This window comes from Natrix helvetica (assembly GCF_964273705.1).
Source record: "Natrix helvetica genome assembly, chromosome: 1".
Taxonomy (NCBI): Eukaryota; Metazoa; Chordata; class Lepidosauria; order Squamata; family Natricidae; genus Natrix; species Natrix helvetica.
In genome coordinates this window covers 156,882,137-156,954,225 of record NC_138548.1, presented here as the reverse complement: position 1 = coordinate 156,954,225, position 72,089 = coordinate 156,882,137, and positions in this window count along the sequence as shown.

Below are 72,089 nucleotides of genomic sequence, written 5' to 3'. Positions count from 1 at the left end.
TTTGAGCCGGCCTTATGTTCATTTCCTGGCAAAATACATGGGAAAATCCCATTGGGGAAAAGTCCACTTAGGATTATGGTTAGCTCAACATGAATTCACAGAGTAAAACCGACACTGCCATTGGATTCAGAGCCCATCGGTATGGTTAGGAGGGGGGACGCCTTTTGAGCCGGCCTTATGTACATTTCCTGGCAAAATACCTTGGAAAATCCCATTGGGGAAAATTCCACTTAGGGTTAGGGTTAGGTCAACATGAATTCACAGAGTAAAACCGACACTGCCATTGGATTCGGAGCCCATCGGTATGGTTTGGAGGGGGGACGCCTTTTGAGCCTGCCTTATGTACATTTCCTGGCAAAATACATTGGAAAATCCCATTGGGGAAAATTCCACTTAGGGTTAGCTCCCCATGACTTCGCAGAGCAAAACCGACACTGCCATTGGATTCAGAGCCCATCGGTATGGTTAGGAGGGGGGACGCCTTTTGAGGCGGCCTTATGTACATTTCCTGGCAAAATACATGGGAAAATCCCATTGGGGAAAATTCCACTTAGGGTTAGGGTTAGCTCAACATGAATTCACAGAGTAAAACCGACACTGCCATTGGATTCAGAGCCCATCGGTATGGTTAGGAGGGGCGACGCCTTTTGAGCCGGCCTTATGTACATTTCCTGGCAAAATACATGGGAAAATCCCTTTGGGGAAAATTCCACTTAGGGTAAGTGTTAGCTCCCCATGAATTCACAGAGCAAAACCGACACTGCCATTGGATTCAGAGCCCATCGGTATGGTTAGGAGGGGGGACGCCTTTTGAGCCGGCCTTATGTACATTTCCTGGCAAAATACATTGGAAAATCCCATTGGGGAAAATTCCACTTAGGGTTAGGGTTAGCTCCCCATGACTTCGCAGAGCAAAACCGACACCGCCATTGGATTCAGAGCCCATCGGTATGGTTAGGAGGGGGGACGCCTTTTGAGCCGGCCTTATGTACATTTCCTGGCAAAATACATGGGAAAATCCCATTGGGGAAAATTCCACTTAGGGTTAGGGTTAGCTCAACATGAATTCACAGAGTAAAACCGACACTGCCATTGGATTCAGAGCCCATCGGTATGGTTAGGAGGGGGGACGCCTTTTGAGCCGGCCTTATGTACATTTCCTGGCAAAATACATTGGAAAATCCCATTGGGGAAAATTCCACTTAGGGTTAGGGTTAGGTCAACATGAATTCACAGAGTAAAACCGACACTGCCATTGGATTCGGAGCCCATCGGTATGGTTTGGAGGGGGGACGCCTTTTGAGCCTGCCTTATGTACATTTCCTGGCAAAATACATTGGAAAATCCCATTGGGGAAAATTCCACTTAGGGTTAGCTCCCCATGACTTCGCAGAGCAAAACCGACACTGCCATTGGATTCAGAGCCCATCGGTATGGTTAGGAGGGGGGACGCCTTTTGAGGCGGCCTTATGTACATTTCCTGGCAAAATACATGGGAAAATCCCATTGGGGAAAATTCCACTTAGGGTTAGGGTTAGCTCAACATGAATTCACAGAGTAAAACCGACACTGCCATTGGATTCAGAGCCCATCGGTATGGTTAGGAGGGGCGACGCCTTTTGAGCCGGCCTTATGTACATTTCCTGGCAAAATACATGGGAAAATCCCTTTGGGGAAAATTCCACTTAGGGTAAGGGTTAGGTCCCCATGAATTCACAGAGCAAAACCGACACTGCCATTGGATTCAGAGCCCATCGGTATGGTTAGGAGGGGGGACGCCTTTTGAGCCGGCCTTATGTACATTTCCTGGCAAAATACATTGGAAAATCCCATTGGGGAAAATTCCACTTAGGGTTAGGGTTAGGTCAACATGAATTCACAGAGTAAAACCGACACTGCCATTGGATTCGGAGCCCATCGGTATGGTTTGGAGGGGGGACGCCTTTTGAGCCTGCCTTATGTACATTTCCTGGCAAAATACATTGGAAAATCCCATTGGGGAAAATTCCACTTAGGGTTAGGGTTTGCTCCCCATGACTTCGCAGAGCAAAACCGACACCGCCATTGGATTCAGAGCCCATCGGTATGGTTAGGAGGGGGGACGCCTTTTGAGCCGGCCTTATGTACATTTCCTGGCAAAATACATTGGAAAATCCCATTGGGGAAAATTCCACTTAGGGTTAGCTCCCCATGACTTCGCAGAGCAAAACCGACACTGCCATTGGATTCAGAGCCCATCGGTATGGTTAGGAGGGGGGATGCCTTTTGAGGCAGCCTTATGTACATTTCCTGGCAAAATACATGGGAAAATCCCATTGGGGAAAATTCCACTTAGGGTTAGGGTTAGCTCAACATGAATTCACAGAGTAAAACCGACACTGCCATTGGATTCAGAGCCCATCGGTATGGTTAGGAGGGGCGACGCCTTTTGAGCCGGCCTTATGTACATTTCCTGGCAAAATACATGGGAAAATCCCTTTGGGGAAAATTCCACTTAGGGTAAGGGTTAGGTCCCCATGAATTCACAGAGCAAAACCGACACTGCCATTGGATTCAGAGCCCATCGGTATGGTTAGGAGGGGGGACGCCTTTTGAGCCGGCCTTATGTACATTTCCTGGCAAAATACATTGGAAAATCCCATTGGGGAAAATTCCACTTAGGGTTAGGGTTAGGTCAACATGAATTCACAGAGTAAAACCGACACTGCCATTGGATTCGGAGCCCATCGGTATGGTTTGGAGGGGGGACGCCTTTTGAGCCTGCCTTATGTACATTTCCTGGCAAAATACATTGGAAAATCCCATTGGGGAAAATTCCACTTAGGGTTAGGGTTTGCTCCCCATGACTTCGCAGAGCAAAACCGACACCGCCATTGGATTCAGAGCCCATCGGTATGGTTAGGAGGGGGGACGCCTTTTGAGCCGGCCTTATGTACATTTCCTGGCAAAATACATTGGAAAATCCCATTGGGGAAAATTCCACTTAGGGTTAGCGCCCCATGACTTCGCAGAGCAAAACCGACACTGCCATTGGATTCAGAGCCCATCGGTATGGTTAGGAGGGGGGATGCCTTTTGAGGCAGCCTTATGTATATTTCCTGGCAAAATACATGGGAAAATCCCATTGGGGAAAATTCCACTTAGGGTTAGGGTTAGCTCAACATGAATTCACAGAGTAAAACCGACACTGCCATTGGATTCAGAGCCCATCGGTATGGTTAGGAGGGGCGACGCCTTTTGAGCCGGCCTTATGTACATTTCCTGGCAAAATACATGGGAAAATCCCATTGGGGAAAATTCCACTTAGGGTTAGGGTTAGCTCAACATGAATTCACAGAGTAAAACCGACACTGCCATTGGATTCAGAGCCCATCGGTATGGTTAGGAGGGGCGACGCCTTTTGAGCCGGCCTTATGTACATTTCCTGGCAAAATACATGGGAAAATCCCTTTGGGGAAAATTCCACTTAGGGTAAGGGTTAGCTCCCCATGAATTCACAGAGCAAAACCGACACTGCCATTGGATTCAGAGCCCATCGGTATGGTTAGGAGGGGGGACGCCTTTTGAGCCGGCCTTATGTACATTTCCTGGCAAAATACATGGGAAAATCCCATTGGGGAAAATTCCACTTAGGGTTAGGGTTAGCTCAACATGAATTCACAGAGTAAAACCGACACTGCCATTGGATTCAGAGCCCATCGGTATGGTTTGGAGGGGGGACGCCTTTTGAGCCTGCCTTATGTACATTTCCTGGCAAAATACATTGGAAAATCCCATTGGGGAAAATTCCACTTAGGGTTAGCTCCCCATGACTTCGCAGAGCAAAACCGACACTGCCATTGGATTCAGAGCCCATCGGTATGGTTAGGAGGGGGGACGCCTTTTGAGGCGGCCTTATGTACATTTCCTGGCAAAATACATGGGAAAATCCCATTGGGGAAAATTCCACTTAGGGTTAGGGTTAGCTCAACATGAATTCACAGAGTAAAACCGACACTGCCATTGGATTCAGAGCCCATCGGTATGGTTAGGAGGGGCGACGCCTTTTGAGCCGGCCTTATGTACATTTCCTGGCAAAATACATGGGAAAATCCCTTTGGGGAAAATTCCACTTAGGGTAAGTGTTAGCTCCCCATGAATTCACAGAGCAAAACCGACACTGCCATTGGATTCAGAGCCCATCGGTATGGTTAGGAGGGGGGACGCCTTTTGAGCCGGCCTTATGTACATTTCCTGGCAAAATACATTGGAAAATCCCATTGGGGAAAATTCCACTTAGGGTTAGGGTTAGCTCCCCATGACTTCGCAGAGCAAAACCGACACCGCCATTGGATTCAGAGCCCATCGGTATGGTTAGGAGGGGGGACGCCTTTTGAGCCGGCCTTATGTACATTTCCTGGCAAAATACATGGGAAAATCCCATTGGGGAAAATTCCACTTAGGGTTAGGGTTAGCTCAACATGAATTCACAGAGTAAAACCGACACTGCCATTGGATTCAGAGCCCATCGGTATGGTTAGGAGGGGGGACGCCTTTTGAGCCGGCCTTATGTACATTTCCTGGCAAAATACATTGGAAAATCCCATTGGGGAAAATTCCACTTAGGGTTAGGGTTAGGTCAACATGAATTCACAGAGTAAAACCGACACTGCCATTGGATTCGGAGCCCATCGGTATGGTTTGGAGGGGGGACGCCTTTTGAGCCGGCCTTATGTACATTTCCTGGCAAAATACATTGGAAAATCCCTTTGGGGAAAATTCCACTTATGGTAAGGGTTAGCTCCCCATGAATTCACAGAGCAAAACCGACACTGCCATTGGATTCAGAGCCCATCGGTATGGTTAGGAGGGGGGACGCCTTTTGAGCCGGCCTTATGTACATTTCCTGGCAAAATACATTGGAAAATCCCATTGGGGAAAATTCCACTTAGGGTTAGGGTTAGGTCAACATGAATTCACAGAGTAAAACCGACACTGCCATTGGATTCGGAGCCCATCGGTATGGTTTGGAGGGGGGACGCCTTTTGAGCCTGCCTTATGTACATTTCCTGGCAAAATACATTGGAAAATCCCATTGGGGAAAATTCCACTTAGGGTTAGGGTTTGCTCCCCATGACTTCGCAGAGCAAAACCGACACCGCCATTGCATTCAGAGCCCATCGGTATGGTTAGGAGGGGGGACGCCTTTTGAGCCGGCCTTATGTACATTTCCTGGCAAAATACATTGGAAAATCCCATTGGGGAAAATTCCACTTAGGGTTAGCTCCCCATGACTTCGCAGAGCAAAACCGACACTGCCATTGGATTCAGAGCCCATCGGTATGGTTAGGAGGGGGGATGCCTTTTGAGGCGGCCTTATGTACATTTCCTGGCAAAATACATGGGAAAATCCCATTGGGGAAAATTCCACTTAGGGTTAGGGTTAGCTCAACAAGAATTCACAGAGTAAAACCGACACTGCCATTGGATTCAGAGCCCATCGGTATGGTTAGGAGGGGCGACGCCTTTTGAGCCGGCCTTATGTACATTTCCTGGCAAAATACATGGGAAAATCCCATTGGGGAAAATTCCACTTAGGGTTAGGGTTAGCTCCCCATGAATTCACAGAGTAAAACCGACACTGCCATTGGATTCAGAGCCCATTGGTATGGTTAGGAGGGGGGACACCTTTTGAGCCGGCCTTATGTTCATTTCCTGGCAAAATACATGGGAAAATCCCATTGGGGAAAAGTCCACTTAGGATTATGGTTAGCTCAACATGAATTCACAGAGTAAAACCGACACTGCCATTGGATTCAGAGCCCATCGGTATGGTTAGGAGGGGGGACGCCTTTTGAGCCGGCCTTATGTACATTTCCTGGCAAAATACCTTGGAAAATCCCATTGGGGAAAATTCCACTTAGGGTTAGGGTTAGGTCAACATGAATTCACAGAGTAAAACCGACACTGCCATTGGATTCGGAGCCCATCGGTATGGTTTGGAGGGGGGACGCCTTTTGAGCCTGCCTTATGTACATTTCCTGGCAAAATACATTGGAAAATCCCATTGGGGAAAATTCCACTTAGGGTTAGCTCCCCATGACTTCGCAGAGCAAAACCGACACTGCCATTGGATTCAGAGCCCATCGGTATGGTTAGGAGGGGGGACGCCTTTTGAGGCGGCCTTATGTACATTTCCTGGCAAAATACATGGGAAAATCCCATTGGGGAAAATTCCACTTAGGGTTAGGGTTAGCTCAACATGAATTCACAGAGTAAAACCGACACTGCCATTGGATTCAGAGCCCATCGGTATGGTTAGGAGGGGCGACGCCTTTTGAGCCGGCCTTATGTACATTTCCTGGCAAAATACATGGGAAAATCCCTTTGGGGAAAATTCCACTTAGGGTAAGTGTTAGCTCCCCATGAATTCACAGAGCAAAACCGACACTGCCATTGGATTCAGAGCCCATCGGTATGGTTAGGAGGGGGGACGCCTTTTGAGCCGGCCTTATGTACATTTCCTGGCAAAATACATTGGAAAATCCCATTGGGGAAAATTCCACTTAGGGTTAGGGTTAGCTCCCCATGACTTCGCAGAGCAAAACCGACACCGCCATTGGATTCAGAGCCCATCGGTATGGTTAGGAGGGGGGACGCCTTTTGAGCCGGCCTTATGTACATTTCCTGGCAAAATACATGGGAAAATCCCATTGGGGAAAATTCCACTTAGGGTTAGGGTTAGCTCAACATGAATTCACAGAGTAAAACCGACACTGCCATTGGATTCAGAGCCCATCGGTATGGTTAGGAGGGGGGACGCCTTTTGAGCCGGCCTTATGTACATTTCCTGGCAAAATACATTGGAAAATCCCATTGGGGAAAATTCCACTTAGGGTTAGCTCCCCATGACTTCGCAGAGCAAAACCGACACTGCCATTGGATTCAGAGCCCATCGGTATGGTTAGGAGGGGGGACGCCTTTTGAGGCGGCCTTATGTACATTTCCTGGCAAAATACATGGGAAAATCCCATTGGGGAAAATTCCACTTAGGGTTAGGGTTAGCTCAACATGAATTCACAGAGTAAAACCGACACTGCCATTGGATTCAGAGCCCATCGGTATGGTTAGGAGGGGCGACGCCTTTTGAGCCGGCCTTATGTACATTTCCTGGCAAAATACATGGGAAAATCCCTTTGGGGAAAATTCCACTTAGGGTAAGGGTTAGGTCCCCATGAATTCACAGAGCAAAACCGACACTGCCATTGGATTCAGAGCCCATCGGTATGGTTAGGAGGGGGGACGCCTTTTGAGCCGGCCTTATGTACATTTCCTGGCAAAATACATTGGAAAATCCCATTGGGGAAAATTCCACTTAGGGTTAGGGTTAGGTCAACATGAATTCACAGAGTAAAACCGACACTGCCATTGGATTCGGAGCCCATCGGTATGGTTTGGAGGGGGGACGCCTTTTGAGCCTGCCTTATGTACATTTCCTGGCAAAATACATTGGAAAATCCCATTGGGGAAAATTCCACTTAGGGTTAGGGTTTGCTCCCCATGACTTCGCAGAGCAAAACCGACACCGCCATTGGATTCAGAGCCCATCGGTATGGTTAGGAGGGGGGACGCCTTTTGAGCCGGCCTTATGTACATTTCCTGGCAAAATACATTGGAAAATCCCATTGGGGAAAATTCCACTTAGGGTTAGCTCCCCATGACTTCGCAGAGCAAAACCGACACTGCCATTGGATTCAGAGCCCATCGGTATGGTTAGGAGGGGGGATGCCTTTTGAGGCAGCCTTATGTACATTTCCTGGCAAAATACATGGGAAAATCCCATTGGGGAAAATTCCACTTAGGGTTAGGGTTAGCTCAACATGAATTCACAGAGTAAAACCGACACTGCCATTGGATTCAGAGCCCATCGGTATGGTTAGGAGGGGCGACGCCTTTTGAGCCGGCCTTATGTACATTTCCTGGCAAAATACATGGGAAAATCCCTTTGGGGAAAATTCCACTTAGGGTAAGGGTTAGGTCCCCATGAATTCACAGAGCAAAACCGACACTGCCATTGGATTCAGAGCCCATCGGTATGGTTAGGAGGGGGGACGCCTTTTGAGCCGGCCTTATGTACATTTCCTGGCAAAATACATTGGAAAATCCCATTGGGGAAAATTCCACTTAGGGTTAGGGTTAGGTCAACATGAATTCACAGAGTAAAACCGACACTGCCATTGGATTCGGAGCCCATCGGTATGGTTTGGAGGGGGGACGCCTTTTGAGCCTGCCTTATGTACATTTCCTGGCAAAATACATTGGAAAATCCCATTGGGGAAAATTCCACTTAGGGTTAGGGTTTGCTCCCCATGACTTCGCAGAGCAAAACCGACACCGCCATTGGATTCAGAGCCCATCGGTATGGTTAGGAGGGGGGACGCCTTTTGAGCCGGCCTTATGTACATTTCCTGGCAAAATACATTGGAAAATCCCATTGGGGAAAATTCCACTTAGGGTTAGCGCCCCATGACTTCGCAGAGCAAAACCGACACTGCCATTGGATTCAGAGCCCATCGGTATGGTTAGGAGGGGGGATGCCTTTTGAGGCAGCCTTATGTACATTTCCTGGCAAAATACATGGGAAAATCCCATTGGGGAAAATTCCACTTAGGGTTAGGGTTAGCTCAACATGAATTCACAGAGTAAAACCGACACTGCCATTGGATTCAGAGCCCATCGGTATGGTTAGGAGGGGCGACGCCTTTTGAGCCGGCCTTATGTACATTTCCTGGCAAAATACATGGGAAAATCCCATTGGGGAAAATTCCACTTAGGGTTAGGGTTAGCTCAACATGAATTCACAGAGTAAAACCGACACTGCCATTGGATTCAGAGCCCATCGGTATGGTTAGGAGGGGCGACGCCTTTTGAGCCGGCCTTATGTACATTTCCTGGCAAAATACATGGGAAAATCCCTTTCGGGAAAATTCCACTTAGGGTAAGGGTTAGCTCCCCATGAATTCACAGAGCAAAACCGACACTGCCATTGGATTCAGAGCCCATCGGTATGGTTAGGAGGGGGGACGCCTTTTGAGCCGGCCTTATGTACATTTCCTGGCAAAATACATGGGAAAATCCCATTGGGGAAAATTCCACTTAGGGTTAGGGTTAGCTCAACATGAATTCACAGAGTAAAACCGACACTGCCATTGGATTCAGAGCCCATCGGTATGGTTTGGAGGGGGGACGCCTTTTGAGCCTGCCTTATGTACATTTCCTGGCAAAATACATTGGAAAATCCCATTGGGGAAAATTCCACTTAGGGTTAGGGTTAGCTCAACATGAATTCACAGAGTAAAACCGACACTGCCATTGGATTCAGAGCCCATCGGTATGGTTAGGAGGGGGGATGCCTTTTGAGCCGGCCTTATGTACATTTCCTGGCAAAATACATGGGAAAATCCCATTGGGGAAAATTCCACTTAGGGTTAGGGTTAGCTCAACATGAATTCACAGAGTAAAACCGACACTGCCATTGGATTCAGAGCCCATCGGTATGGTTAGGAGGGGGGACGCCTTTTGAGCCGGCCTTATGTACATTTCCTGGCAAAATACATTGGAAAATCCCATTGGGGAAAATTCCACTTAGGGTTAGGGTTAGGTCAACATGAATTCACAGAGTAAAACCGACACTGCCATTGGATTCGGAGCCCATCGGTATGGTTTGGAGGGGGGACGCCTTTTGAGCCTGCCTTATGTACATTTCCTGGCAAAATACATTGGAAAATCCCTTTGGGGAAAATTCCACTTATGGTAAGGGTTAGCTCCCCATGAATTCACAGAGCAAAACCGACACTGCCATTGGATTCAGAGCCCATCGGTATGGTTAGGAGGGGGGACGCCTTTTGAGCCGGCCTTATGTACATTTCCTGGCAAAATACATTGGAAAATCCCATTGGGGAAAATTCCACTTAGGGTTAGGGTTAGGTCAACATGAATTCACAGAGTAAAACCGACACTGCCATTGGATTCGGAGCCCATCGGTATGGTTTGGAGGGGGGACGCCTTTTGAGCCTGCCTTATGTACATTTCCTGGCAAAATACATTGGAAAATCCCATTGGGGAAAATTCCACTTAGGGTTAGGGTTTGCTCCCCATGACTTCTCAGAGCAAAACCGACACCGCCATTGGATTCAGAGCCCATCGGTATGGTTAGGAGGGGGGACGCCTTTTGAGCCGGCCTTATGTACATTTCCTGGCAAAATACATTGGAAAATCCCATTGGGGAAAATTCCACTTAGGGTTAGCGCCCCATGACTTCGCAGAGCAAAACCGACACTGCCATTGGATTCAGAGCCCATCGGTATGGTTAGGAGGGGGGATGCCTTTTGAGGCAGCCTTATGTACATTTCCTGGCAAAATACATGGGAAAATCCCATTGGGGAAAATTCCACTTAGGGTTAGGGTTAGCTCAACATGAATTCACAGAGTAAAACCGACACTGCCATTGGATTCAGAGCCCATCGGTATGGTTAGGAGGGGCGACGCCTTTTGAGCCGGCCTTATGTACATTTCCTGGCAAAATACATGGGAAAATCCCATTGGGGAAAATTCCACTTAGGGTTAGGGTTAGCTCAACATGAATTCACAGAGTAAAACCGACACTGCCATTGGATTCAGAGCCCATCGGTATGGTTAGGAGGGGCGACGCCTTTTGAGCCGGCCTTATGTACATTTCCTGGCAAAATACATGGGAAAATCCCTTTCGGGAAAATTCCACTTAGGGTAAGGGTTAGCTCCCCATGAATTCACAGAGCAAAACCGACACTGCCATTGGATTCAGAGCCCATCGGTATGGTTAGGAGGGGGGACGCCTTTTGAGCCGGCCTTATGTACATTTCCTGGCAAAATACATGGGAAAATCCCATTGGGGAAAATTCCACTTAGGGTTAGGGTTAGCTCAACATGAATTCACAGAGTAAAACCGACACTGCCATTGGATTCAGAGCCCATCGGTATGGTTTGGAGGGGGGACGCCTTTTGAGCCTGCCTTATGTACATTTCCTGGCAAAATACATTGGAAAATCCCATTGGGGAAAATTCCACTTAGGGTTAGCTCCCCATGACTTCGCAGAGCAAAACCGACACTGCCATTGGATTCAGAGCCCATCGGTATGGTTAGGAGGGGGGACGCCTTTTGAGGCGGCCTTATGTACATTTCCTGGCAAAATACATGGGAAAATCCCATTGGGGAAAATTCCACTTAGGGTTAGGGTTAGCTCAACATGAATTCACAGAGTAAAACCGACACTGCCATTGGATTCAGAGCCCATCGGTATGGTTAGGAGGGGCGACGCCTTTTGAGCCGGCCTTATGTACATTTCCTGGCAAAATACATGGGAAAATCCCTTTGGGGAAAATTCCACTTAGGGTAAGTGTTAGCTCCCCATGAATTCACAGAGCAAAACCGACACTGCCATTGGATTCAGAGCCCATCGGTATGGTTAGGAGGGGGGACGCCTTTTGAGCCGGCCTTATGTACATTTCCTGGCAAAATACATTGGAAAATCCCATTGGGGAAAATTCCACTTAGGGTTAGGGTTAGCTCCCCATGACTTCGCAGAGCAAAACCGACACCGCCATTGGATTCAGAGCCCATCGGTATGGTTAGGAGGGGGGACGCCTTTTGAGCCGGCCTTATGTACATTTCCTGGCAAAATACATGGGAAAATCCCATTGGGGAAAATTCCACTTAGGGTTAGGGTTAGCTCAACATGAATTCACAGAGTAAAACCGACACTGCCATTGGATTCAGAGCCCATCGGTATGGTTAGGAGGGGGGATGCCTTTTGAGCCGGCCTTATGTACATTTCCTGGCAAAATACATTGGAAAATCCCATTGGGGAAAATTCCACTTAGGGTTAGGGTTAGCTCAACATGAATTCACAGAGTAAAACCGACACTGCCATTGGATTCAGAGCCCATCGGTATGGTTAGGAGGGGGGACGCCTTTTGAGCCGGCCTTATGTACATTTCCTGGCAAAATACATTGGAAAATCCCATTGGGGAAAATTCCACTTAGGGTTAGGGTTAGGTCAACATGAATTCACAGAGTAAAACCGACACTGCCATTGGATTCGGAGCCCATCGGTATGGTTTGGAGGGGGGACGCCTTTTGAGCCTGCCTTATGTACATTTCCTGGCAAAATACATTGGAAAATCCCTTTGGGGAAAATTCCACTTATGGTAAGGGTTAGCTCCCCATGAATTCACAGAGCAAAACCGACACTGCCATTGGATTCAGAGCCCATCGGTATGGTTAGGAGGGGGGACGCCTTTTGAGCCGGCCTTATGTACATTTCCTGGCAAAATACATTGGAAAATCCCATTGGGGAAAATTCCACTTAGGGTTAGGGTTAGGTCAACATGAATTCACAGAGTAAAACCGACACTGCCATTGGATTCGGAGCCCATCGGTATGGTTTGGAGGGGGGACGCCTTTTGAGCCTGCCTTATGTACATTTCCTGGCAAAATACATTGGAAAATCCCATTGGGGAAAATTCCACTTAGGGTTAGGGTTTGCTCCCCATGACTTCTCAGAGCAAAACCGACACCGCCATTGCATTCAGAGCCCATCGGTATGGTTAGGAGGGGGGACGCCTTTTGAGCCGGCCTTATGTACATTTCCTGGCAAAATACATTGGAAAATCCCATTGGGGAAAATTCCACTTAGGGTTAGCTCCCCATGACTTCGCAGAGCAAAACCGACACTGCCATTGGATTCAGAGCCCATCGGTATGGTTAGGAGGGGGGATGCCTTTTGAGGCGGCCTTATGTACATTTCCTGGCAAAATACATGGGAAAATCCCATTGGGGAAAATTCCACTTAGGGTTAGGGTTAGCTCAACAAGAATTCACAGAGTAAAACCGACACTGCCATTGGATTCAGAGCCCATCGGTATGGTTAGGAGGGGCGACGCCTTTTGAGCCGGCCTTATGTACATTTCCTGGCAAAATACATGGGAAAATCCCATTGGGGAAAATTCCACTTAGGGTTAGGGTTAGCTCCCCATGAATTCACAGAGTAAAACCGACACTGCCATTGGATTCAGAGCCCATTGGTATGGTTAGGAGGGGGGACACCTTTTGAGCCGGCCTTATGTTCATTTCCTGGCAAAATACATGGGAAAATCCCATTGGGGAAAAGTCCACTTAGGATTATGGTTAGCTCAACATGAATTCACAGAGTAAAACCGACACTGCCATTGGATTCAGAGCCCATCGGTATGGTTAGGAGGGGGGACGCCTTTTGAGCCGGCCTTATGTACATTTCCTGGCAAAATACCTTGGAAAATCCCATTGGGGAAAATTCCACTTAGGGTTAGGGTTAGGTCAACATGAATTCACAGAGTAAAACCGACACTGCCATTGGATTCGGAGCCCATCGGTATGGTTTGGAGGGGGGACGCCTTTTGAGCCTGCCTTATGTACATTTCCTGGCAAAATACATTGGAAAATCCCATTGGGGAAAGTTCCACTTAGGGTTAGCTCCCCATGACTTCGCAGAGCAAAACCGACACTGCCATTGGATTCAGAGCCCATCGGTATGGTTAGGAGGGGGGACGCCTTTTGAGGCGGCCTTATGTACATTTCCTGGCAAAATACATGGGAAAATCCCATTGGGGAAAATTCCACTTAGGGTTAGGGTTAGCTCAACATGAATTCACAGAGTAAAACCGACACTGCCATTGGATTCAGAGCCCATCGGTATGGTTAGGAGGGGCGACGCCTTTTGAGCCGGCCTTATGTACATTTCCTGGCAAAATACATGGGAAAATCCCTTTGGGGAAAATTCCACTTAGGGTAAGTGTTAGCTCCCCATGAATTCACAGAGCAAAACCGACACTGCCATTGGATTCAGAGCCCATCGGTATGGTTAGGAGGGGGGACGCCTTTTGAGCCGGCCTTATGTACATTTCCTGGCAAAATACATTGGAAAATCCCATTGGGGAAAATTCCACTTAGGGTTAGGGTTAGCTCCCCATGACTTCGCAGAGCAAAACCGACACCGCCATTGGATTCAGAGCCCATCGGTATGGTTAGGAGGGGGGACGCCTTTTGAGCCGGCCTTATGTACATTTCCTGGCAAAATACATGGGAAAATCCCATTGGGGAAAATTCCACTTAGGGTTAGGGTTAGCTCAACATGAATTCACAGAGTAAAACCGACACTGCCATTGGATTCAGAGCCCATCGGTATGGTTAGGAGGGGGGACGCCTTTTGAGCCGGCCTTATGTACATTTCCTGGCAAAATACATTGGAAAATCCCATTGGGGAAAATTCCACTTAGGGTTAGGGTTAGGTCAACATGAATTCACAGAGTAAAACCGACACTGCCATTGGATTCGGAGCCCATCGGTATGGTTTGGAGGGGGGACGCCTTTTGAGCCTGCCTTATGTACATTTCCTGGCAAAATACATTGGAAAATCCCATTGGGGAAAATTCCACTTAGGGTTAGCTCCCCATGACTTCGCAGAGCAAAACCGACACTGCCATTGGATTCAGAGCCCATCGGTATGGTTAGGAGGGGGGACGCCTTTTGAGGCGGCCTTATGTACATTTCCTGGCAAAATACATGGGAAAATCCCATTGGGGAAAATTCCACTTAGGGTTAGGGTTAGCTCAACATGAATTCACAGAGTAAAACCGACACTGCCATTGGATTCAGAGCCCATCGGTATGGTTAGGAGGGGCGACGCCTTTTGAGCCGGCCTTATGTACATTTCCTGGCAAAATACATGGGAAAATCCCTTTGGGGAAAATTCCACTTAGGGTAAGGGTTAGGTCCCCATGAATTCACAGAGCAAAACCGACACTGCCATTGGATTCAGAGCCCATCGGTATGGTTAGGAGGGGGGACGCCTTTTGAGCCGGCCTTATGTACATTTCCTGGCAAAATACATTGGAAAATCCCATTGGGGAAAATTCCACTTAGGGTTAGGGTTAGGTCAACATGAATTCACAGAGTAAAACCGACACTGCCATTGGATTCGGAGCCCATCGGTATGGTTTGGAGGGGGGACGCCTTTTGAGCCTGCCTTATGTACATTTCCTGGCAAAATACATTGGAAAATCCCATTGGGGAAAATTCCACTTAGGGTTAGGGTTTGCTCCCCATGACTTCGCAGAGCAAAACCGACACCGCCATTGGATTCAGAGCCCATCGGTATGGTTAGGAGGGGGGACGCCTTTTGAGCCGGCCTTATGTACATTTCCTGGCAAAATACATTGGAAAATCCCATTGGGGAAAATTCCACTTAGGGTTAGGGTTAGCTCCCCATGACTTCGCAGAGCAAAACCGACACCGCCATTGGATTCAGAGCCCATCGGTATGGTTAGGAGGGGGGACGCCTTTTGAGCCGGCCTTATGTACATTTCCTGGCAAAATACATGGGAAAATCCCATTGGGGAAAATTCCACTTAGGGTTAGGGTTAGCTCAACATGAATTCACAGAGTAAAACCGACACTGCCATTGGATTCAGAGCCCATCGGTATGGTTAGGAGGGGGGACGCCTTTTGAGCCGGCCTTATGTACATTTCCTGGCAAAATACATTGGAAAATCCCATTGGGGAAAATTCCACTTAGGGTTAGGGTTAGGTCAACATGAATTCACAGAGTAAAACCGACACTGCCATTGGATTCGGAGCCCATCGGTATGGTTTGGAGGGGGGACGCCTTTTGAGCCTGCCTTATGTACATTTCCTGGCAAAATACATTGGAAAATCCCATTGGGGAAAATTCCACTTAGGGTTAGCTCCCCATGACTTCGCAGAGCAAAACCGACACTGCCATTGGATTCAGAGCCCATCGGTATGGTTAGGAGGGGGGACGCCTTTTGAGGCGGCCTTATGTACATTTCCTGGCAAAATACATGGGAAAATCCCATTGGGGAAAATTCCACTTAGGGTTAGGGTTAGCTCAACATGAATTCACAGAGTAAAACCGACACTGCCATTGGATTCAGAGCCCATCGGTATGGTTAGGAGGGGCGACGCCTTTTGAGCCGGCCTTATGTACATTTCCTGGCAAAATACATGGGAAAATCCCTTTGGGGAAAATTCCACTTAGGGTAAGGGTTAGGTCCCCATGAATTCACAGAGCAAAACCGACACTGCCATTGGATTCAGAGCCCATCGGTATGGTTAGGAGGGGGGACGCCTTTTGAGCCGGCCTTATGTACATTTCCTGGCAAAATACATTGGAAAATCCCATTGGGGAAAATTCCACTTAGGGTTAGGGTTAGGTCAACATGAATTCACAGAGTAAAACCGACACTGCCATTGGATTCGGAGCCCATCGGTATGGTTTGGAGGGGGGACGCCTTTTGAGCCTGCCTTATGTACATTTCCTGGCAAAATACATTGGAAAATCCCATTGGGGAAAATTCCACTTAGGGTTAGGGTTTGCTCCCCATGACTTCGCAGAGCAAAACCGACACCGCCATTGGATTCAGAGCCCATCGGTATGGTTAGGAGGGGGGACGCCTTTTGAGCCGGCCTTATGTACATTTCCTGGCAAAATACATTGGAAAATCCCATTGGGGAAAATTCCACTTAGGGTTAGCTCCCCATGACTTCGCAGAGCAAAACCGACACTGCCATTGGATTCAGAGCCCATCGGTATGGTTAGGAGGGGGGATGCCTTTTGAGGCAGCCTTATGTACATTTCCTGGCAAAATACATGGGAAAATCCCATTGGGGAAAATTCCACTTAGGGTTAGGGTTAGCTCAACATGAATTCACAGAGTAAAACCGACACTGCCATTGGATTCAGAGCCCATCGGTATGGTTAGGAGGGGCGACGCCTTTTGAGCCGGCCTTATGTACATTTCCTGGCAAAATACATGGGAAAATCCCTTTGGGGAAAATTCCACTTAGGGTAAGGGTTAGGTCCCCATGAATTCACAGAGCAAAACCGACACTGCCATTGGATTCAGAGCCCATCGGTATGGTTAGGAGGGGGGACGCCTTTTGAGCCGGCCTTATGTACATTTCCTGGCAAAATACATTGGAAAATCCCATTGGGGAAAATTCCACTTAGGGTTAGGGTTAGGTCAACATGAATTCACAGAGTAAAACCGACACTGCCATTGGATTCGGAGCCCATCGGTATGGTTTGGAGGGGGGACGCCTTTTGAGCCTGCCTTATGTACATTTCCTGGCAAAATACATTGGAAAATCCCATTGGGGAAAATTCCACTTAGGGTTAGGGTTTGCTCCCCATGACTTCGCAGAGCAAAACCGACACCGCCATTGGATTCAGAGCCCATCGGTATGGTTAGGAGGGGGGACGCCTTTTGAGCCGGCCTTATGTACATTTCCTGGCAAAATACATTGGAAAATCCCATTGGGGAAAATTCCACTTAGGGTTAGCGCCCCATGACTTCGCAGAGCAAAACCGACACTGCCATTGGATTCAGAGCCCATCGGTATGGTTAGGAGGGGGGATGCCTTTTGAGGCAGCCTTATGTACATTTCCTGGCAAAATACATGGGAAAATCCCATTGGGGAAAATTCCACTTAGGGTTAGGGTTAGCTCAACATGAATTCACAGAGTAAAACCGACACTGCCATTGGATTCAGAGCCCATCGGTATGGTTAGGAGGGGCGACGCCTTTTGAGCCGGCCTTATGTACATTTCCTGGCAAAATACATGGGAAAATCCCATTGGGGAAAATTCCACTTAGGGTTAGGGTTAGCTCAACATGAATTCACAGAGTAAAACCGACACTGCCATTGGATTCAGAGCCCATCGGTATGGTTAGGAGGGGCGACGCCTTTTGAGCCGGCCTTATGTACATTTCCTGGCAAAATACATGGGAAAATCCCTTTGGGGAAAATTCCACTTAGGGTAAGGGTTAGCTCCCCATGAATTCACAGAGCAAAACCGACACTGCCATTGGATTCAGAGCCCATCGGTATGGTTAGGAGGGGGGACGCCTTTTGAGCCGGCCTTATGTACATTTCCTGGCAAAATACATGGGAAAATCCCATTGGGGAAAATTCCACTTAGGGTTAGGGTTAGCTCAACATGAATTCACAGAGTAAAACCGACACTGCCATTGGATTCAGAGCCCATCGGTATGGTTTGGAGGGGGGACGCCTTTTGAGCCTGCCTTATGTACATTTCCTGGCAAAATACATTGGAAAATCCCATTGGGGAAAATTCCACTTAGGGTTAGCTCCCCATGACTTCGCAGAGCAAAACCGACACTGCCATTGGATTCAGAGCCCATCGGTATGGTTAGGAGGGGGGACGCCTTTTGAGGCGGCCTTATGTACATTTCCTGGCAAAATACATGGGAAAATCCCATTGGGGAAAATTCCACTTAGGGTTAGGGTTAGCTCAACATGAATTCACAGAGTAAAACCGACACTGCCATTGGATTCAAAGCCCATCGGTATGGTTAGGAGGGGCGACGCCTTTTGAGCCGGCCTTATGTACATTTCCTGGCAAAATACATGGGAAAATCCCTTTGGGGAAAATTCCACTTAGGGTAAGTGTTAGCTCCCCATGAATTCACAGAGCAAAACCGACACTGCCATTGGATTCAGAGCCCATCGGTATGGTTAGGAGGGGGGACGCCTTTTGAGCCGGCCTTATGTACATTTCCTGGCAAAATACATTGGAAAATCCCATTGGGGAAAATTCCACTTAGGGTTAGGGTTAGCTCCCCATGACTTCGCAGAGCAAAACCGACACCGCCATTGGATTCAGAGCCCATCGGTATGGTTAGGAGGGGGGACGCCTTTTGAGCCGGCCTTATGTACATTTCCTGGCAAAATACATGGGAAAATCCCATTGGGGAAAATTCCACTTAGGGTTAGGGTTAGCTCAACATGAATTCACAGAGTAAAACCGACACTGCCATTGGATTCAGAGCCCATCGGTATGGTTAGGAGGGGGGACGCCTTTTGAGCCGGCCTTATGTACATTTCCTGGCAAAATACATTGGAAAATCCCATTGGGGAAAATTCCACTTAGGGTTAGGGTTAGGTCAACATGAATTCACAGAGTAAAACCGACACTGCCATTGGATTCGGAGCCCATCGGTATGGTTTGGAGGGGGGACGCCTTTTGAGCCTGCCTTATGTACATTTCCTGGCAAAATACATTGGAAAATCCCTTTGGGGAAAATTCCACTTATGGTAAGGGTTAGCTCCCCATGAATTCACAGAGCAAAACCGACACTGCCATTGGATTCAGAGCCCATCGGTATGGTTAGGAGGGGGGACGCCTTTTGAGCCGGCCTTATGTACATTTCCTGGCAAAATACATTGGAAAATCCCATTGGGGAAAATTCCACTTAGGGTTAGGGTTAGGTCAACATGAATTCACAGAGTAAAACCGACACTGCCATTGGATTCGGAGCCCATCGGTATGGTTTGGAGGGGGGACGCCTTTTGAGCCTGCCTTATGTACATTTCCTGGCAAAATACATTGGAAAATCCCATTGGGGAAAATTCCACTTAGGGTTAGGGTTTGCTCCCCATGACTTCGCAGAGCAAAACCGACACCGCCATTGCATTCAGAGCCCATCGGTATGGTTAGGAGGGGGGACGCCTTTTGAGCCGGCCTTATGTACATTTCCTGGCAAAATACATTGGAAAATCCCATTGGGGAAAATTCCACTTAGGGTTAGCTCCCCATGACTTCGCAGAGCAAAACCGACACTGCCATTGGATTCAGAGCCCATCGGTATGGTTAGGAGGGGGGATGCCTTTTGAGGCGGCCTTATGTACATTTCCTGGCAAAATACATGGGAAAATCCCATTGGGGAAAATTCCACTTAGGGTTAGGGTTAGCTCAACAAGAATTCACAGAGTAAAACCGACACTGCCATTGGATTCAGAGCCCATCGGTATGGTTAGGAGGGGCGACGCCTTTTGAGCCGGCCTTATGTACATTTCCTGGCAAAATACATGGGAAAATCCCATTGGGGAAAATTCCACTTAGGGTTAGGGTTAGCTCCCCATGAATTCACAGAGTAAAACCGACACTGCCATTGGATTCAGAGCCCATTGGTATGGTTAGGAGGGGGGACACCTTTTGAGCCGGCCTTATGTTCATTTCCTGGCAAAATACATGGGAAAATCCCATTGGGGAAAAGTCCACTTAGGATTATGGTTAGCTCAACATGAATTCACAGAGTAAAACCGACACTGCCATTGGATTCAGAGCCCATCGGTATGGTTAGGAGGGGGGACGCCTTTTGAGCCGGCCTTATGTACATTTCCTGGCAAAATACCTTGGAAAATCCCATTGGGGAAAATTCCACTTAGGGTTAGGGTTAGGTCAACATGAATTCACAGAGTAAAACCGACACTGCCATTGGATTCGGAGCCCATCGGTATGGTTTGGAGGGGGGACGCCTTTTGAGCCTGCCTTATGTACATTTCCTGGCAAAATACATTGGAAAATCCCATTGGGGAAAATTCCACTTAGGGTTAGCTCCCCATGACTTCGCAGAGCAAAACCGACACTGCCATTGGATTCAGAGCCCATCGGTATGGTTAGGAGGGGGGACGCCTTTTGAGGCGGCCTTATGTACATTTCCTGGCAAAATACATGGGAAAATCCCATTGGGGAAAATTCCACTTAGGGTTAGGGTTAGCTCAACATGAATTCACAGAGTAAAACCGACACTGCCATTGGATTCAGAGCCCATCGGTATGGTTAGGAGGGGCGACGCCTTTTGAGCCGGCCTTATGTACATTTCCTGGCAAAATACATGGGAAAATCCCTTTGGGGAAAATTCCACTTAGGGTAAGTGTTAGCTCCCCATGAATTCACAGAGCAAAACCGACACTGCCATTGGATTCAGAGCCCATCGGTATGGTTAGGAGGGGGGACGCCTTTTGAGCCGGCCTTATGTACATTTCCTGGCAAAATACATTGGAAAATCCCATTGGGGAAAATTCCACTTAGGGTTAGGGTTAGCTCCCCATGACTTCGCAGAGCAAAACCGACACCGCCATTGGATTCAGAGCCCATCGGTATGGTTAGGAGGGGGGACGCCTTTTGAGCCGGCCTTATGTACATTTCCTGGCAAAATACATGGGAAAATCCCATTGGGGAAAATTCCACTTAGGGTTAGGGTTAGCTCAACATGAATTCACAGAGTAAAACCGACACTGCCATTGGATTCAGAGCCCATCGGTATGGTTAGGAGGGGGGACGCCTTTTGAGCCGGCCTTATGTACATTTCCTGGCAAAATACATTGGAAAATCCCATTGGGGAAAATTCCACTTAGGGTTAGGGTTAGGTCAACATGAATTCACAGAGTAAAACCGACACTGCCATTGGATTCGGAGCCCATCGGTATGGTTTGGAGGGGGGACGCCTTTTGAGCCTGCCTTATGTACATTTCCTGGCAAAATACATTGGAAAATCCCATTGGGGAAAATTCCACTTAGGGTTAGCTCCCCATGACTTCGCAGAGCAAAACCGACACTGCCATTGGATTCAGAGCCCATCGGTATGGTTAGGAGGGGGGACGCCTTTTGAGGCGGCCTTATGTACATTTCCTGGCAAAATACATGGGAAAATCCCATTGGGGAAAATTCCACTTAGGGTTAGGGTTAGCTCAACATGAATTCACAGAGTAAAACCGACACTGCCATTGGATTCAGAGCCCATCGGTATGGTAAGGAGGGGCGACGCCTTTTGAGCCGGCCTTATGTACATTTCCTGGCAAAATACATGGGAAAATCCCTTTGGGGAAAATTCCACTTAGGGTAAGGGTTAGGTCCCCATGAATTCACAGAGCAAAACCGACACTGCCATTGGATTCAGAGCCCATCGGTATGGTTAGGAGGGGGGACGCCTTTTGAGCCGGCCTTATGTACATTTCCTGGCAAAATACATTGGAAAATCCCATTGGGGAAAATTCCACTTAGGGTTAGGGTTAGGTCAACATGAATTCACAGAGTAAAACCGACACTGCCATTGGATTCGGAGCCCATCGGTATGGTTTGGAGGGGGGACGCCTTTTGAGCCTGCCTTATGTACATTTCCTGGCAAAATACATTGGAAAATCCCATTGGGGAAAATTCCACTTAGGGTTAGGGTTTGCTCCCCATGACTTCGCAGAGCAAAACCGACACCGCCATTGGATTCAGAGCCCATCGGTATGGTTAGGAGGGGGGACGCCTTTTGAGCCGGCCTTATGTACATTTCCTGGCAAAATACATTGGAAAATCCCATTGGGGAAAATTCCACTTAGGGTTAGCTCCCCATGACTTCGCAGAGCAAAACCGACACTGCCATTGGATTCAGAGCCCATCGGTATGGTTAGGAGGGGGGATGCCTTTTGAGGCAGCCTTATGTACATTTCCTGGCAAAATACATGGGAAAATCCCATTGGGGAAAATTCCACTTAGGGTTAGGGTTAGCTCAACATGAATTCACAGAGTAAAACCGACACTGCCATTGGATTCAGAGCCCATCGGTATGGTTAGGAGGGGCGACGCCTTTTGAGCCGGCCTTATGTACATTTCCTGGCAAAATACATGGGAAAATCCCTTTGGGGAAAATTCCACTTAGGGTAAGGGTTAGGTCCCCATGAATTCACAGAGCAAAACCGACACTGCCATTGGATTCAGAGCCCATCGGTATGGTTAGGAGGGGGGACGCCTTTTGAGCCGGCCTTATGTACATTTCCTGGCAAAATACATTGGAAAATCCCATTGGGGAAAATTCCACTTAGGGTTAGGGTTAGGTCAACATGAATTCACAGAGTAAAACCGACACTGCCATTGGATTCGGAGCCCATCGGTATGGTTTGGAGGGGGGACGCCTTTTGAGCCTGCCTTATGTACATTTCCTGGCAAAATACATTGGAAAATCCCATTGGGGAAAATTCCACTTAGGGTTAGGGTTTGCTCCCCATGACTTCGCAGAGCAAAACCGACACCGCCATTGGATTCAGAGCCCATCGGTATGGTTAGGAGGGGGGACGCCTTTTGAGCCGGCCTTATGTACATTTCCTGGCAAAATACATTGGAAAATCCCATTGGGGAAAATTCCACTTAGGGTTAGCGCCCCATGACTTCGCAGAGCAAAACCGACACTGCCATTGGATTCAGAGCCCATCGGTATGGTTAGGAGGGGGGATGCCTTTTGAGGCAGCCTTATGTACATTTCCTGGCAAAATACATGGGAAAATCCCATTGGGGAAAATTCCACTTAGGGTTAGGGTTAGCTCAACATGAATTCACAGAGTAAAACCGACACTGCCATTGGATTCAGAGCCCATCGGTATGGTTAGGAGGGGCGACGCCTTTTGAGCCGGCCTTATGTACATTTCCTGGCAAAATACATGGGAAAATCCCATTGGGGAAAATTCCACTTAGGGTTAGGGTTAGCTCAACATGAATTCACAGAGTAAAACCGACACTGCCATTGGATTCAGAGCCCATCGGTATGGTTAGGAGGGGCGACGCCTTTTGAGCCGGCCTTATGTACATTTCCTGGCAAAATACATGGGAAAATCCCTTTGGGGAAAATTCCACTTAGGGTAAGGGTTAGCTCCCCATGAATTCACAGAGCAAAACCGACACTGCCATTGGATTCAGAGCCCATCGGTATGGTTAGGAGGGGGGACGCCTTTTGAGCCGGCCTTATGTACATTTCCTGGCAAAATACATGGGAAAATCCCATTGGGGAAAATTCCACTTAGGGTTAGGGTTAGCTCAACATGAATTCACAGAGTAAAACCGACACTGCCATTGGATTCAGAGCCCATCGGTATGGTTTGGAGGGGGGACGCCTTTTGAGCCTGCCTTATGTACATTTCCTGGCAAAATACATTGGAAAATCCCATTGGGGAAAATTCCACTTAGGGTTAGCTCCCCATGACTTCGCAGAGCAAAACCGACACTGCCATTGGATTCAGAGCCCATCGGTATGGTTAGGAGGGGGGACGCCTTTTGAGGCGGCCTTATGTACATTTCCTGGCAAAATACATGGGAAAATCCCATTGGGGAAAATTCCACTTAGGGTTAGGGTTAGCTCAACATGAATTCACAGAGTAAAACCGACACTGCCATTGGATTCAGAGCCCATCGGTATGGTTAGGAGGGGCGACGCCTTTTGAGCCGGCCTTATGTACATTTCCTGGCAAAATACATGGGAAAATCCCTTTGGGGAAAATTCCACTTAGGGTAAGTGTTAGCTCCCCATGAATTCACAGAGCAAAACCGACACTGCCATTGGATTCAGAGCCCATCGGTATGGTTAGGAGGGGGGACGCCTTTTGAGCCGGCCTTATGTACATTTCCTGGCAAAATACATTGGAAAATCCCATTGGGGAAAATTCCACTTAGGGTTAGGGTTAGCTCCCCATGACTTCGCAGAGCAAAACCGACACCGCCATTGGATTCAGAGCCCATCGGTATGGTTAGGAGGGGGGACGCCTTTTGAGCCGGCCTTATGTACATTTCCTGGCAAAATACATGGGAAAATCCCATTGGGGAAAATTCCACTTAGGGTTAGGGTTAGCTCAACATGAATTCACAGAGTAAAACCGACACTGCCATTGGATTCAGAGCCCATCGGTATGGTTAGGAGGGGGGACGCCTTTTGAGCCGGCCTTATGTACATTTCCTGGCAAAATACATTGGAAAATCCCATTGGGGAAAATTCCACTTAGGGTTAGGGTTAGGTCAACATGAATTCACAGAGTAAAACCGACACTGCCATTGGATTCGGAGCCCATCGGTATGGTTTGGAGGGGGGACGCCTTTTGAGCCTGCCTTATGTACATTTCCTGGCAAAATACATTGGAAAATCCCTTTGGGGAAAATTCCACTTATGGTAAGGGTTAGCTCCCCATGAATTCACAGAGCAAAACCGACACTGCCATTGGATTCAGAGCCCATCGGTATGGTTAGGAGGGGGGACGCCTTTTGAGCCGGCCTTATGTACATTTCCTGGCAAAATACATTGGAAAATCCCATTGGGGAAAATTCCACTTAGGGTTAGGGTTAGGTCAACATGAATTCACAGAGTAAAACCGACACTGCCATTGGATTCGGAGCCCATCGGTATGGTTTGGAGGGGGGACGCCTTTTGAGCCTGCCTTATGTACATTTCCTGGCAAAATACATTGGAAAATCCCATTGGGGAAAATTCCACTTAGGGTTAGGGTTTGCTCCCCATGACTTCGCAGAGCAAAACCGACACCGCCATTGCATTCAGAGCCCATCGGTATGGTTAGGAGGGGGGACGCCTTTTGAGCCGGCCTTATGTACATTTCCTGGCAAAATACATTGGAAAATCCCATTGGGGAAAATTCCACTTAGGGTTAGCTCCCCATGACTTCGCAGAGCAAAACCGACACTGCCATTGGATTCAGAGCCCATCGGTATGGTTAGGAGGGGGGATGCCTTTTGAGGCGGCCTTATGTACATTTCCTGGCAAAATACATGGGAAAATCCCATTGGGGAAAATTCCACTTAGGGTTAGGGTTAGCTCAACAAGAATTCACAGAGTAAAACCGACACTGCCATTGGATTCAGAGCCCATCGGTATGGTTAGGAGGGGCGACGCCTTTTGAGCCGGCCTTATGTACATTTCCTGGCAAAATACATGGGAAAATCCCATTGGGGAAAATTCCACTTAGGGTTAGGGTTAGCTCCCCATGAATTCACAGAGTAAAACCGACACTGCCATTGGATTCAGAGCCCATTGGTATGGTTAGGAGGGGGGACACCTTTTGAGCCGGCCTTATGTTCATTTCCTGGCAAAATACATGGGAAAATCCCATTGGGGAAAAGTCCACTTAGGATTATGGTTAGCTCAACATGAATTCACAGAGTAAAACCGACACTGCCATTGGATTCAGAGCCCATCGGTATGGTTAGGAGGGGGGACGCCTTTTGAGCCGGCCTTATGTACATTTCCTGGCAAAATACCTTGGAAAATCCCATTGGGGAAAATTCCACTTAGGGTTAGGGTTAGGTCAACATGAATTCACAGAGTAAAACCGACACTGCCATTGGATTCGGAGCCCATCGGTATGGTTTGGAGGGGGGACGCCTTTTGAGCCTGCCTTATGTACATTTCCTGGCAAAATACATTGGAAAATCCCATTGGGGAAAATTCCACTTAGGGTTAGCTCCCCATGACTTCGCAGAGCAAAACCGACACTGCCATTGGATTCAGAGCCCATCGGTATGGTTAGGAGGGGGGACGCCTTTTGAGGCGGCCTTATGTACATTTCCTGGCAAAATACATGGGAAAATCCCATTGGGGAAAATTCCACTTAGGGTTAGGGTTAGCTCAACATGAATTCACAGAGTAAAACCGACACTGCCATTGGATTCAGAGCCCATCGGTATGGTTAGGAGGGGCGACGCCTTTTGAGCCGGCCTTATGTACATTTCCTGGCAAAATACATGGGAAAATCCCTTTGGGGAAAATTCCACTTAGGGTAAGTGTTAGCTCCCCATGAATTCACAGAGCAAAACCGACACTGCCATTGGATTCAGAGCCCATCGGTATGGTTAGGAGGGGGGACGCCTTTTGAGCCGGCCTTATGTACATTTCCTGGCAAAATACATTGGAAAATCCCATTGGGGAAAATTCCACTTAGGGTTAGGGTTAGCTCCCCATGACTTCGCAGAGCAAAACCGACACCGCCATTGGATTCAGAGCCCATCGGTATGGTTAGGAGGGGGGACGCCTTTTGAGCCGGCCTTATGTACATTTCCTGGCAAAATACATGGGAAAATCCCATTGGGGAAAATTCCACTTAGGGTTAGGGTTAGCTCAACATGAATTCACAGAGTAAAACCGACACTGCCATTGGATTCAGAGCCCATCGGTATGGTTAGGAGGGGGGACGCCTTTTGAGCCGGCCTTATGTACATTTCCTGGCAAAATACATTGGAAAATCCCATTGGGGAAAATTCCACTTAGGGTTAGGGTTAGGTCAACATGAATTCACAGAGTAAAACCGACACTGCCATTGGATTCGGAGCCCATCGGTATGGTTTGGAGGGGGGACGCCTTTTGAGCCTGCCTTATGTACATTTCCTGGCAAAATACATTGGAAAATCCCATTGGGGAAAATTCCACTTAGGGTTAGCTCCCCATGACTTCGCAGAGCAAAACCGACACTGCCATTGGATTCAGAGCCCATCGGTATGGTTAGGAGGGGGGACGCCTTTTGAGGCGGCCTTATGTACATTTCCTGGCAAAATACATGGGAAAATCCCATTGGGGAAAATTCCACTTAGGGTTAGGGTTAGCTCAACATGAATTCACAGAGTAAAACCGACACTGCCATTGGATTCAGAGCCCATCGGTATGGTTAGGAGGGGCGACGCCTTTTGAGCCGGCCTTATGTACATTTCCTGGCAAAATACATGGGAAAATCCCTTTGGGGAAAATTCCACTTAGGGTAAGGGTTAGGTCCCCATGAATTCACAGAGCAAAACCGACACTGCCATTGGATTCAGAGCCCATCGGTATGGTTAGGAGGGGGGACGCCTTTTGAGCCGGCCTTATGTACATTTCCTGGCAAAATACATTGGAAAATCCCATTGGGGAAAATTCCACTTAGGGTTAGGGTTAGGTCAACATGAATTCACAGAGTAAAACCGACACTGCCATTGGATTCGGAGCCCATCGGTATGGTTTGGAGGGGGGACGCCTTTTGAGCCTGCCTTATGTACATTTCCTGGCAAAATACATTGGAAAATCCCATTGGGGAAAATTCCACTTAGGGTTAGGGTTTGCTCCCCATGACTTCGCAGAGCAAAACCGACACCGCCATTGGATTCAGAGCCCATCGGTATGGTTAGGAGGGGGGACGCCTTTTGAGCCGGCCTTATGTACATTTCCTGGCAAAATACATTGGAAAATCCCATTGGGGAAAATTCCACTTAGGGTTAGCTCCCCATGACTTCGCAGAGCAAAACCGACACTGCCATTGGATTCAGAGCCCATCGGTATGGTTAGGAGGGGGGATGCCTTTTGAGGCAGCCTTATGTACATTTCCTGGCAAAATACATGGGAAAATCCCATTGGGGAAAATTCCACTTAGGGTTAGGGTTAGCTCAACATGAATTCACAGAGTAAAACCGACACTGCCATTGGATTCAGAGCCCATCGGTATGGTTAGGAGGGGCGACGCCTTTTGAGCCGGCCTTATGTACATTTCCTGGCAAAATACATGGGAAAATCCCTTTGGGGAAAATTCCACTTAGGGTAAGGGTTAGGTCCCCATGAATTCACAGAGCAAAACCGACACTGCCATTGGATTCAGAGCCCATCGGTATGGTTAGGAGGGGGGACGCCTTTTGAGCCGGCCTTATGTACATTTCCTGGCAAAATACATTGGAAAATCCCATTGGGGAAAATTCCACTTAGGGTTAGGGTTAGGTCAACATGAATTCACAGAGTAAAACCGACACTGCCATTGGATTCGGAGCCCATCGGTATGGTTTGGAGGGGGGACGCCTTTTGAGCCTGCCTTATGTACATTTCCTGGCAAAATACATTGGAAAATCCCATTGGGGAAAATTCCACTTAGGGTTAGGGTTTGCTCCCCATGACTTCGCAGAGCAAAACCGACACCGCCATTGGATTCAGAGCCCATCGGTATGGTTAGGAGGGGGGACGCCTTTTGAGCCGGCCTTATGTACATTTCCTGGCAAAATACATTGGAAAATCCCATTGGGGAAAATTCCACTTAGGGTTAGCGCCCCATGACTTCGCAGAGCAAAACCGACACTGCCATTGGATTCAGAGCCCATCGGTATGGTTAGGAGGGGGGATGCCTTTTGAGGCAGCCTTATGTACATTTCCTGGCAAAATACATGGGAAAATCCCATTGGGGAAAATTCCACTTAGGGTTAGGGTTAGCTCAACATGAATTCACAGAGTAAAACCGACACTGCCATTGGATTCAGAGCCCATCGGTATGGTTAGGAGGGGCGACGCCTTTTGAGCCGGCCTTATGTACATTTCCTGGCAAAATACATGGGAAAATCCCATTGGGGAAAATTCCACTTAGGGTTAGGGTTAGCTCAACATGAATTCACAGAGTAAAACCGACACTGCCATTGGATTCAGAGCCCATCGGTATGGTTAGGAGGGGCGACGCCTTTTGAGCCGGCCTTATGTACATTTCCTGGCAAAATACATGGGAAAATCCCTTTGGGGAAAATTCCACTTAGGGTAAGGGTTAGCTCCCCATGAATTCACAGAGCAAAACCGACACTGCCATTGGATTCAGAGCCCATCGGTATGGTTAGGAGGGGGGACGCCTTTTGAGCCGGCCTTATGTACATTTCCTGGCAAAATACATGGGAAAATCCCATTGGGGAAAATTCCACTTAGGGTTAGGGTTAGCTCAACATGAATTCACAGAGTAAAACCGACACTGCCATTGGATTCAGAGCCCATCGGTATGGTTTGGAGGGGGGACGCCTTTTGAGCCTGCCTTATGTACATTTCCTGGCAAAATACATTGGAAAATCCCATTGGGGAAAATTCCACTTAGGGTTAGCTCCCCATGACTTCGCAGAGCAAAACCGACACTGCCATTGGATTCAGAGCCCATCGGTATGGTTAGGAGGGGGGACGCCTTTTGAGGCGGCCTTATGTACATTTCCTGGCAAAATACATGGGAAAATCCCATTGGGGAAAATTCCACTTAGGGTTAGGGTTAGCTCAACATGAATTCACAGAGTAAAACCGACACTGCCATTGGATTCAGAGCCCATCGGTATGGTTAGGAGGGGCGACGCCTTTTGAGCCGGCCTTATGTACATTTCCTGGCAAAATACATGGGAAAATCCCTTTGGGGAAAATTCCACTTAGGGTAAGTGTTAGCTCCCCATGAATTCACAGAGCAAAACCGACACTGCCATTGGATTCAGAGCCCATCGGTATGGTTAGGAGGGGGGACGCCTTTTGAGCCGGCCTTATGTACATTTCCTGGCAAAATACATTGGAAAATCCCATTGGGGAAAATTCCACTTAGGGTTAGGGTTAGCTCCCCATGACTTCGCAGAGCAAAACCGACACCGCCATTGGATTCAGAGCCCATCGGTATGGTTAGGAGGGGGGACGCCTTTTGAGCCGGCCTTATGTACATTTCCTGGCAAAATACATGGGAAAATCCCATTGGGGAAAATTCCACTTAGGGTTAGGGTTAGCTCAACATGAATTCACAGAGTAAAACCGACACTGCCATTGGATTCAGAGCCCATCGGTATGGTTAGGAGGGGGGACGCCTTTTGAGCCGGCCTTATGTACATTTCCTGGCAAAATACATTGGAAAATCCCATTGGGGAAAATTCCACTTAGGGTTAGGGTTAGGTCAACATGAATTCACAGAGTAAAACCGACACTGCCATTGGATTCGGAGCCCATCGGTATGGTTTGGAGGGGGGACGCCTTTTGAGCCTGCCTTATGTACATTTCCTGGCAAAATACATTGGAAAATCCCTTTGGGGAAAATTCCACTTATGGTAAGGGTTAGCTCCCCATGAATTCACAGAGCAAAACCGACACTGCCATTGGATTCAGAGCCCATCGGTATGGTTAGGAGGGGGGACGCCTTTTGAGCCGGCCTTATGTACATTTCCTGGCAAAATACATTGGAAAATCCCATTGGGGAAAATTCCACTTAGGGTTAGGGTTAGGTCAACATGAATTCACAGAGTAAAACCGACACTGCCATTGGATTCGGAGCCCATCGGTATGGTTTGGAGGGGGGACGCCTTTTGAGCCTGCCTTATGTACATTTCCTGGCAAAATACATTGGAAAATCCCATTGGGGAAAATTCCACTTAGGGTTAGGGTTTGCTCCCCATGACTTCGCAGAGCAAAACCGACACCGCCATTGCATTCAGAGCCCATCGGTATGGTTAGGAGGGGGGACGCCTTTTGAGCCGGCCTTATGTACATTTCCTGGCAAAATACATTGGAAAATCCCATTGGGGAAAATTCCACTTAGGGTTAGCTCCCCATGACTTCGCAGAGCAAAACCGACACTGCCATTGGATTCAGAGCCCATCGGTATGGTTAGGAGGGGGGATGCCTTTTGAGGCGGCCTTATGTACATTTCCTGGCAAAATACATGGGAAAATCCCATTGGGGAAAATTCCACTTAGGGTTAGGGTTAGCTCAACAAGAATTCACAGAGTAAAACCGACACTGCCATTGGATTCAGAGCCCATCGGTATGGTTAGGAGGGGCGACGCCTTTTGAGCCGGCCTTATGTACATTTCCTGGCAAAATACATGGGAAAATCCCATTGGGGAAAATTCCACTTAGGGTTAGGGTTAGCTCCCCATGAATTCACAGAGTAAAACCGACACTGCCATTGGATTCAGAGCCCATTGGTATGGTTAGGAGGGGGGACACCTTTTGAGCCGGCCTTATGTTCATTTCCTGGCAAAATACATGGGAAAATCCCATTGGGGAAAAGTCCACTTAGGATTATGGTTAGCTCAACATGAATTCACAGAGTAAAACCGACACTGCCATTGGATTCAGAGCCCATCGGTATGGTTAGGAGGGGGGACGCCTTTTGAGCCGGCCTTATGTACATTTCCTGGCAAAATACCTTGGAAAATCCCATTGGGGAAAATTCCACTTAGGGTTAGGGTTAGGTCAACATGAATTCACAGAGTAAAACCGACACTGCCATTGGATTCGGAGCCCATCGGTATGGTTTGGAGGGGGGACGCCTTTTGAGCCTGCCTTATGTACATTTCCTGGCAAAATACATTGGAAAATCCCATTGGGGAAAATTCCACTTAGGGTTAGCTCCCCATGACTTCGCAGAGCAAAACCGACACTGCCATTGGATTCAGAGCCCATCGGTATGGTTAGGAGGGGGGACGCCTTTTGAGGCGGCCTTATGTACATTTCCTGGCAAAATACATGGGAAAATCCCATTGGGGAAAATTCCACTTAGGGTTAGGGTTAGCTCAACATGAATTCACAGAGTAAAACCGACACTGCCATTGGATTCAGAGCCCATCGGTATGGTTAGGAGGGGCGACGCCTTTTGAGCCGGCCTTATGTACATTTCCTGGCAAAATACATGGGAAAATCCCTTTGGGGAAAATTCCACTTAGGGTAAGTGTTAGCTCCCCATGAATTCACAGAGCAAAACCGACACTGCCATTGGATTCAGAGCCCATCGGTATGGTTAGGAGGGGGGACGCCTTTTGAGCCGGCCTTATGTACATTTCCTGGCAAAATACATTGGAAAATCCCATTGGGGAAAATTCCACTTAGGGTTAGGGTTAGCTCCCCATGACTTCGCAGAGCAAAACCGACACCGCCATTGGATTCAGAGCCCATCGGTATGGTTAGGAGGGGGGACGCCTTTTGAGCCGGCCTTATGTACATTTCCTGGCAAAATACATGGGAAAATCCCATTGGGGAAAATTCCACTTAGGGTTAGGGTTAGCTCAACATGAATTCACAGAGTAAAACCGACACTGCCATTGGATTCAGAGCCCATCGGTATGGTTAGGAGGGGGGACGCCTTTTGAGGCGGCCTTATGTACATTTCCTGGCAAAATACATGGGAAAATCCCATTGGGGAAAATTCCACTTAGGGTTAGGGTTAGCTCAACATGAATTCACAGAGTAAAACCGACACTGCCATTGGATTCAGAGCCCATCGGTATGGTTAGGAGGGGCGACGCCTTTTGAGCCGGCCTTATGTACATTTCCTGGCAAAATACATGGGAAAATCCCTTTGGGGAAAATTCCACTTAGGGTAAGTGTTAGCTCCCCATGAATTCACAGAGCAAAACCGACACTGCCATTGGATTCAGAGCCCATCGGTATGGTTAGGAGGGGGGACGCCTTTTGAGCCGGCCTTATGTACATTTCCTGGCAAAATACATTGGAAAATCCCATTGGGGAAAATTCCACTTAGGGTTAGGGTTAGCTCCCCATGACTTCGCAGAGCAAAACCGACACCGCCATTGGATTCAGAGCCCATCGGTATGGTTAGGAGGGGGGACGCCTTTTGAGCCGGCCTTATGTACATTTCCTGGCAAAATACATGGGAAAATCCCATTGGGGAAAATTCCACTTAGGGTTAGGGTTAGCTCAACATGAATTCACAGAGTAAAACCGACACTGCCATTGGATTCAGAGCCCATCGGTATGGTTAGGAGGGGGGACGCCTTTTGAGCCGGCCTTATGTACATTTCCTGGCAAAATACATTGGAAAATCCCATTGGGGAAAATTCCACTTAGGGTTAGGGTTAGGTCAACATGAATTCACAGAGTAAAACCGACACTGCCATTGGATTCGGAGCCCATCGGTATGGTTTGGAGGGGGGACGCCTTTTGAGCCTGCCTTATGTACATTTCCTGGCAAAATACATTGGAAAATCCCTTTGGGGAAAATTCCACTTATGGTAAGGGTTAGCTCCCCATGAATTCACAGAGCAAAACCGACACTGCCATTGGATTCAGAGCCCATCGGTATGGTTAGGAGGGGGGACGCCTTTTGAGCCGGCCTTATGTACATTTCCTGGCAAAATACATTGGAAAATCCCATTGGGGAAAATTCCACTTAGGGTTAGGGTTAGGTCAACATGAATTCACAGAGTAAAACCGACACTGCCATTGGATTCGGAGCCCATCGGTATGGTTTGGAGGGGGGACGCCTTTTGAGCCTGCCTTATGTACATTTCCTGGCAAAATACATTGGAAAATCCCATTGGGGAAAATTCCACTTAGGGTTAGGGTTTGCTCCCCATGACTTCGCAGAGCAAAACCGACACCGCCATTGCATTCAGAGCCCATCGGTATGGTTAGGAGGGGGGACGCCTTTTGAGCCGGCCTTATGTACATTTCCTGGCAAAATACATTGGAAAATCCCATTGGGGAAAATTCCACTTAGGGTTAGCTCCCCATGACTTCGCAGAGCAAAACCGACACTGCCATTGGATTCAGAGCCCATCGGTATGGTTAGGAGGGGGGATGCCTTTTGAGGCGGCCTTATGTACATTTCCTGGCAAAATACATGGGAAAATCCCATTGGGGAAAATTCCACTTAGGGTTAGGGTTAGCTCAACAAGAATTCACAGAGTAAAACCGACACTGCCATTGGATTCAGAGCCCATCGGTATGGTTAGGAGGGGCGACGCCTTTTGAGCCGGCCTTATGTACATTTCCTGGCAAAATACATGGGAAAATCCCATTGGGGAAAATTCCACTTAGGGTTAGGGTTAGCTCCCCATGAATTCACAGAGTAAAACCGACACTGCCATTGGATTCAGAGCCCATTGGTATGGTTAGGAGGGGGGACACCTTTTGAGCCGGCCTTATGTTCATTTCCTGGCAAAATACATGGGAAAATCCCATTGGGGAAAAGTCCACTTAGGATTATGGTTAGCTCAACATGAATTCACAGAGTAAAACCGACACTGCCATTGGATTCAGAGCCCATCGGTATGGTTAGGAGGGGGGACGCCTTTTGAGCCGGCCTTATGTACATTTCCTGGCAAAATACCTTGGAAAATCCCATTGGGGAAAATTCCACTTAGGGTTAGGGTTAGGTCAACATGAATTCACAGAGTAAAACCGACACTGCCATTGGATTCGGAGCCCATCGGTATGGTTTGGAGGGGGGACGCCTTTTGAGCCTGCCTTATGTACATTTCCTGGCAAAATACATTGGAAAATCCCATTGGGGAAAATTCCACTTAGGGTTAGCTCCCCATGACTTCGCAGAGCAAAACCGACACTGCCATTGGATTCAGAGCCCATCGGTATGGTTAGGAGGGGGGACGCCTTTTGAGGCGGCCTTATGTACATTTCCTGGCAAAATACATGGGAAAATCCCATTGGGGAAAATTCCACTTAGGGTTAGGGTTAGCTCAACATGAATTCACAGAGTAAAACCGACACTGCCATTGGATTCAGAGCCCATCGGTATGGTTAGGAGGGGCGACGCCTTTTGAGCCGGCCTTATGTACATTTCCTGGCAAAATACATGGGAAAATCCCTTTGGGGAAAATTCCACTTAGGGTAAGTGTTAGCTCCCCATGAATTCACAGAGCAAAACCGACACTGCCATTGGATTCAGAGCCCATCGGTATGGTTAGGAGGGGGGACGCCTTTTGAGCCGGCCTTATGTACATTTCCTGGCAAAATACATTGGAAAATCCCATTGGGGAAAATTCCACTTAGGGTTAGGGTTAGCTCCCCATGACTTCGCAGAGCAAAACCGACACCGCCATTGGATTCAGAGCCCATCGGTATGGTTAGGAGGGGGGACGCCTTTTGAGCCGGCCTTATGTACATTTCCTGGCAAAATACATGGGAAAATCCCATTGGGGAAAATTCCACTTAGGGTTAGGGTTAGCTCAACATGAATTCACAGAGTAAAACCGACACTGCCATTGGATTCAGAGCCCATCGGTATGGTTAGGAGGGGGGACGCCTTTTGAGCCGGCCTTATGTACATTTCCTGGCAAAATACATTGGAAAATCCCATTGGGGAAAATTCCACTTAGGGTTAGGGTTAGGTCAACATGAATTCACAGAGTAAAACCGACACCGCCATTGGATTCGGAGCCCATCGGTATGGTTTGGAGGGGGGACGCCTTTTGAGCCTGCCTTATGTACATTTCCTGGCAAAATACATTGGAAAATCCCATTGGGGAAAATTCCACTTAGGGTTAGCTCCCCATGACTTCGCAGAGCAAAACCGACACTGCCATTGGATTCAGAGCCCATCGGTATGGTTAGGAGGGGGGACGCCTTTTGAGGCGGCCTTATGTACATTTCCTGGCAAAATACATGGGAAAATCCCATTGGGGAAAATTCCACTTAGGGTTAGGGTTAGCTCAACATGAATTCACAGAGTAAAACCGACACTGCCATTGGATTCAGAGCCCATCGGTATGGTTAGGAGGGGCGACGCCTTTTGAGCCGGCCTTATGTACATTTCCTGGCAAAATACATGGGAAAATCCCATTGGGGAAAATTCCACTTAGGGTTAGGGTTAGCTCCCCATGAATTCACAGAGTAAAACCGACACTGCCATTGGATTCAGAGCCCATTGGTATGGTTAGGAGGGGGGACACCTTTTGAGCCGGCCTTATGTTCATTTCCTGGCAAAATACATGGGAAAATCCCATTGGGGAAAAGTCCACTTAGGATTATGGTTAGCTCAACATGAATTCACAGAGTAAAACCGACACTGCCATTGGATTCAGAGCCCATCGGTATGGTTAGGAGGGGGGACGCCTTTTGAGCCGGCCTTATGTACATTTCCTGGCAAAATACCTTGGAAAATCCCATTGGGGAAAATTCCACTTAGGGTTAGGGTTAGGTCAACATGAATTCACAGAGTAAAACCGACACTGCCATTGGATTCGGAGCCCATCGGTATGGTTTGGAGGGGGGACGCCTTTTGAGCCTGCCTTATGTACATTTCCTGGCAAAATACATTGGAAAATCCCATTGGGGAAAATTCCACTTAGGGTTAGCTCCCCATGACTTCGCAGAGCAAAACCGACACTGCCATTGGATTCAGAGCCCATCGGTATGGTTAGGAGGGGGGACGCCTTTTGAGGCGGCCTTATGTACATTTCCTGGCAAAATACATGGGAAAATCCCATTGGGGAAAATTCCACTTAGGGTTAGGGTTAGCTCAACATGAATTCACAGAGTAAAACCGACACTGCCATTGGATTCAGAGCCCATCGGTATGGTTAGGAGGGGCGACGCCTTTTGAGCCGGCCTTATGTACATTTCCTGGCAAAATACATGGGAAAATCCCTTTGGGGAAAATTCCACTTAGGGTAAGTGTTAGCTCCCCATGAATTCACAGAGCAAAACCGACACTGCCATTGGATTCAGAGCCCATCGGTATGGTTAGGAGGGGGGACGCCTTTTGAGCCGGCCTTATGTACATTTCCTGGCAAAATACATTGGAAAATCCCATTGGGGAAAATTCCACTTAGGGTTAGGGTTAGCTCCCCATGACTTCGCAGAGCAAAACCGACACCGCCATTGGATTCAGAGCCCATCGGTATGGTTAGGAGGGGGGACGCCTTTTGAGCCGGCCTTATGTACATTTCCTGGCAAAATACATGGGAAAATCCCATTGGGGAAAATTCCACTTAGGGTTAGGGTTAGCTCAACATGAATTCACAGAGTAAAACCGACACTGCCATTGGATTCAGAGCCCATCGGTATGGTTAGGAGGGGGGACGCCTTTTGAGCCGGCCTTATGTACATTTCCTGGCAAAATACATTGGAAAATCCCATTGGGGAAAATTCCACTTAGGGTTAGGGTTAGGTCAACATGAATTCACAGAGTAAAACCGACACTGCCATTGGATTCGGAGCCCATCGGTATGGTTTGGAGGGGGGACGCCTTTTGAGCCTGCCTTATGTACATTTCCTGGCAAAATACATTGGAAAATCCCATTGGGGAAAATTCCACTTAGGGTTAGCTCCCCATGACTTCGCAGAGCAAAACCGACACTGCCATTGGATTCAGAGCCCATCGGTATGGTTAGGAGGGGGGACGCCTTTTGAGGCGGCCTTATGTACATTTCCTGGCAAAATACATGGGAAAATCCCATTGGGGAAAATTCCACTTAGGGTTAGGGTTAGCTCAACATGAATTCACAGAGTAAAACCGACACTGCCATTGGATTCAGAGCCCATCGGTATGGTTAGGAGGGGCGACGCCTTTTGAGCCGGCCTTATGTACATTTCCTGGCAAAATACATGGGAAAATCCCTTTGGGGAAAATTCCACTTAGGGTAAGGGTTAGGTCCCCATGAATTCACAGAGCAAAACCGACACTGCCATTGGATTCAGAGCCCATCGGTATGGTTAGGAGGGGGGACGCCTTTTGAGCCGGCCTTATGTACATTTCCTGGCAAAATACATTGGAAAATCCCATTGGGGAAAATTCCACTTAGGGTTAGGGTTAGGTCAACATGAATTCACAGAGTAAAACCGACACTGCCATTGGATTCGGAGCCCATCGGTATGGTTTGGAGGGGGGACGCCTTTTGAGCCTGCCTTATGTACATTTCCTGGCAAAATACATTGGAAAATCCCATTGGGGAAAATTCCACTTAGGGTTAGGGTTTGCTCCCCATGACTTCGCAGAGCAAAACCGACACCGCCATTGGATTCAGAGCCCATCGGTATGGTTAGGAGGGGGGACGCCTTTTGAGCCGGCCTTATGTACATTTCCTGGCAAAATACATTGGAAAATCCCATTGGGGAAAATTCCACTTAGGGTTAGCTCCCCATGACTTCGCAGAGCAAAACCGACACTGCCATTGGATTCAGAGCCCATCGGTATGGTTAGGAGGGGGGATGCCTTTTGAGGCAGCCTTATGTACATTTCCTGGCAAAATACATGGGAAAATCCCATTGGGGAAAATTCCACTTAGGGTTAGGGTTAGCTCAACATGAATTCACAGAGTAAAACCGACACTGCCATTGGATTCAGAGCCCATCGGTATGGTTAGGAGGGGCGACGCCTTTTGAGCCGGCCTTATGTACATTTCCTGGCAAAATACATGGGAAAATCCCTTTGGGGAAAATTCCACTTAGGGTAAGGGTTAGGTCCCCATGAATTCACAGAGCAAAACCGACACTGCCATTGGATTCAGAGCCCATCGGTATGGTTAGGAGGGGGGACGCCTTTTGAGCCGGCCTTATGTACATTTCCTGGCAAAATACATTGGAAAATCCCATTGGGGAAAATTCCACTTAGGGTTAGGGTTAGGTCAACATGAATTCACAGAGTAAAACCGACACTGCCATTGGATTCGGAGCCCATCGGTATGGTTTGGAGGGGGGACGCCTTTTGAGCCTGCCTTATGTACATTTCCTGGCAAAATACATTGGAAAATCCCATTGGGGAAAATTCCACTTAGGGTTAGGGTTTGCTCCCCATGACTTCGCAGAGCAAAACCGACACCGCCATTGGATTCAGAGCCCATCGGTATGGTTAGGAGGGGGGACGCCTTTTGAGCCGGCCTTATGTACATTTCCTGGCAAAATACATTGGAAAATCCCATTGGGGAAAATTCCACTTAGGGTTAGCGCCCCATGACTTCGCAGAGCAAAACCGACACTGCCATTGGATTCAGAGCCCATCGGTATGGTTAGGAGGGGGGATGCCTTTTGAGGCAGCCTTATGTACATTTCCTGGCAAAATACATGGGAAAATCCCATTGGGGAAAATTCCACTTAGGGTTAGGGTTAGCTCAACATGAATTCACAGAGTAAAACCGACACTGCCATTGGATTCAGAGCCCATCGGTATGGTTAGGAGGGGCGACGCCTTTTGAGCCGGCCTTATGTACATTTCCTGGCAAAATACATGGGAAAATCCCATTGGGGAAAATTCCACTTAGGGTTAGGGTTAGCTCAACATGAATTCACAGAGTAAAACCGACACTTCCATTGGATTCAGAGCCCATCGGTATGGTTAGGAGGGGCGACGCCTTTTGAGCCGGCCTTATGTACATTTCCTGGCAAAATACATGGGAAAATCCCTTTGGGGAAAATTCCACTTAGGGTAAGGGTTAGCTCCCCATGAATTCACAGAGCAAAACCGACACTGCCATTGGATTCAGAGCCCATCGGTATGGTTAGGAGGGGGGACGCCTTTTGAGCCGGCCTTATGTACATTTCCTGGCAAAATACATGGGAAAATCCCATTGGGGAAAATTCCACTTAGGGTTAGGGTTAGCTCAACATGAATTCACAGAGTAAAACCGACACTGCCATTGGATTCAGAGCCCATCGGTATGGTTTGGAGGGGGGACGCCTTTTGAGCCTGCCTTATGTACATTTCCTGGCAAAATACATTGGAAAATCCCATTGGGGAAAATTCCACTTAGGGTTAGCTCCCCATGACTTCGCAGAGCAAAACCGACACTGCCATTGGATTCAGAGCCCATCGGTATGGTTAGGAGGGGGGACGCCTTTTGAGGCGGCCTTATGTACATTTCCTGGCAAAATACATGGGAAAATCCCATTGGGGAAAATTCCACTTAGGGTTAGGGTTAGCTCAACATGAATTCACAGAGTAAAACCGACACTGCCATTGGATTCAGAGCCCATCGGTATGGTTAGGAGGGGCGACGCCTTTTGAGCCGGCCTTATGTACATTTCCTGGCAAAATACATGGGAAAATCCCTTTGGGGAAAATTCCACTTAGGGTAAGTGTTAGCTCCCCATGAATTCACAGAGCAAAACCGACACTGCCATTGGATTCAGAGCCCATCGGTATGGTTAGGAGGGGGGACGCCTTTTGAGCCGGCCTTATGTACATTTCCTGGCAAAATACATTGGAAAATCCCATTGGGGAAAATTCCACTTAGGGTTAGGGTTAGCTCCCCATGACTTCGCAGAGCAAAACCGACACCGCCATTGGATTCAGAGCCCATCGGTATGGTTAGGAGGGGGGACGCCTTTTGAGCCGGCCTTATGTACATTTCCTGGCAAAATACATGGGAAAATCCCATTGGGGAAAATTCCACTTAGGGTTAGGGTTAGCTCAACATGAATTCACAGAGTAAAACCGACACTGCCATTGGATTCAGAGCCCATCGGTATGGTTAGGAGGGGGGACGCCTTTTGAGCCGGCCTTATGTACATTTCCTGGCAAAATACATTGGAAAATCCCATTGGGGAAAATTCCACTTAGGGTTAGGGTTAGGTCAACATGAATTCACAGAGTAAAACCGACACTGCCATTGGATTCGGAGCCCATCGGTATGGTTTGGAGGGGGGACGCCTTTTGAGCCTGCCTTATGTACATTTCCTGGCAAAATACATTGGAAAATCCCTTTGGGGAAAATTCCACTTATGGTAAGGGTTAGCTCCCCATGAATTCACAGAGCAAAACCGACACTGCCATTGGATTCAGAGCCCATCGGTATGGTTAGGAGGGGGGACGCCTTTTGAGCCGGCCTTATGTACATTTCCTGGCAAAATACATTGGAAAATCCCATTGGGGAAAATTCCACTTAGGGTTAGGGTTAGGTCAACATGAATTCACAGAGTAAAACCGACACTGCCATTGGATTCGGAGCCCATCGGTATGGTTTGGAGGGGGGACGCCTTTTGAGCCTGCCTTATGTACATTTCCTGGCAAAATACATTGGAAAATCCCATTGGGGAAAATTCCACTTAGGGTTAGGGTTTGCTCCCCATGACTTCGCAGAGCAAAACCGACACCGCCATTGCATTCAGAGCCCATCGGTATGGTTAGGAGGGGGGACGCCTTTTGAGCCGGCCTTATGTACATTTCCTGGCAAAATACATTGGAAAATCCCATTGGGGAAAATTCCACTTAGGGTTAGCTCCCCATGACTTCGCAGAGCAAAACCGACACTGCCATTGGATTCAGAGCCCATCGGTATGGTTAGGAGGGGGGATGCCTTTTGAGGCGGCCTTATGTACATTTCCTGGCAAAATACATGGGAAAATCCCATTGGGGAAAATTCCACTTAGGGTTAGGGTTAGCTCAACAAGAATTCACAGAGTAAAACCGACACTGCCATTGGATTCAGAGCCCATCGGTATGGTTAGGAGGGGCGACGCCTTTTGAGCCGGCCTTATGTACATTTCCTGGCAAAATACATGGGAAAATCCCATTGGGGAAAATTCCACTTAGGGTTAGGGTTAGCTCCCCATGAATTCACAGAGTAAAACCGACACTGCCATTGGATTCAGAGCCCATTGGTATGGTTAGGAGGGGGGACACCTTTTGAGCCGGCCTTATGTTCATTTCCTGGCAAAATACATGGGAAAATCCCATTGGGGAAAAGTCCACTTAGGATTATGGTTAGCTCAACATGAATTCACAGAGTAAAACCGACACTGCCATTGGATTCAGAGCCCATCGGTATGGTTAGGAGGGGGGACGCCTTTTGAGCCGGCCTTATGTACATTTCCTGGCAAAATACCTTGGAAAATCCCATTGGGGAAAATTCCACTTAGGGTTAGGGTTAGGTCAACATGAATTCACAGAGTAAAACCGACACTGCCATTGGATTCGGAGCCCATCGGTATGGTTTGGAGGGGGGACGCCTTTTGAGCCTGCCTTATGTACATTTCCTGGCAAAATACATTGGAAAATCCCATTGGGGAAAATTCCACTTAGGGTTAGCTCCCCATGACTTCGCAGAGCAAAACCGACACTGCCATTGGATTCAGAGCCCATCGGTATGGTTAGGAGGGGGGACGCCTTTTGAGGCGGCCTTATGTACATTTCCTGGCAAAATACATGGGAAAATCCCATTGGGGAAAATTCCACTTAGGGTTAGGGTTAGCTCAACATGAATTCACAGAGTAAAACCGACACTGCCATTGGATTCAGAGCCCATCGGTATGGTTAGGAGGGGCGACGCCTTTTGAGCCGGCCTTATGTACATTTCCTGGCAAAATACATGGGAAAATCCCTTTGGGGAAAATTCCACTTAGGGTAAGTGTTAGCTCCCCATGAATTCACAGAGCAAAACCGACACTGCCATTGGATTCAGAGCCCATCGGTATGGTTAGGAGGGGGGACGCCTTTTGAGCCGGCCTTATGTACATTTCCTGGCAAAATACATTGGAAAATCCCATTGGGGAAAATTCCACTTAGGGTTAGGGTTAGCTCCCCATGACTTCGCAGAGCAAAACCGACACCGCCATTGGATTCAGAGCCCATCGGTATGGTTAGGAGGGGGGACGCCTTTTGAGCCGGCCTTATGTACATTTCCTGGCAAAATACATGGGAAAATCCCATTGGGGAAAATTCCACTTAGGGTTAGGGTTAGCTCAACATGAATTCACAGAGTAAAACCGACACTGCCATTGGATTCAGAGCCCATCGGTATGGTTAGGAGGGGGGACGCCTTTTGAGCCGGCCTTATGTACATTTCCTGGCAAAATACATTGGAAAATCCCATTGGGGAAAATTCCACTTAGGGTTAGGGTTAGGTCAACATGAATTCACAGAGTAAAACCGACACTGCCATTGGATTCGGAGCCCATCGGTATGGTTTGGAGGGGGGACGCCTTTTGAGCCTGCCTTATGTACATTTCCTGGCAAAATACATTGGAAAATCCCATTGGGGAAAATTCCACTTAGGGTTAGCTCCCCATGACTTCGCAGAGCAAAACCGACACTGCCATTGGATTCAGAGCCCATCGGTATGGTTAGGAGGGGGGACGCCTTTTGAGGCGGCCTTATGTACATTTCCTGGCAAAATACATGGGAAAATCCCATTGGGGAAAATTCCACTTAGGGTTAGGGTTAGCTCAACATGAATTCACAGAGTAAAACCGACACTGCCATTGGATTCAGAGCCCATCGGTATGGTTAGGAGGGGTGACGCCTTTTGAGCCGGCCTTATGTACATTTCCTGGCAAAATACATGGGAAAATCCCTTTGGGGAAAATTCCACTTAGGGTAAGGGTTAGGTCCCCATGAATTCACAGAGCAAAACCGACACTGCCATTGGATTCAGAGCCCATCGGTATGGTTAGGAGGGGGGACGCCTTTTGAGCCGGCCTTATGTACATTTCCTGGCAAAATACATTGGAAAATCCCATTGGGGAAAATTCCACTTAGGGTTAGGGTTAGGTCAACATGAATTCACAGAGTAAAACCGACACTGCCATTGGATTCGGAGCCCATCGGTATGGTTTGGAGGGGGGACGCCTTTTGAGCCTGCCTTATGTACATTTCCTGGCAAAATACATTGGAAAATCCCATTGGGGAAAATTCCACTTAGGGTTAGGGTTTGCTCCCCATGACTTCGCAGAGCAAAACCGACACCGCCATTGGATTCAGAGCCCATCGGTATGGTTAGGAGGGGGGACGCCTTTTGAGCCGGCCTTATGTACATTTCCTGGCAAAATACATTGGAAAATCCCATTGGGGAAAATTCCACTTAGGGTTAGCGCCCCATGACTTCGCAGAGCAAAACCGACACTGCCATTGGATTCAGAGCCCATCGGTATGGTTAGGAGGGGGGATGCCTTTTGAGGCAGCCTTATGTACATTTCCTGGCAAAATACATGGGAAAATCCCATTGGGGAAAATTCCACTTAGGGTTAGGGTTAGCTCAACATGAATTCACAGAGTAAAACCGACACTGCCATTGGATTCAGAGCCCATCGGTATGGTTAGGAGGGGCGACGCCTTTTGAGCCGGCCTTATGTACATTTCCTGGCAAAATACATGGGAAAATCCCATTGGGGAAAATTCCACTTAGGGTTAGGGTTAGCTCAACATGAATTCACAGAGTAAAACCGACACTGCCATTGGATTCAGAGCCCATCGGTATGGTTAGGAGGGGCGACGCCTTTTGAGCCGGCCTTATGTACATTTCCTGGCAAAATACATGGGAAAATCCCTTTGGGGAAAATTCCACTTAGGGTAAGGGTTAGCTCCCCATGAATTCACAGAGCAAAACCGACACTGCCATTGGATTCAGAGCCCATCGGTATGGTTAGGAGGGGGGACGCCTTTTGAGCCGGCCTTATGTACATTTCCTGGCAAAATACATGGGAAAATCCCATTGGGGAAAATTCCACTTAGGGTTAGGGTTAGCTCAACATGAATTCACAGAGTAAAACCGACACTGCCATTGGATTCAGAGCCCATCGGTATGGTTTGGAGGGGGGACGCCTTTTGAGCCTGCCTTATGTACATTTCCTGGCAAAATACATTGGAAAATCCCATTGGGGAAAATTCCACTTAGGGTTAGCTCCCCATGACTTCGCAGAGCAAAACCGACACTGCCATTGGATTCAGAGCCCATCGGTATGGTTAGGAGGGGGGACGCCTTTTGAGGCGGCCTTATGTACATTTCCTGGCAAAATACATGGGAAAATCCCATTGGGGAAAATTCCACTTAGGGTTAGGGTTAGCTCAACATGAATTCACAGAGTAAAACCGACACTGCCATTGGATTCAGAGCCCATCGGTATGGTTAGGAGGGGCGACGCCTTTTGAGCCGGCCTTATGTACATTTCCTGGCAAAATACATGGGAAAATCCCTTTGGGGAAAATTCCACTTAGGGTAAGTGTTAGCTCCCCATGAATTCACAGAGCAAAACCGACACTGCCATTGGATTCAGAGCCCATCGGTATGGTTAGGAGGGGGGACGCCTTTTGAGCCGGCCTTATGTACATTTCCTGGCAAAATACATTGGAAAATCCCATTGGGGAAAATTCCACTTAGGGTTAGGGTTAGCTCCCCATGACTTCGCAGAGCAAAACCGACACCGCCATTGGATTCAGAGCCCATCGGTATGGTTAGGAGGGGGGACGCCTTTTGAGCCGGCCTTATGTACATTTCCTGGCAAAATACATGGGAAAATCCCATTGGGGAAAATTCCACTTAGGGTTAGGGTTAGCTCCCCATGAATTCACAGAGTAAAACCGACACTGCCATTGGATTCAGAGCCCATTGGTATGGTTAGGAGGGGGGACACCTTTTGAGCCGGCCTTATGTTCATTTCCTGGCAAAATACATGGGAAAATCCCATTGGGGAAAAGTCCACTTAGGATTATGGTTAGCTCAACATGAATTCACAGAGTAAAACCGACACTGCCATTGGATTCAGAGCCCATCGGTATGGTTAGGAGGGGGGACGCCTTTTGAGCCGGCCTTATGTACATTTCCTGGCAAAATACCTTGGAAAATCCCATTGGGGAAAATTCCACTTAGGGTTAGGGTTAGGTCAACATGAATTCACAGAGTAAAACCGACACTGCCATTGGATTCGGAGCCCATCGGTATGGTTTGGAGGGGGGACGCCTTTTGAGCCTGCCTTATGTACATTTCCTGGCAAAATACATTGGAAAATCCCATTGGGGAAAATTCCACTTAGGGTTAGCTCCCCATGACTTCGCAGAGCAAAACCGACACTGCCATTGGATTCAGAGCCCATCGGTATGGTTAGGAGGGGGGACGCCTTTTGAGCCGGCCTTATGTACATTTCCTGGCAAAATACATTGGAAAATCCCATTGGGGAAAATTCCACTTAGGGTTAGGGTTAGCTCCCCATGACTTCGCAGAGCAAAACCGACACCGCCATTGGATTCAGAGCCCATCGGTATGGTTAGGAGGGGGGACGCCTTTTGAGCCGGCCTTATGTACATTTCCTGGCAAAATACATGGGAAAATCCCATTGGGGAAAATTCCACTTAGGGTTAGGGTTAGCTCAACATGAATTCACAGAGTAAAACCGACACTGCCATTGGATTCAGAGCCCATCGGTATGGTTAGGAGGGGGGACGCCTTTTGAGCCGGCCTTATGTACATTTCCTGGCAAAATACATTGGAAAATCCCATTGGGGAAAATTCCACTTAGGGTTAGGGTTAGGTCAACATGAATTCACAGAGTAAAACCGACACTGCCATTGGATTCGGAGCCCATCGGTATGGTTTGGAGGGGGGACGCCTTTTGAGCCTGCCTTATGTACATTTCCTGGCAAAATACATTGGAAAATCCCATTGGGGAAAATTCCACTTAGGGTTAGCTCCCCATGACTTCGCAGAGCAAAACCGACACTGCCATTGGATTCAGAGCCCATCGGTATGGTTAGGAGGGGGGACGCCTTTTGAGGCGGCCTTATGTACATTTCCTGGCAAAATACATGGGAAAATCCCATTGGGGAAAATTCCACTTAGGGTTAGGGTTAGCTCAACATGAATTCACAGAGTAAAACCGACACTGCCATTGGATTCAGAGCCCATCGGTATGGTTAGGAGGGGCGACGCCTTTTGAGCCGGCCTTATGTACATTTCCTGGCAAAATACATGGGAAAATCCCTTTGGGGAAAATTCCACTTAGGGTAAGGGTTAGGTCCCCATGAATTCACAGAGCAAAACCGACACTGCCATTGGATTCAGAGCCCATCGGTATGGTTTGGAGGGGGGACACCTTTTGAGGCGGTCTTATGTACATTTCCTGGCAAAATACATGGGAAAATCCCATTGGGGAAAATTCCACTTAGGGTTAGGGTTAGCTCAACATGAATTCACAGAGTAAAACCGACACTGCCATTGGATTCAGAGCCCATCGGTATGGTTAGGAGGGGCGACGCCTTTTGAGCCGGCCTTATGTACATTTCCTGGCAAAATACATGGGAAAATCCCTTTGGGGAAAATTCCACTTAGGGTAAGTGTTAGCTCCCCATGAATTCACAGAGCAAAACCGACACTGCCATTGGATTCAGAGCCCATCGGTATGGTTAGGAGGGGGGACGCCTTTTGAGCCGGCCTTATGTACATTTCCTGGCAAAATACATTGGAAAATCCCATTGGGGAAAATTCCACTTAGGGTTAGGGTTAGCTCCCCATGACTTCGCAGAGCAAAACCGACACCGCCATTGGATTCAGAGCCCATCGGTATGGTTAGGAGGGGGGACGCCTTTTGAGCCGGCCTTATGTACATTTCCTGGCAAAATACATGGGAAAATCCCATTGGGGAAAATTCCACTTAGGGTTAGGGTTAGCTCAACATGAATTCACAGAGTAAAACCGACACTGCCATTGGATTCAGAGCCCATCGGTATGGTTAGGAGGGGGGACGCCTTTTGAGCCGGCCTTATGTACATTTCCTGGCAAAATACATTGGAAAATCCCATTGGGGAAAATTCCACTTAGGGTTAGGGTTAGGTCAACATGAATTCACAGAGTAAAACCGACACTGCCATTGGATTCGGAGCCCATCGGTATGGTTTGGAGGGGGGACGCCTTTTGAGCCTGCCTTATGTACATTTCCTGGCAAAATACATTGGAAAATCCCATTGGGGAAAATTCCACTTAGGGTTAGCTCCCCATGACTTCGCAGAGCAAAACCGACACTGCCATTGGATTCAGAGCCCATCGGTATGGTTAGGAGGGGGGACGCCTTTTGAGGCGGCCTTATGTACATTTCCTGGCAAAATACATGGGAAAATCCCATTGGGGAAAATTCCACTTAGGGTTAGGGTTAGCTCAACATGAATTCACAGAGTAAAACCGACACTGCCATTGGATTCAGAGCCCATCGGTATGGTTAGGAGGGGTGACGCCTTTTGAGCCGGCCTTATGTACATTTCCTGGCAAAATACATGGGAAAATCCCTTTGGGGAAAATTCCACTTAGGGTAAGGGTTAGGTCCCCATGAATTCACAGAGCAAAACCGACACTGCCATTGGATTCAGAGCCCATCGGTATGGTTAGGAGGGGGGACGCCTTTTGAGCCGGCCTTATGTACATTTCCTGGCAAAATACATTGGAAAATCCCATTGGGGAAAATTCCACTTAGGGTTAGGGTTAGGTCAACATGAATTCACAGAGTAAAACCGACACTGCCATTGGATTCGGAGCCCATCGGTATGGTTTGGAGGGGGGACGCCTTTTGAGCCTGCCTTATGTACATTTCCTGGCAAAATACATTGGAAAATCCCATTGGGGAAAATTCCACTTAGGGTTAGGGTTTGCTCCCCATGACTTCGCAGAGCAAAACCGACACCGCCATTGGATTCAGAGCCCATCGGTATGGTTAGGAGGGGGGACGCCTTTTGAGCCGGCCTTATGTACATTTCCTGGCAAAATACATTGGAAAATCCCATTGGGGAAAATTCCACTTAGGGTTAGCTCCCCATGACTTCGCAGAGCAAAACCGACACTGCCATTGGATTCAGAGCCCATCGGTATGGTTAGGAGGGGGGATGCCTTTTGAGGCAGCCTTATGTACATTTCCTGGCAAAATACATGGGAAAATCCCATTGGGGAAAATTCCACTTAGGGTTAGGGTTAGCTCAACATGAATTCACAGAGTAAAACCGACACTGCCATTGGATTCAGAGCCCATCGGTATGGTTAGGAGGGGCGACGCCTTTTGAGCCGGCCTTATGTACATTTCCTGGCAAAATACATGGGAAAATCCCTTTGGGGAAAATTCCACTTAGGGTAAGGGTTAGGTCCCCATGAATTCACAGAGCAAAACCGACACTGCCATTGGATTCAGAGCCCATCGGTATGGTTAGGAGGGGGGACGCCTTTTGAGCCGGCCTTATGTACATTTCCTGGCAAAATACATTGGAAAATCCCATTGGGGAAAATTCCACTTAGGGTTAGGGTTAGGTCAACATGAATTCACAGAGTAAAACCGACACTGCCATTGGATTCGGAGCCCATCGGTATGGTTTGGAGGGGGGACGCCTTTTGAGCCTGCCTTATGTACATTTCCTGGCAAAATACATTGGAAAATCCCATTGGGGAAAATTCCACTTAGGGTTAGGGTTTGCTCCCCATGACTTCGCAGAGCAAAACCGACACCGCCATTGGATTCAGAGCCCATCGGTATGGTTAGGAGGGGGGACGCCTTTTGAGCCGGCCTTATGTACATTTCCTGGCAAAATACATTGGAAAATCCCATTGGGGAAAATTCCACTTAGGGTTAGCGCCCCATGACTTCGCAGAGCAAAACCGACACTGCCATTGGATTCAGAGCCCATCGGTATGGTTAGGAGGGGGGATGCCTTTTGAGGCAGCCTTATGTACATTTCCTGGCAAAATACATGGGAAAATCCCATTGGGGAAAATTCCACTTAGGGTTAGGGTTAGCTCAACATGAATTCACAGAGTAAAACCGACACTGCCATTGGATTCAGAGCCCATCGGTATGGTTAGGAGGGGCGACGCCTTTTGAGCCGGCCTTATGTACATTTCCTGGCAAAATACATGGGAAAATCCCATTGGGGAAAATTCCACTTAGGGTTAGGGTTAGCTCAACATGAATTCACAGAGTAAAACCGACACTGCCATTGGATTCAGAGCCCATCGGTATGGTTAGGAGGGGCGACGCCTTTTGAGCCGGCCTTATGTACATTTCCTGGCAAAATACATGGGAAAATCCCTTTGGGGAAAATTCCACTTAGGGTAAGGGTTAGCTCCCCATGAATTCACAGAGCAAAACCGACACTGCCATTGGATTCAGAGCCCATCGGTATGGTTAGGAGGGGGGACGCCTTTTGAGCCGGCCTTATGTACATTTCCTGGCAAAATACATGGGAAAATCCCATTGGGGAAAATTCCACTTAGGGTTAGGGTTAGCTCAACATGAATTCACAGAGTAAAACCGACACTGCCATTGGATTCAGAGCCCATCGGTATGGTTTGGAGGGGGGACGCCTTTTGAGCCTGCCTTATGTACATTTCCTGGCAAAATACATTGGAAAATCCCATTGGGGAAAATTCCACTTAGGGTTAGCTCCCCATGACTTCGCAGAGCAAAACCGACACTGCCATTGGATTCAGAGCCCATCGGTATGGTTAGGAGGGGGGACGCCTTTTGAGGCGGCCTTATGTACATTTCCTGGCAAAATACATGGGAAAATCCCATTGGGGAAAATTCCACTTAGGGTTAGGGTTAGCTCAACATGAATTCACAGAGTAAAACCGACACTGCCATTGGATTCAGAGCCCATCGGTATGGTTAGGAGGGGCGACGCCTTTTGAGCCGGCCTTATGTACATTTCCTGGCAAAATACATGGGAAAATCCCTTTGGGGAAAATTCCACTTAGGGTAAGTGTTAGCTCCCCATGAATTCACAGAGCAAAACCGACACTGCCATTGGATTCAGAGCCCATCGGTATGGTTAGGAGGGGGGACGCCTTTTGAGCCGGCCTTATGTACATTTCCTGGCAAAATACATTGGAAAATCCCATTGGGGAAAATTCCACTTAGGGTTAGGGTTAGCTCCCCATGACTTCGCAGAGCAAAACCGACACCGCCATTGGATTCAGAGCCCATCGGTATGGTTAGGAGGGGGGACGCCTTTTGAGCCGGCCTTATGTACATTTCCTGGCAAAATACATGGGAAAATCCCATTGGGGAAAATTCCACTTAGGGTTAGGGTTAGCTCAACATGAATTCACAGAGTAAAACCGACACTGCCATTGGATTCAGAGCCCATCGGTATGGTTAGGAGGGGGGACGCCTTTTGAGCCGGCCTTATGTACATTTCCTGGCAAAATACATTGGAAAATCCCATTGGGGAAAATTCCACTTAGGGTTAGGGTTAGGTCAACATGAATTCACAGAGTAAAACCGACACTGCCATTGGATTCGGAGCCCATCGGTATGGTTTGGAGGGGGGACGCCTTTTGAGCCTGCCTTATGTACATTTCCTGGCAAAATACATTGGAAAATCCCTTTGGGGAAAATTCCACTTATGGTAAGGGTTAGCTCCCCATGAATTCACAGAGCAAAACCGACACTGCCATTGGATTCAGAGCCCATCGGTATGGTTAGGAGGGGGGACGCCTTTTGAGCCGGCCTTATGTACATTTCCTGGCAAAATACATTGGAAAATCCCATTGGGGAAAATTCCACTTAGGGTTAGGGTTAGGTCAACATGAATTCACAGAGTAAAACCGACACTGCCATTGGATTCGGAGCCCATCGGTATGGTTTGGAGGGGGGACGCCTTTTGAGCCTGCCTTATGTACATTTCCTGGCAAAATACATTGGAAAATCCCATTGGGGAAAATTCCACTTAGGGTTAGGGTTTGCTCCCCATGACTTCGCAGAGCAAAACCGACACCGCCATTGCATTCAGAGCCCATCGGTATGGTTAGGAGGGGGGACGCCTTTTGAGCCGGCCTTATGTACATTTCCTGGCAAAATACATTGGAAAATCCCATTGGGGAAAATTCCACTTAGGGTTAGCTCCCCATGACTTCGCAGAGCAAAACCGACACTGCCATTGGATTCAGAGCCCATCGGTATGGTTAGGAGGGGGGATGCCTTTTGAGGCGGCCTTATGTACATTTCCTGGCAAAATACATGGGAAAATCCCATTGGGGAAAATTCCACTTAGGGTTAGGGTTAGCTCAACAAGAATTCACAGAGTAAAACCGACACTGCCATTGGATTCAGAGCCCATCGGTATGGTTAGGAGGGGCGACGCCTTTTGAGCCGGCCTTATGTACATTTCCTGGCAAAATACATGGGAAAATCCCATTGGGGAAAATTCCACTTAGGGTTAGGGTTAGCTCCCCATGAATTCACAGAGTAAAACCGACACTGCCATTGGATTCAGAGCCCATTGGTATGGTTAGGAGGGGGGACACCTTTTGAGCCGGCCTTATGTTCATTTCCTGGCAAAATACATGGGAAAATCCCATTGGGGAAAAGTCCACTTAGGATTATGGTTAGCTCAACATGAATTCACAGAGTAAAACCGACACTGCCATTGGATTCAGAGCCCATCGGTATGGTTAGGAGGGGGGACGCCTTTTGAGCCGGCCTTATGTACATTTCCTGGCAAAATACCTTGGAAAATCCCATTGGGGAAAATTCCACTTAGGGTTAGGGTTAGGTCAACATGAATTCACAGAGTAAAACCGACACTGCCATTGGATTCGGAGCCCATCGGTATGGTTTGGAGGGGGGACGCCTTTTGAGCCTGCCTTATGTACATTTCCTGGCAAAATACATTGGAAAATCCCATTGGGGAAAATTCCACTTAGGGTTAGCTCCCCATGACTTCGCAGAGCAAAACCGACACTGCCATTGGATTCAGAGCCCATCGGTATGGTTAGGAGGGGGGACGCCTTTTGAGGCGGCCTTATGTACATTTCCTGGCAAAATACATGGGAAAATCCCATTGGGGAAAATTCCACTTAGGGTTAGGGTTAGCTCAACATGAATTCACAGAGTAAAACCGACACTGCCATTGGATTCAGAGCCCATCGGTATGGTTAGGAGGGGCGACGCCTTTTGAGCCGGCCTTATGTACATTTCCTGGCAAAATACATGGGAAAATCCCTTTGGGGAAAATTCCACTTAGGGTAAGTGTTAGCTCCCCATGAATTCACAGAGCAAAACCGACACTGCCATTGGATTCAGAGCCCATCGGTATGGTTAGGAGGGGGGACGCCTTTTGAGCCGGCCTTATGTACATTTCCTGGCAAAATACATTGGAAAATCCCATTGGGGAAAATTCCACTTAGGGTTAGGGTTAGCTCCCCATGACTTCGCAGAGCAAAACCGACACCGCCATTGGATTCAGAGCCCATCGGTATGGTTAGGAGGGGGGACGCCTTTTGAGCCGGCCTTATGTACATTTCCTGGCAAAATACATGGGAAAATCCCATTGGGGAAAATTCCACTTAGGGTTAGGGTTAGCTCAACATGAATTCACAGAGTAAAACCGACACTGCCATTGGATTCAGAGCCCATCGGTATGGTTAGGAGGGGGGACGCCTTTTGAGCCGGCCTTATGTACATTTCCTGGCAAAATACATTGGAAAATCCCATTGGGGAAAATTCCACTTAGGGTTAGGGTTAGGTCAACATGAATTCACAGAGTAAAACCGACACTGCCATTGGATTCGGAGCCCATCGGTATGGTTTGGAGGGGGGACGCCTTTTGAGCCTGCCTTATGTACATTTCCTGGCAAAATACATTGGAAAATCCCATTGGGGAAAATTCCACTTAGGGTTAGCTCCCCATGACTTCGCAGAGCAAAACCGACACTGCCATTGGATTCAGAGCCCATCGGTATGGTTAGGAGGGGGGACGCCTTTTGAGGCGGCCTTATGTACATTTCCTGGCAAAATACATGGGAAAATCCCATTGGGGAAAATTCCACTTAGGGTTAGGGTTAGCTCAACATGAATTCACAGAGTAAAACCGACACTGCCATTGGATTCAGAGCCCATCGGTATGGTTAGGAGGGGCGACGCCTTTTGAGCCGGCCTTATGTACATTTCCTGGCAAAATACATGGGAAAATCCCTTTGGGGAAAATTCCACTTAGGGTAAGGGTTAGGTCCCCATGAATTCACAGAGCAAAACCGACACTGCCATTGGATTCAGAGCCCATCGGTATGGTTAGGAGGGGGGACGCCTTTTGAGCCGGCCTTATGTACATTTCCTGGCAAAATACATTGGAAAATCCCATTGGGGAAAATTCCACTTAGGGTTAGGGTTAGGTCAACATGAATTCACAGAGTAAAACCGACACTGCCATTGGATTCGGAGCCCATCGGTATGGTTTGGAGGGGGGACGCCTTTTGAGCCTGCCTTATGTACATTTCCTGGCAAAATACATTGGAAAATCCCATTGGGGAAAATTCCACTTAGGGTTAGGGTTTGCTCCCCATGACTTCGCAGAGCAAAACCGACACCGCCATTGGATTCAGAGCCCATCGGTATGGTTAGGAGGGGGGACGCCTTTTGAGCCGGCCTTATGTACATTTCCTGGCAAAATACATGGGAAAATCCCTTTGGGGAAAATTCCACTTAGGGTAAGTGTTAGCTCCCCATGAATTCACAGAGCAAAACCGACACTGCCATTGGATTCAGAGCCCATCGGTATGGTTAGGAGGGGGGACGCCTTTTGAGCCGGCCTTATGTACATTTCCTGGCAAAATACATTGGAAAATCCCATTGGGGAAAATTCCACTTAGGGTTAGGGTTAGCTCCCCATGACTTCGCAGAGCAAAACCGACACCGCCATTGGATTCAGAGCCCATCGGTATGGTTAGGAGGGGGGACGCCTTTTGAGCCGGCCTTATGTACATTTCCTGGCAAAATACATGGGAAAATCCCATTGGGGAAAATTCCACTTAGGGTTAGGGTTAGCTCAACATGAATTCACAGAGTAAAACCGACACTGCCATTGGATTCAGAGCCCATCGGTATGGTTAGGAGGGGGGACGCCTTTTGAGCCGGCCTTATGTACATTTCCTGGCAAAATACATTGGAAAATCCCATTGGGGAAAATTCCACTTAGGGTTAGGGTTAGGTCAACATGAATTCACAGAGTAAAACCGACACTGCCATTGGATTCGGAGCCCATCGGTATGGTTTGGAGGGGGGACGCCTTTTGAGCCTGCCTTATGTACATTTCCTGGCAAAATACATTGGAAAATCCCTTTGGGGAAAATTCCACTTATGGTAAGGGTTAGCTCCCCATGAATTCACAGAGCAAAACCGACACTGCCATTGGATTCAGAGCCCATCGGTATGGTTAGGAGGGGGGACGCCTTTTGAGCCGGCCTTATGTACATTTCCTGGCAAAATACATTGGAAAATCCCATTGGGGAAAATTCCACTTAGGGTTAGGGTTAGGTCAACATGAATTCACAGAGTAAAACCGACACTGCCATTGGATTCGGAGCCCATCGGTATGGTTTGGAGGGGGGACGCCTTTTGAGCCTGCCTTATGTACATTTCCTGGCAAAATACATTGGAAAATCCCATTGGGGAAAATTCCACTTAGGGTTAGGGTTTGCTCCCCATGACTTCGCAGAGCAAAACCGACACCGCCATTGCATTCAGAGCCCATCGGTATGGTTAGGAGGGGGGACGCCTTTTGAGCCGGCCTTATGTACATTTCCTGGCAAAATACATTGGAAAATCCCATTGGGGAAAATTCCACTTAGGGTTAGCTCCCCATGACTTCGCAGAGCAAAACCGACACTGCCATTGGATTCAGAGCCCATCGGTATGGTTAGGAGGGGGGATGCCTTTTGAGGCGGCCTTATGTACATTTCCTGGCAAAATACATGGGAAAATCCCATTGGGGAAAATTCCACTTAGGGTTAGGGTTAGCTCAACAAGAATTCACAGAGTAAAACCGACACTGCCATTGGATTCAGAGCCCATCGGTATGGTTAGGAGGGGCGACGCCTTTTGAGCCGGCCTTATGTACATTTCCTGGCAAAATACATGGGAAAATCCCATTGGGGAAAATTCCACTTAGGGTTAGGGTTAGCTCCCCATGAATTCACAGAGTAAAACCGACACTGCCATTGGATTCAGAGCCCATTGGTATGGTTAGGAGGGGGGACACCTTTTGAGCCGGCCTTATGTTCATTTCCTGGCAAAATACATGGGAAAATCCCATTGGGGAAAAGTCCACTTAGGATTATGGTTAGCTCAACATGAATTCACAGAGTAAAACCGACACTGCCATTGGATTCAGAGCCCATCGGTATGGTTAGGAGGGGGGACGCCTTTTGAGCCGGCCTTATGTACATTTCCTGGCAAAATACCTTGGAAAATCCCATTGGGGAAAATTCCACTTAGGGTTAGGGTTAGGTCAACATGAATTCACAGAGTAAAACCGACACTGCCATTGGATTCGGAGCCCATCGGTATGGTTTGGAGGGGGGACGCCTTTTGAGCCTGCCTTATGTACATTTCCTGGCAAAATACATTGGAAAATCCCATTGGGGAAAATTCCACTTAGGGTTAGCTCCCCATGACTTCGCAGAGCAAAACCGACACTGCCATTGGATTCAGAGCCCATCGGTATGGTTAGGAGGGGGGACGCCTTTTGAGGCGGCCTTATGTACATTTCCTGGCAAAATACATGGGAAAATCCCATTGGGGAAAATTCCACTTAGGGTTAGGGTTAGCTCAACATGAATTCACAGAGTAAAACCGACACTGCCATTGGATTCAGAGCCCATCGGTATGGTTAGGAGGGGCGACGCCTTTTGAGCCGGCCTTATGTACATTTCCTGGCAAAATACATGGGAAAATCCCTTTGGGGAAAATTCCACTTAGGGTAAGTGTTAGCTCCCCATGAATTCACAGAGCAAAACCGACACTGCCATTGGATTCAGAGCCCATCGGTATGGTTAGGAGGGGGGACGCCTTTTGAGCCGGCCTTATGTACATTTCCTGGCAAAATACATTGGAAAATCCCATTGGGGAAAATTCCACTTAGGGTTAGGGTTAGCTCCCCATGACTTCGCAGAGCAAAACCGACACCGCCATTGGATTCAGAGCCCATCGGTATGGTTAGGAGGGGGGACGCCTTTTGAGCCGGCCTTATGTACATTTCCTGGCAAAATACATGGGAAAATCCCATTGGGGAAAATTCCACTTAGGGTTAGGGTTAGCTCAACATGAATTCACAGAGTAAAACCGACACTGCCATTGGATTCAGAGCCCATCGGTATGGTTAGGAGGGGGGACGCCTTTTGAGCCGGCCTTATGTACATTTCCTGGCAAAATACATTGGAAAATCCCATTGGGGAAAATTCCACTTAGGGTTAGGGTTAGGTCAACATGAATTCACAGAGTAAAACCGACACTGCCATTGGATTCGGAGCCCATCGGTATGGTTTGGAGGGGGGACGCCTTTTGAGCCTGCCTTATGTACATTTCCTGGCAAAATACATTGGAAAATCCCATTGGGGAAAATTCCACTTAGGGTTAGCTCCCCATGACTTCGCAGAGCAAAACCGACACTGCCATTGGATTCAGAGCCCATCGGTATGGTTAGGAGGGGGGACGCCTTTTGAGGCGGCCTTATGTACATTTCCTGGCAAAATACATGGGAAAATCCCATTGGGGAAAATTCCACTTAGGGTTAGGGTTAGCTCAACATGAATTCACAGAGTAAAACCGACACTGCCATTGGATTCAGAGCCCATCGGTATGGTTAGGAGGGGCGACGCCTTTTGAGCCGGCCTTATGTACATTTCCTGGCAAAATACATGGGAAAATCCCTTTGGGGAAAATTCCACTTAGGGTAAGGGTTAGGTCCCCATGAATTCACAGAGCAAAACCGACACTGCCATTGGATTCAGAGCCCATCGGTATGGTTAGGAGGGGGGACGCCTTTTGAGCCGGCCTTATGTACATTTCCTGGCAAAATACATTGGAAAATCCCATTGGGGAAAATTCCACTTAGGGTTAGGGTTAGGTCAACATGAATTCACAGAGTAAAACCGACACTGCCATTGGATTCGGAGCCCATCGGTATGGTTTGGAGGGGGGACGCCTTTTGAGCCTGCCTTATGTACATTTCCTGGCAAAATACATTGGAAAATCCCATTGGGGAAAATTCCACTTAGGGTTAGGGTTTGCTCCCCATGACTTCGCAGAGCAAAACCGACACCGCCATTGGATTCAGAGCCCATCGGTATGGTTAGGAGGGGGGACGCCTTTTGAGCCGGCCTTATGTACATTTCCTGGCAAAATACATTGGAAAATCCCATTGGGGAAAATTCCACTTAGGGTTAGCTCCCCATGACTTCGCAGAGCAAAACCGACACTGCCATTGGATTCAGAGCCCATCGGTATGGTTAGGAGGGGGGATGCCTTTTGAGGCAGCCTTATGTACATTTCCTGGCAAAATACATGGGAAAATCCCATTGGGGAAAATTCCACTTAGGGTTAGGGTTAGCTCAACATGAATTCACAGAGTAAAACCGACACTGCCATTGGATTCAGAGCCCATCGGTATGGTTAGGAGGGGCGACGCCTTTTGAGCCGGCCTTATGTACATTTCCTGGCAAAATACATGGGAAAATCCCTTTGGGGAAAATTCCACTTAGGGTAAGGGTTAGGTCCCCATGAATTCACAGAGCAAAACCGACACTGCCATTGGATTCAGAGCCCATCGGTATGGTTAGGAGGGGGGACGCCTTTTGAGCCGGCCTTATGTACATTTCCTGGCAAAATACATTGGAAAATCCCATTGGGGAAAATTCCACTTAGGGTTAGGGTTAGGTCAACATGAATTCACAGAGTAAAACCGACACTGCCATTGGATTCGGAGCCCATCGGTATGGTTTGGAGGGGGGACGCCTTTTGAGCCTGCCTTATGTACATTTCCTGGCAAAATACATTGGAAAATCCCATTGGGGAAAATTCCACTTAGGGTTAGGGTTTGCTCCCCATGACTTCGCAGAGCAAAACCGACACCGCCATTGGATTCAGAGCCCATCGGTATGGTTAGGAGGGGGGACGCCTTTTGAGCCGGCCTTATGTACATTTCCTGGCAAAATACATTGGAAAATCCCATTGGGGAAAATTCCACTTAGGGTTAGCGCCCCATGACTTCGCAGAGCAAAACCGACACTGCCATTGGATTCAGAGCCCATCGGTATGGTTAGGAGGGGGGATGCCTTTTGAGGCAGCCTTATGTACATTTCCTGGCAAAATACATGGGAAAATCCCATTGGGGAAAATTCCACTTAGGGTTAGGGTTAGCTCAACATGAATTCACAGAGTAAAACCGACACTGCCATTGGATTCAGAGCCCATCGGTATGGTTAGGAGGGGCGACGCCTTTTGAGCCGGCCTTATGTACATTTCCTGGCAAAATACATGGGAAAATCCCATTGGGGAAAATTCCACTTAGGGTTAGGGTTAGCTCAACATGAATTCACAGAGTAAAACCGACACTGCCATTGGATTCAGAGCCCATCGGTATGGTTAGGAGGGGCGACGCCTTTTGAGCCGGCCTTATGTACATTTCCTGGCAAAATACATGGGAAAATCCCTTTGGGGAAAATTCCACTTAGGGTAAGGGTTAGCTCCCCATGAATTCACAGAGCAAAACCGACACTGCCATTGGATTCAGAGCCCATCGGTATGGTTAGGAGGGGGGACGCCTTTTGAGCCGGCCTTATGTACATTTCCTGGCAAAATACATGGGAAAATCCCATTGGGGAAAATTCCACTTAGGGTTAGGGTTAGCTCAACATGAATTCACAGAGTAAAACCGACACTGCCATTGGATTCAGAGCCCATCGGTATGGTTTGGAGGGGGGACGCCTTTTGAGCCTGCCTTATGTACATTTCCTGGCAAAATACATTGGAAAATCCCATTGGGGAAAATTCCACTTAGGGTTAGCTCCCCATGACTTCGCAGAGCAAAACCGACACTGCCATTGGATTCAGAGCCCATCGGTATGGTTAGGAGGGGGGACGCCTTTTGAGGCGGCCTTATGTACATTTCCTGGCAAAATACATGGGAAAATCCCATTGGGGAAAATTCCACTTAGGGTTAGGGTTAGCTCAACATGAATTCACAGAGTAAAACCGACACTGCCATTGGATTCAGAGCCCATCGGTATGGTTAGGAGGGGCGACGCCTTTTGAGCCGGCCTTATGTACATTTCCTGGCAAAATACATGGGAAAATCCCTTTGGGGAAAATTCCACTTAGGGTAAGTGTTAGCTCCCCATGAATTCACAGAGCAAAACCGACACTGCCATTGGATTCAGAGCCCATCGGTATGGTTAGGAGGGGGGACGCCTTTTGAGCCGGCCTTATGTACATTTCCTGGCAAAATACATTGGAAAATCCCATTGGGGAAAATTCCACTTAGGGTTAGGGTTAGGTCAACATGAATTCACAGAGTAAAACCGACACTGCCATTGGATTCGGAGCCCATCGGTATGGTTTGGAGGGGGGACGCCTTTTGAGCCTGCCTTATGTACATTTCCTGGCAAAATACATTGGAAAATCCCTTAAGGGAAAATTCCACTTATGGTAAGGGTTAGCTCCCCATGAATTCACAGAGCAAAACCGACACTGCCATTGGATTCAGAGCCCATCGGTATGGTTAGGAGGGGGGACGCCTTTTGAGCCGGCCTTATGTACATTTCCTGGCAAAATACATTGGAAAATCCCATTGGGGAAAATTCCACTTAGGGTTAGGGTTAGGTCAACATGAATTCACAGAGTAAAACCGACACTGCCATTGGATTCGGAGCCCATCGGTATGGTTTGGAGGGGGGACGCCTTTTGAGCCTGCCTTATGTACATTTCCTGGCAAAATACATTGGAAAATCCCATTGGGGAAAATTCCACTTAGGGTTAGGGTTTGCTCCCCATGACTTCGCAGAGCAAAACCGACACCGCCATTGCATTCAGAGCCCATCGGTATGGTTAGGAGGGGGGACGCCTTTTGAGCCGGCCTTATGTACATTTCCTGGCAAAATACATTGGAAAATCCCATTGGGGAAAATTCCACTTAGGGTTAGCTCCCCATGACTTCGCAGAGCAAAACCGACACTGCCATTGGATTCAGAGCCCATCGGTATGGTTAGGAGGGGGGATGCCTTTTGAGGCGGCCTTATGTACATTTCCTGGCAAAATACATGGGAAAATCCCATTGGGGAAAATTCCACTTAGGGTTAGGGTTAGCTCAACAAGAATTCACAGAGTAAAACCGACACTGCCATTGGATTCAGAGCCCATCGGTATGGTTAGGAGGGGCGACGCCTTTTGAGCCGGCCTTATGTACATTTCCTGGCAAAATACATGGGAAAATCCCATTGGGGAAAATTCCACTTAGGGTTAGGGTTAGCTCCCCATGAATTCACAGAGTAAAACCGACACTGCCATTGGATTCAGAGCCCATTGGTATGGTTAGGAGGGGGGACACCTTTTGAGCCGGCCTTATGTTCATTTCCTGGCAAAATACATGGGAAAATCCCATTGGGGAAAAGTCCACTTAGGATTATGGTTAGCTCAACATGAATTCACAGAGTAAAACCGACACTGCCATTGGATTCAGAGCCCATCGGTATGGTTAGGAGGGGGGACGCCTTTTGAGCCGGCCTTATGTACATTTCCTGGCAAAATACCTTGGAAAATCCCATTGGGGAAAATTCCACTTAGGGTTAGGGTTAGGTCAACATGAATTCACAGAGTAAAACCGACACTGCCATTGGATTCGGAGCCCATCGGTATGGTTTGGAGGGGGGACGCCTTTTGAGCCTGCCTTATGTACATTTCCTGGCAAAATACATTGGAAAATCACATTGGGGAAAATTCCACTTAGGGTTAGCTCCCCATGACTTCGCAGAGCAAAACCGACACTGCCATTGGATTCAGAGCCCATCGGTATGGTTAGGAGGGGGGACGCCTTTTGAGGCGGCCTTATGTACATTTCCTGGCAAAATACATGGGAAAATCCCATTGGGGAAAATTCCACTTAGGGTTAGGGTTAGCTCAACATGAATTCACAGAGTAAAACCGACACTGCCATTGGATTCAGAGCCCATCGGTATGGTTAGGAGGGGCGACGCCTTTTGAGCCGGCCTTATGTACATTTCCTGGCAAAATACATGGGAAAATCCCTTTGGGGAAAATTCCACTTAGGGTAAGTGTTAGCTCCCCATGAATTCACAGAGCAAAACCGACACTGCCATTGGATTCAGAGCCCATCGGTATGGTTAGGAGGGGGGACGCCTTTTGAGCCGGCCTTATGTACATTTCCTGGCAAAATACATTGGAAAATCCCATTGGGGAAAATTCCACTTAGGGTTAGGGTTAGCTCCCCATGACTTCGCAGAGCAAAACCGACACCGCCATTGGATTCAGAGCCCATCGGTATGGTTAGGAGGGGGGACGCCTTTTGAGCCGGCCTTATGTACATTTCCTGGCAAAATACATGGGAAAATCCCATTGGGGAAAATTCCACTTAGGGTTAGGGTTAGCTCAACATGAATTCACAGAGTAAAACCGACACTGCCATTGGATTCAGAGCCCATCGGTATGGTTAGGAGGGGGGACGCCTTTTGAGCCGGCCTTATGTACATATCCTGGCAAAATACATTGGAAAATCCCATTGGGGAAAATTCCACTTAGGGTTAGGGTTAGGTCAACATGAATTCACAGAGTAAAACCGACACTGCCATTGGATTCGGAGCCCATCGGTATGGTTTGGAGGGGGGACGCCTTTTGAGCCTGCCTTATGTACATTTCCTGGCAAAATACATTGGAAAATCCCATTGGGGAAAATTCCACTTAGGGTTAGCTCCCCATGACTTCGCAGAGCAAAACCGACACTGCCATTGGATTCAGAGCCCATCGGTATGGTTAGGAGGGGGGACGCCTTTTGAGGCGGCCTTATGTACATTTCCTGGCAAAATACATGGGAAAATCCCATTGGGGAAAATTCCACTTAGGGTTAGGGTTAGCTCAACATGAATTCACAGAGTAAAACCGACACTGCCATTGGATTCAGAGCCCATCGGTATGGTTAGGAGGGGCGACGCCTTTTGAGCCGGCCTTATGTACATTTCCTGGCAAAATACATGGGAAAATCCCTTTGGGGAAAATTCCACTTAGGGTAAGGGTTAGGTCCCCATGAATTCACAGAGCAAAACCGACACTGCCATTGGATTCAGAGCCCATCGGTATGGTTAGGAGGGGGGACGCCTTTTGAGCCGGCCTTATGTACATTTCCTGGCAAAATACATTGGAAAATCCCATTGGGGAAAATTCCACTTAGGGTTAGGGTTAGGTCAACATGAATTCACAGAGTAAAACCGACACTGCCATTGGATTCGGAGCCCATCGGTATGGTTTGGAGGGGGGACGCCTTTTGAGCCTGCCTTATGTACATTTCCTGGCAAAATACATTGGAAAATCCCATTGGGGAAAATTCCACTTAGGGTTAGGGTTTGCTCCCCATGACTTCGCAGAGCAAAACCGACACCGCCATTGGATTCAGAGCCCATCGGTATGGTTAGGAGGGGGGACGCCTTTTGAGCCGGCCTTATGTACATTTCCTGGCAAAATACATTGGAAAATCCCATTGGGGAAAATTCCACTTAGGGTTAGCTCCCCATGACTTCGCAGAGCAAAACCGACACTGCCATTGGATTCAGAGCCCATCGGTATGGTTAGGAGGGGGGATGCCTTTTGAGGCAGCCTTATGTACATTTCCTGGCAAAATACATGGGAAAATCCCATTGGGGAAAATTCCACTTAGGGTTAGGGTTAGCTCAACATGAATTCACAGAGTAAAACCGACACTGCCATTGGATTCAGAGCCCATCGGTATGGTTAGGAGGGGCGACGCCTTTTGAGCCGGCCTTATGTACATTTCCTGGCAAAATACATGGGAAAATCCCTTTGGGGAAAATTCCACTTAGGGTAAGGGTTAGGTCCCCATGAATTCACAGAGCAAAACCGACACTGCCATTGGATTCAGAGCCCATCGGTATGGTTAGGAGGGGGGACGCCTTTTGAGCCGGCCTTATGTACATTTCCTGGCAAAATACATTGGAAAATCCCATTGGGGAAAATTCCACTTAGGGTTAGGGTTAGGTCAACATGAATTCACAGAGTAAAACCGACACTGCCATTGGATTCGGAGCCCATCGGTATGGTTTGGAGGGGGGACGCCTTTTGAGCCTGCCTTATGTACATTTCCTGGCAAAATACATTGGAAAATCCCATTGGGGAAAATTCCACTTAGGGTTAGGGTTTGCTCCCCATGACTTCGCAGAGCAAAACCGACACCGCCATTGGATTCAGAGCCCATCGGTATGGTTAGGAGGGGGGACGCCTTTTGAGCCGGCCTTATGTACATTTCCTGGCAAAATACATTGGAAAATCCCATTGGGGAAAATTCCACTTAGGGTTAGCGCCCCATGACTTCGCAGAGCAAAACCGACACTGCCATTGGATTCAGAGCCCATCGGTATGGTTAGGAGGGGGGATGCCTTTTGAGGCAGCCTTATGTACATTTCCTGGCAAAATACATGGGAAAATCCCATTGGGGAAAATTCCACTTAGGGTTAGGGTTAGCTCAACATGAATTCACAGAGTAAAACCGACACTGCCATTGGATTCAGAGCCCATCGGTATGGTTAGGAGGGGCGACGCCTTTTGAGCCGGCCTTATGTACATTTCCTGGCAAAATACATGGGAAAATCCCATTGGGGAAAATTCCACTTAGGGTTAGGGTTAGCTCAACATGAATTCACAGAGTAAAACCGACACTGCCATTGGATTCAGAGCCCATCGGTATGGTTAGGAGGGGCGACGCCTTTTGAGCCGGCCTTATGTACATTTCCTGGCAAAATACATGGGAAAATCCCTTTGGGGAAAATTCCACTTAGGGTAAGGGTTAGCTCCCCATGAATTCACAGAGCAAAACCGACACTGCCATTGGATTCAGAGCCCATCGGTATGGTTAGGAGGGGGAACGCCTTTTGAGCCGGCCTTATGTACATTTCCTGGCAAAATACATGGGAAAATCCCATTGGGGAAAATTCCACTTAGGGTTAGGGTTAGCTCAACATGAATTCACAGAGTAAAACCGACACTGCCATTGGATTCAGAGCCCATCGGTATGGTTTGGAGGGGGGACGCCTTTTGAGCCTGCCTTATGTACATTTCCTGGCAAAATACATTGGAAAATCCCATTGGGGAAAATTCCACTTAGGGTTAGCTCCCCATGACTTCGCAGAGCAAAACCGACACTGCCATTGGATTCAGAGCCCATCGGTATGGTTAGGAGGGGGGACGCCTTTTGAGGCGGCCTTATGTACATTTCCTGGCAAAATACATGGGAAAATCCCATTGGGGAAAATTCCACTTAGGGTTAGGGTTAGCTCAACATGAATTCACAGAGTAAAACCGACACTGCCATTGGATTCAGAGCCCATCGGTATGGTTAGGAGGGGCGACGCCTTTTGAGCCGGCCTTATGTACATTTCCTGGCAAAATACATGGGAAAATCCCTTTGGGGAAAATTCCACTTAGGGTAAGTGTTAGCTCCCCATGAATTCACAGAGCAAAACCGACACTGCCATTGGATTCAGAGCCCATCGGTATGGTTAGGAGGGGGGACGCCTTTTGAGCCGGCCTTATGTACATTTCCTGGCAAAATACATTGGAAAATCCCATTGGGGAAAATTCCACTTAGGGTTAGGGTTAGCTCCCCATGACTTCGCAGAGCAAAACCGACACCGCCATTGGATTCAGAGCCCATCGGTATGGTTAGGAGGGGGGACGCCTTTTGAGCCGGCCTTATGTACATTTCCTGGCAAAATACATGGGAAAATCCCATTGGGGAAAATTCCACTTAGGGTTAGGGTTAGCTCAACATGAATTCACAGAGTAAAACCGACACTGCCATTGGATTCAGAGCCCATCGGTATGGTTAGGAGGGGGGACGCCTTTTGAGCCGGCCTTATGTACATTTCCTGGCAAAATACATTGGAAAATCCCATTGGGGAAAATTCCACTTAGGGTTAGGGTTAGGTCAACATGAATTCACAGAGTAAAACCGACACTGCCATTGGATTCGGAGCCCATCGGTATGGTTTGGAGGGGGGACGCCTTTTGAGCCTGCCTTATGTACATTTCCTGGCAAAATACATTGGAAAATCCCTTTGGGGAAAATTCCACTTATGGTAAGGGTTAGCTCCCCATGAATTCACAGAGCAAAACCGACACTGCCATTGGATTCAGAGCCCATCGGTATGGTTAGGAGGGGGGACGCCTTTTGAGCCGGCCTTATGTACATTTCCTGGCAAAATACATTGGAAAATCCCATTGGGGAAAATTCCACTTAGGGTTAGGGTTAGGTCAACATGAATTCACAGAGTAAAACCGACACTGCCATTGGATTCGGAGCCCATCGGTATGGTTTGGAGGGGGGACGCCTTTTGAGCCTGCCTTATGTACATTTCCTGGCAAAATACATTGGAAAATCCCATTGGGGAAAATTCCACTTAGGGTTAGGGTTTGCTCCCCATGACTTCGCAGAGCAAAACCGACACCGCCATTGCATTCAGAGCCCATCGGTATGGTTAGGAGGGGGGACGCCTTTTGAGCCGGCCTTATGTACATTTCCTGGCAAAATACATTGGAAAATCCCATTGGGGAAAATTCCACTTAGGGTTAGCTCCCCATGACTTCGCAGAGCAAAACCGACACTGCCATTGGATTCAGAGCCCATCGGTATGGTTAGGAGGGGGGATGCCTTTTGAGGCGGCCTTATGTACATTTCCTGGCAAAATACATGGGAAAATCCCATTGGGGAAAATTCCACTTAGGGTTAGGGTTAGCTCAACAAGAATTCACAGAGTAAAACCGACACTGCCATTGGATTCAGAGCCCATCGGTATGGTTAGGAGGGGCGACGCCTTTTGAGCCGGCCTTATGTACATTTCCTGGCAAAATACATGGGAAAATCCCATTGGGGAAAATTCCACTTAGGGTTAGGGTTAGCTCCCCATGAATTCACAGAGTAAAACCGACACTGCCATTGGATTCAGAGCCCATTGGTATGGTTAGGAGGGGGGACACCTTTTGAGCCGGCCTTATGTTCATTTCCTGGCAAAATACATGGGAAAATCCCATTGGGGAAAAGTCCACTTAGGATTATGGTTAGCTCAACATGAATTCACAGAGTAAAACCGACACTGCCATTGGATTCAGAGCCCATCGGTATGGTTAGGAGGGGGGACGCCTTTTGAGCCGTCCTTATGTACATTTCCTGGCAAAATACCTTGGAAAATCCCATTGGGGAAAATTCCACTTAGGGTTAGGGTTAGGTCAACATGAATTCACAGAGTAAAACCGACACTGCCATTGGATTCGGAGCCCATCGGTATGGTTTGGAGGGGGGACGCCTTTTGAGCCTGCCTTATGTACATTTCCTGGCAAAATACATTGGAAAATCCCATTGGGGAAAATTCCACTTAGGGTTAGCTCCCCATGACTTCGCAGAGCAAAACCGACACTGCCATTGGATTCAGAGCCCATCGGTATGGTTAGGAGGGGGGACGCCTTTTGAGGCGGCCTTATGTACATTTCCTGGCAAAATACATGGGAAAATCCCATTGGGGAAAATTCCACTTAGGGTTAGGGTTAGCTCAACATGAATTCACAGAGTAAAACCGACACTGCCATTGGATTCAGAGCCCATCGGTATGGTTAGGAGGGGCGACGCCTTTTGAGCCGGCCTTATGTACATTTCCTGGCAAAATACATGGGAAAATCCCTTTGGGGAAAATTCCACTTAGGGTAAGTGTTAGCTCCCCATGAATTCACAGAGCAAAACCGACACTGCCATTGGATTCAGAGCCCATCGGTATGGTTAGGAGGGGGGACGCCTTTTGAGCCGGCCTTATGTACATTTCCTGGCAAAATACATTGGAAAATCCCATTGGGGAAAATTCCACTTAGGGTTAGGGTTAGCTCCCCATGACTTCGCAGAGCAAAACCGACACCGCCATTGGATTCAGAGCCCATCGGTATGGTTAGGAGGGGGGACGCCTTTTGAGCCGGCCTTATGTACATTTCCTGGCAAAATACATGGGAAAATCCCATTGGGGAAAATTCCACTTAGGGTTAGGGTTAGCTCAACATGAATTCACAGAGTAAAACCGACACTGCCATTGGATTCAGAGCCCATCGGTATGGTTAGGAGGGGGGACGCCTTTTGAGCCGGCCTTATGTACATTTCCTGGCAAAATACATTGGAAAATCCCATTGGGGAAAATTCCACTTAGGGTTAGGGTTAGGTCAACATGAATTCACAGAGTAAAACCGACACTGCCATTGGATTCGGAGCCCATCGGTATGGTTTGGAGGGGGGACGCCTTTTGAGCCTGCCTTATGTACATTTCCTGGCAAAATACATTGGAAAATCCCATTGGGGAAAATTCCACTTAGGGTTAGCTCCCCATGACTTCGCAGAGCAAAACCGACACTGCCATTGGATTCAGAGCCCATCGGTATGGTTAGGAGGGGGGACGCCTTTTGAGGCGGCCTTATGTACATTTCCTGGCAAAATACATGGGAAAATCCCATTGGGGAAAATTCCACTTAGGGTTAGGGTTAGCTCAACATGAATTCACAGAGTAAAACCGACACTGCCATTGGATTCAGAGCCCATCGGTATGGTTAGGAGGGGCGACGCCTTTTGAGCCGGCCTTATGTACATTTCCTGGCAAAATACATGGGAAAATCCCTTTGGGGAAAATTCCACTTAGGGTAAGGGTTAGGTCCCCATGAATTCACAGAGCAAAACCGACACTGCCATTGGATTCAGAGCCCATCGGTATGGTTAGGAGGGGGGACGCCTTTTGAGCCGGCCTTATGTACATTTCCTGGCAAAATACATTGGAAAATCCCATTGGGGAAAATTCCACTTAGGGTTAGGGTTAGGTCAACATGAATTCACAGAGTAAAACCGACACTGCCATTGGATTCGGAGCCCATCGGTATGGTTTGGAGGGGGGACGCCTTTTGAGCCTGCCTTATGTACATTTCCTGGCAAAATACATTGGAAAATCCCATTGGGGAAAATTCCACTTAGGGTTAGGGTTTGCTCCCCATGACTTCGCAGAGCAAAACCGACACCGCCATTGGATTCAGAGCCCATCGGTATGGTTAGGAGGGGGGACGCCTTTTGAGCCGGCCTTATGTACATTTCCTGGCAAAATACATTGGAAAATCCCATTGGGGAAAATTCCACTTAGGGTTAGCTCCCCATGACTTCGCAGAGCAAAACCGACACTGCCATTGGATTCAGAGCCCATCGGTATGGTTAGGAGGGGGGATGCCTTTTGAGGCAGCCTTATGTACATTTCCTGGCAAAATACATGGGAAAATCCCATTGGGGAAAATTCCACTTAGGGTTAGGGTTAGCTCAACATGAATTCACAGAGTAAAACCGACACTGCCATTGGATTCAGAGCCCATCGGTATGGTTAGGAGGGGCGACGCCTTTTGAGCCGGCCTTATGTACATTTCCTGGCAAAATACATGGGAAAATCCCTTTGGGGAAAATTCCACTTAGGGTTAGCGCCCCATGACTTCGCAGAGTAAAACCGACACTGCCATTGGATTCAGAGCCCATCGGTATGGTTAGGAGGGGGGACGCCTTTTGAGCCGGCCTTATGTACATTTCCTGGCAAAATACATTGGAAAATCCCATTGGGGAAAATTCCACTTAGGGTTAGGGTTAGGTCAACATGAATTCACAGAGTAAAACCGACACTGCCATTGGATTCGGAGCCCATCGGTATGGTTTGGAGGGGGGACGCCTTTTGAGCCTGCCTTATGTACATTTCCTGGCAAAATACATTGGAAAATCCCATTGGGGAAAATTCCACTTAGGGTTAGCTCCCCATGACTTCGCAGAGCAAAACCGACACTGCCATTGGATTCAGAGCCCATCGGTATGGTTAGGAGGGGGGACGCCTTTTGAGGCGGCCTTATGTACATTTCCTGGCAAAATACATGGGAAAATCCCATTGGGGAAAATTCCACTTAGGGTTAGGGTTAGCTCAACATGAATTCACAGAGTAAAACCGACACTGCCATTGGATTCAGAGCCCATCGGTATGGTTAGGAGGGGCGACGCCTTTTGAGCCGGCCTTATGTACATTTCCTGGCAAAATACATGGGAAAATCCCTTTGGGGAAAATTCCACTTAGGGTAAGGGTTAGGTCCCCATGAATTCACAGAGCAAAACCGACACTGCCATTGGATTCAGAGCCCATCGGTATGGTTAGGAGGGGGGACGCCTTTTGAGCCGGCCTTATGTACATTTCCTGGCAAAATACATTGGAAAATCCCATTGGGGAAAATTCCACTTAGGGTTAGGGTTAGGTCAACATGAATTCACAGAGTAAAACCGACACTGCCATTGGATTCGGAGCCCATCGGTATGGTTTGGAGGGGGGACGCCTTTTGAGCCTGCCTTATGTACATTTCCTGGCAAAATACATTGGAAAATCCCATTGGGGAAAATTCCACTTAGGGTTAGGGTTTGCTCCCCATGACTTCGCAGAGCAAAACCGACACCGCCATTGGATTCAGAGCCCATCGGTATGGTTAGGAGGGGGGACGCCTTTTGAGCCGGCCTTATGTACATTTCCTGGCAAAATACATTGGAAAATCCCATTGGGGAAAATTCCACTTAGGGTTAGCTCCCCATGACTTCGCAGAGCAAAACCGACACTGCCATTGGATTCAGAGCCCATCGGTATGGTTAGGAGGGGGGATGCCTTTTGAGGCAGCCTTATGTACATTTCCTGGCAAAATACATGGGAAAATCCCATTGGGGAAAATTCCACTTAGGGTTAGGGTTAGCTCAACATGAATTCACAGAGTAAAACCGACACTGCCATTGGATTCAGAGCCCATCGGTATGGTTAGGAGGGGCGACGCCTTTTGAGCCGGCCTTATGTACATTTCCTGGCAAAATACATGGGAAAATCCCTTTGGGGAAAATTCCACTTAGGGTAAGGGTTAGGTCCCCATGAATTCACAGAGCAAAACCGACACTGCCATTGGATTCAGAGCCCATCGGTATGGTTAGGAGGGGGGACGCCTTTTGAGCCGGCCTTATGTACATTTCCTGGCAAAATACATTGGAAAATCCCATTGGGGAAAATTCCACTTAGGGTTAGGGTTAGGTCAACATGAATTCACAGAGTAAAACCGACACTGCCATTGGATTCGGAGCCCATCGGTATGGTTTGGAGGGGGGACGCCTTTTGAGCCTGCCTTATGTACATTTCCTGGCAAAATACATTGGAAAATCCCATTGGGGAAAATTCCACTTAGGGTTAGGGTTTGCTCCCCATGACTTCGCAGAGCAAAACCGACACCGCCATTGGATTCAGAGCCCATCGGTATGGTTAGGAGGGGGGACGCCTTTTGAGCCGGCCTTATGTACATTTCCTGGCAAAATACATTGGAAAATCCCATTGGGGAAAATTCCACTTAGGGTTAGCGCCCCATGACTTCGCAGAGCAAAACCGACACTGCCATTGGATTCAGAGCCCATCGGTATGGTTAGGAGGGGGGATGCCTTTTGAGGCAGCCTTATGTACATTTCCTGGCAAAATACATGGGAAAATCCCATTGGGGAAAATTCCACTTAGGGTTAGGGTTAGCTCAACATGAATTCACAGAGTAAAACCGACACTGCCATTGGATTCAGAGCCCATCGGTATGGTTAGGAGGGGCGACGCCTTTTGAGCCGGCCTTATGTACATTTCCTGGCAAAATACATGGGAAAATCCCATTGGGGAAAATTCCACTTAGGGTTAGGGTTAGCTCAACATGAATTCACAGAGTAAAACCGACACTGCCATTGGATTCAGAGCCCATCGGTATGGTTAGGAGGGGCGACGCCTTTTGAGCCGGCCTTATGTACATTTCCTGGCAAAATACATGGGAAAATCCCTTTGGGGAAAATTCCACTTAGGGTTAGGGTTAGGTCAACATGAATTCACAGAGTAAAACCGACACTGCCATTGGATTCGGAGCCCATCGGTATGGTTTGGAGGGGGGACGCCTTTTGAGCCTGCCTTATGTACATTTCCTGGCAAAATACATTGGAAAATCCCATTGGGGAAAATTCCACTTAGGGTTAGCTCCCCATGACTTCGCAGAGCAAAACCGACACTGCCATTGGATTCAGAGCCCATCGGTATGGTTAGGAGGGGGGACGCCTTTTGAGGCGG